The sequence below is a fragment of the Pholis gunnellus genome (assembly GCF_910591455.1).
Source record: "Pholis gunnellus genome assembly, chromosome: 12".
NCBI lineage: Eukaryota > Metazoa > Chordata > Actinopteri > Perciformes > Pholidae > Pholis > Pholis gunnellus.
The window spans coordinates 19,355,137-19,416,084 of NC_136539.1; the positions used below are offsets into that span (position 1 = coordinate 19,355,137).

Below are 60,948 nucleotides of genomic sequence, written 5' to 3' on the forward strand. Positions count from 1 at the left end.
CTAGCTTGAGATATGAAATGTGTTCATTATTTAGGTCTTTTTGTTGTATGTAGCTTTTTAAAGGTACCTGTTGAGTGGCATACATTTACATTCAGTGTTTCCACGACCACAGTCGTACAAAAGTGTTGAATGCATTTCCTGCACAAATCAATTTTTGGAATATTATAAATCATGATTAGTGCACATCCACGTATGCTAGCTTGCAGTCGTCTTGCAGGATAGTGTGTTCTGTGTCGTCCGAGTGCTTGCTCACGTGCTTGTGCGTCCTCGAAGGCATGCACATGCACGAGGATGCACGTGCACAAAACGGTGACTCATAAAAACATTGCCCAATAGCACTACTAGGTCAAAAGTCTCTAGGTTAGCTTGATTTGATCGACAATTAGACTGAATTATTCTCCCACTCACGATAAGATTTTTAAATTGTATGGCTTGTAGCAGAACTGTCGATATCACATAGAAGGATAAATAACAACACAAAGTGGGCGCACACAGTAAAGCAGCGGTGTCGGCTCCACCATATTGTAACATTTTCATCAACTCTGTCCTCGCGTAGCCTCGCTTCCTCTCCCTCTCTCTCTCTTCTGTTTCCCCTCCTCTCCTGCTCTGTTCTCTTGCTTCCTTCCCATGACTCCTTCCCTCTGTAGCTCCCCCTCTTTGTGGTGAGCTTTGGCGTGAGCTTTTTGCAACAACAGCACAAGATTTTATACATACAAACACATTAAAGCTCCTATCTCATTGCGCATAGTGATTTGAACTATGCAGTATAACTGTATTAATGGGAGACTTATAAAAGGGCAGTCTGATATAAAAAAAATACTGTACAAGCTGTTCCCCTGAGGTGTGAATGCATCTAAATCATTTGCAATTGCAAATTTGTTATCCTCTACTGTACTTAACTTGTGTGGGAAAAAAAAAAGAATACTCCTCTCCTCTGTTAAACCTCTCATATTCAAGCAAGATGGACGTTTATTTTTGTTTTCAAAAAGCCATAATTACAAGCTACGGTTATCCATCTATGTGGAAGCCATCATCTTTCCCTGCTGGTTCTGTGGTTGTACTGGGTTCCTGAGAGTAGACGTCATTAGTCTGCTCTCAGTGGCTTTGATTAAAACCAATGACGCGAGGACGGCGCAAGTGGTTGTCTGCAATACCTGTTTTATTGTGGCTGCTGCTTCGTTTTACTATTCGTCCTGTTTCACAATAAAAGCCGCTTGTGGTTTTTCCAGTGAAGGTCTTAATATGAAGCCACAGGAAATGTTAGCTTTTGCATTAGCAGCACAATGTCAAAGGTACCAGCATGGTTTACAGCCATGTTAACGTGCTAGCAGTCTCCTTCTTCCCCGTCTTTGCTGGTGCACTGCAGCCTCTCTCGACATGTTACTGCCCCGTGCAGATAAGTGACGTAGTGATCAACCATTCGCAGGAACGAGCATCACGTCACCCACGTGAGCGAGCGATTAGGACCATAATACCGTGGGTCAGTGTGGTTACTCCTTTTGCTTTGAGGCCACAATAGAAATGGTCACAGCTTGGCACACTGGGGTTGGGCTAATGCTTGGCTTACAGATGCTGCTGGAATAGTGCAGCAGTAGTTCTGTTTTAAAACGGAAAAATAAAAATGTCTTATGTCTCAATCGTTTTGCCCTTCTTACTTCATTTGACAGTGTAGATGCAGAGAGAACATTGCACTACCAAGCTATCCACATTCCTTTTTACTTTTTAAGAATAAATATTTCATGATAGCATAGTCCTGAGACCCCTCATATTGTGCATGCTGAAGTCCACCTCGCAAAACAAGTCATTTAATCACAAAGCTACCTGTTTAGCGCTCTCGGTGGGCTTTATGTTGCTACTTGCGTTGTCGCAGAACTCTGCACGGTCCTGTGGTTTCATATCTGCCCATTCGGCATAAATACTCGCGTCAATACCGTCGTCCCATAAGATGCAGTTCCAGTAAAAACGGTTCGACGTTGGCTCCAAGACAACTAACTACGAAAGGTCCTGGAAAAACATCAGCTTCTCTGGGAAAACAAGTCAATTGTTCCACTTCAACATGTTTTTGCTGAAACTCTTTTCTGCTTTTATTGTAAAGCCATGTCCAGCTGTCACTCAGCGCTCTCTCTCTCTCTCTCTCTCTCTCTGGTGGGTGAAACCTAGAATCTGAGTTCCTGTTGCCCAGCTCTGACAACATGTTTTAGGGGTTCTTACAGGCTGCTGAACTCTCTCTTCTGGCCCCTCGTTCTCTATTTTTTTGCACCACCCTTAACACCTCCCTCCCTTATTCACTCTCTCTCTCTGTTTTCCCCCTCCCCTCTCTATTGTCAATCCCTTTTTTCTTTCTTTTTCCCCCCGCTCCAGGTGTGTGTCCTCAGCCACCCTACCTAGCCTGCTTTTCACCTTCACCACCACTGTCGAGGTAGCCATGGCGACCAGCGCCCTGCCAAGTGACAACCTGCCGACGTACAAGCTGGTGGTGGTGGGGGACGGTGGCGTCGGGAAGAGCGCCCTCACCATCCAGTTCTTCCAGAAGATCTTTGTGCCGGACTACGATCCCACGATAGAGGACTCGTACCTCAAACACACGGAGATAGACGGACAGTGGGCCATACTGGATGGTGAGCAGAAACGTGAACTCATTTCCCTCCATGCTCGTCTTATTTTTTTAAATTTATTTTGTTCATTTTCTTGTGGTTTCAATGAAACCCGTCCTTCATTGGCTAATGAGGGAACATTTGTATTTGTTCTTAAAAGGATGTTTCAGCGTTTAACAGCATTCCGGTGGTCGCTGTTTCCTCCACTGAGCAGACTATAAACTAGTTGAAAGACTTAAAGACATTTAGAAAAAGGCACTGTTGCATGTGAGACTTATTATGCATACGTCTTTATCCTTCCATCAATAAAGTATTCAATTTAGGTTGGAAACGCATGAAGCTCAGGAAAGAATTCGAAAACAAATTAAAAGAAATCTGTTTGAAATCTTTGTCTGAACTATTGACAACTACTGGCTTCTGCTAAGGCCCGTGAGTTATTCTCACACAGTTATGTATGTAAGAGCAGCAGAAAGATGACGCTGTCACAGGTTAACACATCCTGAGTGTCTCTGGATTAACAAAGTGTGTGTGGAGGTGATCTCAAGTTGTGGAGGAAACAAACGCTTATTCTGAACATGTTCCTGCTGAAAAATTAAAATGGTAACAATGCTTTTGGTTAGGAGGAGTTCAACAATTAATATTAAGAATAAGTGAATCTCTATGTCAGCTTTGAAAGGTCTTGAGTCAGACGTGTGGTGGTGCAACAAGAATTAAAAATGAAATGCCTAATTGCCAATTTGTGACTGCAGCTGAAAAGAACATTTAAAAAAACCTAGTCTATATCTTGTCTGAGGAAGTACTTTTCCAATTAAATATATAAAGTACAGTATGCTCAAATACGTACATCTTCAGGGTGTTTTTGAATGGAAAAAGTCAGTACAAGAGAGACGCCGCCTTAAAGTAATGCACTCGTGTCCCTCCAGTGCTGGACACAGCCGGCCAGGAGGAGTTCAGTGCGATGAGGGAGCAGTATATGAGGACAGGAGATGGCTTCCTCATCGTCTTCTCCGTGACGGACAAGGCCAGCTTCGAACACGTGGACCGATTCCATCAACTCATACTACGGGTCAAAGACAGGTAGGTGGGAATGATGAGGCCATTACTACAGCTCATGTTTATTTGATGTTAAACCTCTCGTGTATGCACAGAATGCCTCGTCAATACTTCCCCCTTTGGAAAAAAACAACAACAACTATCTTCCCGGATTGCCCTGAGAGCTCAATGCCCTGCAAATTAAGAAAACACAAGCAAGGGATGCATGAATCAGATATTAGGATAATTAGCGAAAGGCTAATGCTAAGTTAACAGTGTACTTATGTGGGTCCTAAAGAGGCATCGGCACTTAATTGAGACGGTTTCAGAACCAGTTAAACGTTCCTCATTGTACCTTTTTTAAGAACACCACACACACACTCAAATTTAAAAAAAGAATATTTATCCTCGTATCAGGCTGAACTTTGTCCGCCTCAGTCTGGGCCGTTTGAGTTTTGCTGACTCAGCAGACAGGGTTTGGTCAGAGCGGACCGATGGCGTTGTCTTGTTTCAGCATTAGAGCGGTTGAGGATCAGGAGCTCGTGGACTCTCCTCAAGCTGCAGAGGAATTTGGCGGACCGTCGGATTTGTTTCTAAACTTCTAATCAGTCGTGTTGTGAAATGTCAGCTGTGAGAGAGGAGACGCATCTGTTCTCTGACAGTAGCCAATAAAACTCAGCTTGAGATGTTACAAAAATAGAAACTGGAACTGAGCAAGTTGCCGTATGTCCATATTTAGTGGTGCTCTACTGTAGCTCATTTTTCTACAAGATTGGAGTGTTGCAGAAACCTGACACCTCTCAGACAATTTGTGAAGCATGTGATGTCAAACCTATCGGGTCTTTAGACCACGAGATGCTTTTAAACACTCTTTGAAAATGCATTATTCAGTTGTACAGAGATACCTGAGATTGTGCATGTGTGTGTTTTGTCCTTTTCTTTTCAGGGAGGCCTTCCCCATGGTGTTGGTCGCTAACAAAGTGGACTTGGTCCATCTGAGAAAGATCACCACTGACCAGGGCCAAGAGATGGCTGCGAAACATAACGTAAGTAGTAGTGAGGTCTACTTGTGTGCCTGTGTGCTCGACAGAGACTAAAGACAATGGAGGCCTTTTCTAAGCAACACTAAGAGGAAAGATGGTTGCTCACAGAGATGTGTCCTTCTATCTGAAACCATTCAAACAAAAATCACAATAAAACTAAATCAACTTCAAATGGTTAATTCTGTTTCCACAGCTGCAAAATAGACTTGTGTCACTTCTGTAGCGAACTAAAAGAACACCTTGATGACACAGACTCACCACTGTGACTACGTTAAGCTGTCTAGATAGAACCATGTAGCTGTCAACATGAAGACGGCTCTTTCTTCGCCTGCTAAAACTGCGGCATCACAGCTAACATCTGGTAAGGAGCGGGACAGACAGCCCAGCTGACCAAATCATTATATGACCACAGTTATGCTCTGATTGGTTACATCGGCGGTTACATCGGCGGTTACATCGGCGGTTATATCAGCGGTTATATCAGCGGTTAAAATGCGTCAGAAATCAACATCAATCCAGGTTCCTGACAACAGCTCTGCTGTATATTCAGCTATTTCGACATTTAAAATGAAGAATCGCAGTGAAAGTTGGAAGCCGTTAAAGGTTGTCTACTTAACTTTGCTGCCACATGACCCCCCCCCCCCCACCCCTCAGGCCTTGTTTAAACTCACCATGGCGCGAGCCTCCACTGATGGGGCGCGAGCTAGGAGCACGCACGAGGGCGTTTATGCTCAAAGCCCTGTTGGTGGCATTATTCTCTGAAACGCGAGGGATCGTACAAACAAAAAGTTACCGAAGAAGCAAGTAGACAAAGAGTGAACCCACTTCCACCATGTCAAGGAGGAGGACTGTAAACTCAAATCTCATGTTGATGGATCTACTTCATCACCTTTTATACAAACACTGTCAAGAATGAAATGCACTGGAATGAAACAAAGGTTGAATATCCTTTCAATTATTTGATTTGGCTGCAAAATATTTACACAAATGTGGATTTTTTGTTGTTGCGGTATCCTGTTTATTAAGCATTTGAAAAGGAATTGGAAGTCTTTGTAAATCCTCACACATGTTAATAGTTCATCACTTCGTCAGTGAGCTATTTGTGGCCGTCGTGTCTGAGAAGCCGAGAGCTCCTGGTGACAGAACTCAGAGGTGCACGACGCACAAGCTGCTGCGGTGACGTGATTTTTGTGGCGCCCGTACTTTTGCGCCGGCTTCATTACAGCAAACATAAACCACACATCACTGAGTTTATGTCATGGTTTTGCAAAAAGCTCCATGTATCCAGCTGGTGTTTTTAAAGATTTCACTCACTGGAGGACGTTTTGAAAAAAGAAAAACAAACACAGTTTTAGTCTGGACGGAGGGATGAAATGGAGAGAAAAATGTGTTTACAAATTGAACTGGCTTAATGGGGGACGTCCTCTCAGCACTGAAACAGGCAGAAGCAAGTAAACAGGACTGTGCTCACTGTAATCTGCAAAGAGGATCACTTCCATACACAATGCACCATGTTGACTGATCTGAGAGCACATCTCCCTGTGATGTCGAATGAGTTTGGTCCAGACGGACACATGCAGTATTTATTCCGGGGTTATGACATCTTGGGGCTTTTTATGTCACGTGTTTATTTATTTTTTTCTTTCCCTTTTCTATTTTGGATTCAAGGGCCCCCTTTTCTTTAATTTTTTCAGTTTTGAAGTGATCATATGCAGCCTGGACAAAGAGTCCAACACTCGGGGCTGTTTCCACACTGACTAGCATCACACTCGGTTGAGTCATCAGTCATTTCCATGGCTGCTAGGCATGTGTCAGGGAACATCTGTCTCGGTCTTTAAAGACAAAAGATAAAGAGGTTTTTATTGTCACTGCGGTGATTCAACGAAATTGTGTTTGGTAGCCCTCAGCCAGGCAGCAGCAGCAGCGAACAACAACAACAACGATAACAAACAATATACAATTATTGACTGCAGAGTTGTTGATGTAATGATCGTGGGCAGTTATGTTTTTAATTGGTGTTGTCACGTATACAGGATCCGTTTCTTAACCACGTAGCACTTGGTTGTGGTTCAATGCTATCACATTATGTCTCCCTATACTGTATATTTCCATACATTATATTTATGTGTGGTTATTTCATATTCCACTCTGATACCATCTGTGCTTAATTCTGGAACCTTTCTGCTGTTTCTTCAGATAACTTATATTGAAACCAGTGCCAAGGATCCTCCAATGAATGTGGACAAAGCCTTTCACGAGCTGGTTCGTGTTATAAGGTAACTCCAGGTTGACTTTCGTTTATCCGTTTTCTTTTTCCATGACATGAAGAATGTGACGTCTTTGCATTTAAAATAAAATGAGGTGAGAGAGATTTACTTGCAGCAGCAGCTGTTAAAGTGATTGAGGACGGTAGTGATTGGACCCTTTTACAAACATAAATACAGTCATAAAACATCTAATAGTCTCAACTCAAAGTGCCCCCCCCCCCCCCCTCCCCCCTCCCCTCTCCAGTGTGTGTTTCACTTCTTTCGAGGTTAGTGGCACACAGAGAGTGTTGTGCTGGTATGTGAGGGCAGTGAAAGTGTTTTTTAGGAAGAGTGGAAAAGCAAAGAAAAAAACCCTCCCAGAACTATTTCCTGTCTTGACACGTGTAATTTCAGAAGAATTTGATTTGTGTCCATGTTTCGAATGTGGTCACGTCCTTGTTTTAAGGGATTCTCTCGCTGTAAGGACCAATAAGCATCCAGCAGACATGCCACTTTGTTTTAAGGCCTTAACTCGGATCCACAGGTACACGGCTGTAAGAAAGGAAATAATCCAGATTAGGAAGAGTTCTTTGCTGTTTTGGTACGTTCTGGGAGAAAGAGGAGAGTCTATTGATGAATCAACATCGCCCTCTAGTGGTAGGACTGTAGTAAGTCAGTCATACAGGACGTGGATCCAGACATAATGTGGTGCTTTTTTCAGACTGCTGCATCAGCAGTTCAGGCAGAAAGTGTCCATCCTCTTTGTACTGGTGTATGGCTGCTTTGGAAACTCTCATATAACACGTTTTAATGTAAAATCTCTAAGCGTAGTATGACTCACTTGTATGGCTGCCTTTGTGATTTGCAGTAGTTGTAAAGAGGAAAAGAATAAAAAAAAAAACACAAAACAAAGGAGACGAGCATTGACGAGTTGGATGAGAAGCTCAAAACCACTCTCGTGACTGAATGGCTAATGTGAAGCTAAAGCCGGCCGTCGTTTATTTCTAGTTTTCCTAGTGATGACAGGACTGCAGTAAGTCACAGCGCCCGGCCGAGAAACAGTCCAGCACAGAACCACTAAGATGATTATATGATAGATAAAACATTATGAGCCAAAATGATAACTGCTGCAGAGTCTCCGCAGGCCCATAAAATGTCGCCAATTCAATTCAAAAGCTCTAAAATTGTCTTTTAAGATGATTTATCTTAAAATGAATGCATTGCAAATAATCAGGAGGGTTGTATCTATTTTGTATTTGATGTTTAATATGTGGTTCAGGCCTGATGCTGTTTTTATATTTGATGTTAAAACTTTGGACATTAGGAATCAAAGCAATTGAGCCGCAATGAAAAGCCTCCCCCAGCAACCCGCCACTAGTTTATCCAGACAGCGTTTATGCTCGACACTGAAAGCAGAGGAGCTCTTCACTTTAAACGCTTTAATTTTAGGACTTATTTTCTTTTATAATACTTTTCCTTCATACTTCTGCCAGCATGACTGCAAAACACAAACAATTTTCTTACATTTCTTTCTATGTGTGTCTTTAAAAAGTCTCAAATTGAACCTGCAGAAACCCTGGTTGTGATTATTTTTGTATTTATGTATTTTTCCTTCTCCACACTCGCAGACAACAGGTGCCAGAGCGAAACCAGAAGAAGAAAAAGAAGATGAAATGGAGAGCGGAGCGTTCGGCAGGTTCCCACAGGTTCCACTGCGCCATCTTGTGACCTCCCTCGTCCTGTTTATCATTCGTAACATACACACATACGCACACCCACACACCTTTGGATGTCAGGGAGCTCCCCAGCGGGGGGTTAACTACTGGAGCACAAAAGGGTCGCTGAATGGCTGACAGTGAATCTGAAATGTTGGACCGACGTCCCCTCACCCTTCACAATGCCTTTGAGTGAGAGCTGAGCCCTCTCTCCTCAATTTATGGTCCCTTTTCAAACCTCCTCGTCTCTATTCAACACAGAACTACAGCGTCACCCAACTGTTTCTCAATCAAGTCCATCAATTTCATTTCAAATGTGGCACTAGACGAGAGACCCTGTGGGGGGGGGAAGGAGATCAGACATTGGAACTTTTGTCTTCTTGAGAAGAAGGGAGGACCCCGCCTCAAAATGGCGCCTCGTTTTTCAGCAACCTGCCGGTCGTCTCCTTTCTGTCCTCACACACTCCTCACAATTTGTGGAAAAGAAGAAACCTGTGTAGAAAATGTTGTGCTGTGTTCTCTCTTTGTAGAGCGGACATCATAAGGGCGTGGCGGATGAACCGCGTGGTGGTGGGCGACAGTGATTTTTGGCAGTGCAAGTAGAAGGTGCTTTTGGTTTGGTGGGCGTAGCGTGAACTTCGTGGTCATGTGACGCTCGGGTTTTGAAATGTCAGAAGGGAAGGGAGGTCGTGGCGAGCGAGAGAGACGTGACGCTGAGAAAATGTGTCGTGACGGGTGAGCGCTGTGGTCATATCAGCTCGTTGAATAAGTGTTTTTAAATCTAGTAATTGTAAAGGAGAGTGAGATGTGGTTACACTCTATGTAAACATAACAGGGTTTTTGCCAACACCGATTGTGTCGGCGGCCATGTTTACAGACACTCATAATAACGACACAGAGCAAGTGTGTTGCCTCCTCAGTCATGGTCAATGGCGGGATGAGAGCAGTCTTCACCAGTACTGTATGGACAATAGCCCTGATATATTCGGTGTCTTTGTAGTCTTAACAGATTGTCTTCAAAACAAGTTACTTTCCATGTTTTTTTGTTTTGTTTTTTTTATCTAAAAAGAGAAAAGAAATATCAAAACAATTATATTTGTGATATTAAAAATAATCTAATTCTAGGTGGCAATGTAAACAAAATTCAATGCTGTTTTACAAAAGATCCGTAGGATGAAATGCAACAGATAAGGGATAACGAGAGCTTCACGTTTCACATCTGAAGCCGGCTGGAGAAGCTGATTTGCACTGGCCACTAACCAAAATAATGTGATGTCACTTTATTTCAATCAAGGGGCTTTTTCCGACCGCACCGCTGAATTCAGGACAATGAATCGAGCCCAGCGAAAGGAGAGCACTCCTTCTTCAGTCTGGGGGATGCATACCGTAGCCCTGGGAAGACATCCGAGTTAGACCGCCTGTGTGAACCAGGCAGCGTGACGCTCCGGGGGGCTCAAAGCCATGTTAACCTCGCTGCAGACGACGTTTAGTTGTAGGAAACACTTCGAAGCAACGAGACATTCAGTATATTCACGTCTGTAGTTGGGAGGTAGATAGGGATGTACAACTTAATAACCTATGAAATGGCTTGTACTGTTAACGCACTAAAGTTTCGGTGGACAACTTTTTTCTTTTGTCTGGAAGAATACCGTCTCTTGAAGGAATACATTTTTGCACTTTTAATACGATTTCTGACTTTCCTATTGGCATGTTGTTTTCTGTTCAAACCTGGCACGGTCACAAAAAAATGATTTGAATGTAAAATCGAAATAACAAAACAAGCAAAGAGGCAATTAGCGTTGTAGCCCTGTGTGCCTGTGTACGCCTGTTGCCTCGGCGACAATTGTGACGGAGATTGAATTAATTGGAATTTAATCATTCGAAAGGTATTGAAAGAAAAGTTCCATGTTACTCTCAGTTATTGAATGGCGTACAAATTCACCTCAGCATGAAAGTGGGAAAAAAAAAGAAGAAAAATCAACCTCGGCGAAAGAAGAGCGTCGGTTTGAATCTCCGTCTCCTGTTTGAAGGGACGGAGAAGTGCTGATCGCCGAGCAACAGACTCTGGGTCGAAGGAAAAAAAACTAGAAAAAAAACTGAATGTGTTTGAAAATGTTGCATCATGTATGTTTGATACCATTTTGTATTATTGATATGATTCTTGCAAAGTGTTTTTTAAACAACTGAATAATTTATTACCGTCTATGTTACCTCAGCGTGTCCCAGACCTGGACAAAAAGCTACCCCCCCCCCCCTCTCTATTTTTTCTTCTTCTCTTCTTCATTTCTTTGGGACTCGGAGGCCTTTCGCCTCTGAGCCCCCACATGAAGAGACGTTTAATGTGTCGTGTGGGCCAAGAAGAAGAAGAAGAAACGGTTTGATCCTGAACGACCTCTAGTCATGTGAACAGCCTCACACGAGGGTCAAAACAAGGAAAGATTGTCGTCCAATATGTAACATTTAAATGTTTCTTTGTTCAATGTGAAACCTCTTAAATGGACACTTTGGAAAATGTGCTTTTTCACTTTGTGGCCGAGCGCTACATCGGTGCATTGAAATACTAAGATGGAGCCGGCAGTCGTTCTCTTATACCTTTTAGTGTAAAGACTGGAAACCATATCAGCCAACCAGCGCCTCTAAAGCTCACCAAACATGTGATATTTAGTTTGTTGAATCAGGTTTATGTGCTGGATTATTTCTTCCCTTTGGACAAAGCCAGGCTAGCTGTTTCCAGACTTTTCTGCTGCCAGTCTAAATCAACAGGCATGCAGGCTAGCTTCATAGTTAGTGTACACTGGAGCAGGTATCGATCCTCTCATTTAACCTTTTGGTGAGAAAGTGAATAAGCATATTTTCCAAATAAATGTCACACACAATTCCTTAAAGCAGACTCCCGGCAGGTGTCCTCTACTTTAACTTTTTTGGTTTGAGGTCCAAACCACCGTTTGAAATGAGAAAGTTTCCTGAATGAATCATTGTGGCTGGTACAAAGAAACCTGCTGATGTATTGCACCGTCTTCACATTTCAGGCAGACCAAATACAAATGCCGAAAGTGAATATAATGTATCAATTATTTGACCCTGGATTACATGTGAGCTAAATTGAGCACTTTTGTTTCATGTATTGGAGACGTAGAATCCTTTTTTCTTTTTTTTCAGATAGACACCAAGTATTGTTGAAGTTATGCAATTGATTTGAGTCTTGTATGTCCTGAAACGTCGTCAGTATGTGGCAGTGAGGGTGAACTTTAGGTTTTAATAACTTTTGGACTAGTCACACCAGTTGTGTAACGTGTGTTTTTGGACAGGTGTTTTAACTGGCGGTGTCAGACTGAGGAGCTAGACGAGGCACAAAACAAGCTGTGGCCTTTTTCTATCTAGCCTCAGGGGTCGATTATATTTCAATAAAGAGATACAAGTATTGTGACTTTACGTGTGTGTGTCTGCTTTCTTTTTTTTTTTTTTTAGGTGCGTATCCGGGATATTAATAAAAAGCAGAAACTCGCTGAGCGGCCCGTGATCAAAAGGTGAACATGGCTACACGTGTTCTGAGAGTCGTCTTGCTTGTTCAGCAGAAGCGCCGCTCATTAATCTTCAGAGCCGTCAAGGTCCATTGATTTCAACACCGAGAATGCTGAAATCTATTCTGCCTCATTGATTTCAACACCTCGGGGGGGGGGGGGGGACGTGAGGCAGGCCGACAGACGCACAGAACGGATACTGCATCTCTATTCATGTTCTTCTAAGAGGGAAAAACGGTCAGGAGGGGTGCTAAACATCAAACCAGGAGCAAAAGAGGTGCAAGATGGTGGTCAGGGTTGTTAAAAAGATGGATGTAATTCTACTCTACAGCGGTGAATCAAGGGAAACCGTCTTCAGAGCTTAGTATTACATGTAAATCAGCTGAAAGATTAAGCAGTGCTTCAGTTAAACCTTTACTTGATCAGGGAAAGTTGCCATAATCAGCAATAATGTGAAGCAGCTGAGGGCCAGCAGAGCGAAACCAGAGTCCTTTTTTAAAAGAATGCAGATTCTGAATCAAAAGATGTACCAGGATGTAGACAGAAACGTAACAAATGGGTTTATGTGCCATTTGAGGGTCTTACCACTGGGGGGCAGCACTGTGCTGATTACTTATCCTCTGTCATTGTACACACGTGTTTGCACTTTTTATCAAACCAAATAAGAAAAGAAACATAAACACAACAGATGTGCCAAAAATGTCTGCTTAATACAATGCAATTTTCAGAGAAACAATTCCAATGATTACAATCATTTTGCATTTCAAACGGAACAAAAAAAAAAGTTCAGCGGGTCTTCTGCAATAGATTGTTTTTTTAAAAAACAAACAGCTCATTCAAATGGAAATAAGCAGAAGGTGGAAAAGGACTTGATCAGAAATAAGAAGCATGGTGAATGCATTTAGACGGGACGCACAGCTGTTATTGAAGGAGAATAGACTGACGTGCTTTAGGCCACACATGGAAATGAATGGTGATGTTCCCAAGCTGCTTCTGACCACCACACGTCGCATCGCCGTTACAGCAGGCTATGTCATGTGAACTCAGCGGCTCATGACTCCTACGTTCATGCCACAGCTCTCACAACCTCTTACAGCGCTTTCAATTACACGGTCCTCAAGAGTAGCCTAATAATGTGCAGTAGACTCATTGCATTCATCTCACACATGGAGCACACCTCACGTGCTCTTTACAGTCTCTACCTCCACAATGCAGACACCCACTGTTCTCATTTCTTATTGTATAGCAACCCAGATCAGGTTTCCTTTTAGTATATTATTTTATTTCACACCTTGTGTGCTGTAGGTTCTATTGACATCCGTCTGAGTCTCTGAAAAGCTTTTCAGGTACAGAACCTCGCCACTAAGTGCAGCTGTGTATGCTCATTTATTAGTCTGCCTTTCTTCTTGATATCATTTCAAGGGAGCTTAGTTTCATAGAATTTTAGGCTCATTCAGGACAACGTTCATGCAGCTCAACAGTGGATCCATTAGCCGCTATACGCTTAAGTGAGCGTGCATGTGTGCTGACTTCACATTTTGAAGTATTATAAGGTATAAACCTCCTACCTGAGTGAACTTGGACAGACTTGATCTAATGCAGTTAATGATGCCTGATTGAAACCGCATTTATGTAACTCTACCAATATAAAACAATTTATTTAATTGTATGGAAACATCCCTGGTTTTCTTTGTGTTGCTCCCTTTAATCTATTGAGGATACGTTTGTTTTAATCCGTTATAGTACCGCGCTTCAAGGAAGAATGACCATTTTATTCTTTAGGGAAGTTTTAACCTTTCGTGTGATATGTGTGCACCAACTCATTCTTATCTTCTGCATGTTCATGGTAAAATACACCCAGCTGTTAATGTATTTCCTAGTGGGGACAGCCTTTTATTTTGCGTTATATGTTATGTTGTATGTTGTATGTGCAATCTAAAAAGTACAACCCTGTAAAGTACTTTTACTCCTGTTGGTTCTTTTACTTCATCATATTGTGCTACAAACCAGGATGAAGAGGGTTCATACAGTATATAGCCATGTTACGTAAGGTTATTATCTGCCAGCAGTATAATTCACATGTAGCTATTTCATGTAATTTCTATCTTACTATGGATCACGATAGGGAGGCAGTGTTGTTTTTCCCCCCTCCATGTAATGAAATGTATTTCTGGAATACAGTAATTCTGCTCTATATGAGAACAATCCAGATGTTACAGGCTAATTGGTCCGTAAGATACTGGTGGTTCTGAATGCTGATGCTTTTAGTGCCATCCCTCTGCAGTCTCTAGGAAAAAGTACGAGAGAGTTTTCTGCAAACCATGGATATGTTGAATTTCAACGTTTTTGCGTTTGGTTTGAGCAAGCGATGTAGTACAACGAGCAACGCACTGAGCAAGCGGCGTAGTATATTGAGCGACCGTTATTTAATAAAGTTAGGTGGTATCAAGCTTACATGGTATAACAGTGAGTATAACAAGCAAGTGTTGGGTCAAACAAATACAGGACTTTCAAACCAAAAGTTAATACTGACTTCATGCTTATTACGTAACGCTGAGGTTGGTTGTGTTATTTATTAGAGATTTTAATCTCAATGTAACGTCCTATTTAAATAAAGGTTATATTATGGAAATTACGTTGTTTCGCTACGTTGTTGCAATATTATTTTTCACAACGTTAACCACGTCTTTGTCTGTTCCGCAAGCGTGATACGAGGCTGATATGAATAGTATTGATAAAATGTATTTTTGGTTTGGAAACGTCAACACTCAACATATCCCGTAGTTTGCAGAAACTTACATTACCAAAAAAAAACTTCTGGCAACTGGCTTGTGTGAAACCAGGCCCCTGAAGACCTGTAGCAACATAACAGAATAACGGTCCAAGATCTAAAATTGTGGTCCAAAGTTGAAATTCAATCCTGCATCGGATTCCCGAGAAATGAAACTGGGCTGTTAAGATGACCTTTGAGGGTCATTCATTTTAATTAGATTTTTAATTTGACAAACGTAAAGTTAAAGGAATGTTCCATGCCAGAGAAATAACAAACCCGGAGGCCAGAGAAATGGAAGGAGATTTACACAGTTTTGTCAGGTCTATGTCACCTTTCACATCAATTTATTTTCCAACTTTAAAATACTGGGCCTTAAACCGTGTGATCAGCCCCTTTGGCTTGGACAAGTGGTTCTGCAAACATTTTTGTGATTGCAAAATCCAACCACAATGGATTTTTTGCATTACTGGGAACCAAAAACTAGAGAACAAAACAAATGTGGTGTTATGGAGTAGAACATAAACAGAGGTAACTGAGGTCTGATGTCCAAAAGACATTCTATTGGTGGTTTAAGAAATGATGTCTTTCATCTGATTTCTGAGAACTGATGCCGAGTCAGAGGATGTCCGAAATTAGAAACTGTTGCAGAATGGACAGAATGAGCTGCATGTGTTATAACAAAGGTGAACATTTTTTTCCAATCCAACCCAGTTAACGCTGCTAATGAAAACCAGATGAAAATAAAAACCAATAAACTCAAAAACATATTATCCTCCTTAAAATATTCAAGAAAAGACCCCAAGTAGAACGACAATTATCCGTTCCCAGACAAACTCCCCCTCCTCGGAAAGAGATAAGAGCATTTTCAGAGAGCCATGTCGTCATCTTCCTCTCGCATGTCTGTCACGTAAAGTGTCTCATTACCTTTCAATTTTTGGAGTATTACTTTCATATGAATTAATATATTAACCGTGGCTTCATCATCTGACTTGACCTCAATTTTCTCATAATGAAAGTCATTTTATGTGGGAAAACTCATGATGATGGGATTCTTAATTAGGGTCTTTATTGTGTTTAAAGGAAGTATTTTGACAGCCTGAAGCAGCACGTACTGTTTTAAAATTCAAAGCACATCCTTCATTCTGTCACAGGGTTTCCTGCAGCTATCCCGGTACGTCCTGGTATTAGAGTAAATGCTGTTTTTTATTACGTTTAAGTCCCTGTCTGGAATATTTGAGTTCTGGGTTCGAAAGCTAATGGCACTTGCAAAAACCCATGAAGAGAGAGAGGAGGAGGAGCGCACACCAGTGTTGGAGAAGTGCAAGGAACACATTAACAAGATAAGACGTTTGTTATCTGTGGAAACTGTCACACAGACAGACGCAGAATGGACCAGTAAACTGTAGAACAATAGATCTTTTTTTTTCCTGGCATTTCTTTATTTGATAGTGAGAGAGACAGACAGGAAGCAACACAGAGGGGATGACATGCAGCAGAGGGCCCCGGCCCGGACTCAAACCTGAGGTGAGGACTCAGCCTTCTTGGAACACGCTCTAAACCATGGCACCCCATGGTCAGATTCATTTTCCAAGAGAAAATGACCCGTTGTCCCTCGCTGACCCCCTGCTGCTACGCCTCCTGGGCTTCCCGTCGCTTCCATGTACCCATCAAGTCCAGTGTACACGGCAGACACCTGAAGGTGAGACACCTGACTCATGCTTTGCCTTAAAGCTCCAGAGACCAACCAGTTCGTTTGTGGTAATTTGATTAAACACATTCCTTCAGGATGTATGCATCATGTCGTATAAGCCGAGACATCACGATTAGCAAATATAAAGCAGCACCTGCCTTAAGACAAGCAGTACAAGCAACATCTCCTTACACTGCATTCTTTTGGCAGTTTTTTGGTATTTTAAAACTATTACATTTTATAGCATCTTTTGCTGACAGTAACAGGACTTTAGATGTGTGGTGTGACCTCAGAGACGTGTTCCTAATTGCAACTTTTAAAACATAATCATTTTTGTTTTCTGAGCGGCTGGCTGACCACCATCTGCTACACAACAGTGTTCACCCACAACCCACTCGGAAATCAGATTTTGCATGTCAACATTTGAAGCATGCTTGCAGGCAGCAGTTTCACATAGAAACAATTCCACGTCACGACGCGCACATAATAGCAACAAAAGGGGAATCGTATAAGAAGAGAGGCATACAGGCCGCTCCAGAGATGTCCATAACGATATCGTTGCATTGCATACAGCAAGAGCTCTTCTCTTCTTCACCTCCACTGGGAATGGTGTCATAGTGCTCAGGGAGGGATTCGCACGTACAGAAGAACTCCTTTTGCCTTCGTTCTGAGCTGATTGAATATTGATTTCTACAGTAGTGTTCCCCGTGTAGCACATGTATACAACTCAAAACGTAACTTAACCCGGAGAGTGCACAGTCTTGATCATCGCAAAAACAAGAGGAGCAGCAGGCCTACTCACAATAATGCATGAGCAGCATTCTGCATGTTCACTCAAACGAGTGACTTTTAGCTGCAGACCGCATTGATGTCGAGTGGTGGGAAGCAAAGTAAACACTGGAACTGAATGCTGTCCAGCTCAATATAATCACAGCGTTCAGCACACGTCAAACTGGACGCTTTTTGTAGTCATGGAAACAGTGAGGCGCTCTGGCCTGCATTCATCTTTTCAGAGAGAGAGAGAGAGAGAGAGAGAGAGAGAGAGAGAGCTGGTCGAGTGGATCTAACTTGATATACTTTTAGTATTGCAGTGTAATCTAATTTTCATAATAATAATAATAATGGGCATGTAAACTCTGAATCCAGTAATTTAAAAATATAGAAATGGTGTTAAAAAAGGTCAGCAATATCCTTAATGAATTGGAAGTATTTAGTAACATAAAATAAAAAAAACCTAAAGTACCCTTTAGTATTCTGTTCGAGAAGGTATGATCAGAACAATTATAAGAATGAATTGAAAAAAACATTTCAAGGGCTTTGCAATTCATTTTCTATCAGACTATAATCACTGTTTGTAGTACGAAAGCATATAGCGTCCAACAAAGCTTGCAAATAACATTCTATTGCATAAACAAAAAAAAAAGATTTCACTTGTTTTTTTTATTAATATGAAGGTGAAGAAACCTTTATTTGCCTTATTAATCCAGTGCTCCTTTGACTATGAATAACGTTATCAGAAACACGCTCAGCGCTCCTCCCAGGACTCGCATTGGACCAGTAATGAAGCAAGTTGAAGATCGAGTTAAACAACTGTAACTTAATCATATGATTGATGTAATTCACAAAAGGGGCAAAGATTATATGAACTGTCAAATTTACATGGCCGTAAGCCAACATACCGGCAACACAGGAGCCAGCATCGTGTCATGCAGTGTTCCTTGTTAAAAGTAAAATAGTGAGAATACTGGGATCTCCGTGTGGAACAACCTGCCGCTTCATATTGAGCAAAGCCAAACAAAGGCAATTTAAAACAATACATTGTGGGAAATGGCAAGGGGGACTCTATGTTTATGTCGTAATTACTTTCTTTCCATTGATTTGAATGTTTTCATGTGTTGTTTGCTGTTTCCATCACGTTTTTAGTAATGCTTTTAAGGTTTTTTTATGTCACGATACTCTTGAGTTGTTGTACTAGTTGTAATTCCTCATAAAAAAAGAAATAGTTATGTGAATGGTACAGTAAGTGTTTTTTCACCTTGGCCTTTAAAGTCCCCAGAATACAATGCATAAAGATGTTTATGGCGTTCCTCTCTCATGCATTCAGACATTCCTCCTTTGTAAGAGTCAATCAGCAGTACACATGGTCACAGGGTTTTCTACAATCGAAAACACACGTGTGATTATCCGACTTGTTACAATGACGGTAAAATTGGAAACATAGGGATTAGAGTGTTAGAATTCCGGATGTTTCACGCATCGGAACATTGGAATGACCGTGCGAACGAACAGAAGAGTGTTTACCAGCGTCATGGGGACACAAGCGTCACGCTGGGAAGCTATATGGCAGCAGTCACTGCCTCAATCAGCTCCCCTCTCCTCTCTGGCACTGAAGCAGCAGGGCAACCACACTCTCTGGATGTCTGTCATTTGAGTTTGAGTGTTTTGATTGTCAATTTATTAAGAGACTAAACACGAGTTTGCTAAAGAGCTTTTTTGTTGGTGCTGGCGACACCCTTCTGGCAGTGTGAACGTCATCTTTGGCATTTAACTTACAGTCAGGAAAAACACATCTACACCCTTTTGATTTTCATCAGTAGTCTACATGGGTGAGAAACGTTGCCCTTTATTGAGGTAATGCCTCCAAGCAAGGTATGTATTAAAGTATATATCTGTTTTATAAAATGGAATGCTCAAATCAAGCAATCTGTTTGGTTCATGGCCGTGATGTAATAACCACATACCACAGCTTTGACGTCTAATTCCTTTGCGCTTTCGGTATCACTCCACTTCTGAGAAAACAAAAAGGTAAGACGAACAAACTGACACTGTGCCCTGGTTGCTTGCAGGAATGCTAAATTTGAATTTTGTTTCTGACCGATAGCCAACCATCGTTAGCCGATCATCAACCCGTGACCTTGGACTGGCGCCACCTTATATAGCAGAACGTTTGCATCTCCATACCGATCAGATACTAGACCAGGTGACCCAGCCGCCTCTCATCTCTAGAACAGCCTACCTGTTTATATAAAAACTGCCCCGACCACCATTAAACCATTAAAGAACCATAACGAACCATTAAAGTCGCTGCTGAAGACCCGCCTCTTCTCATTGGCACTTGATTGATATGAGCTTGACTTCATCTTCTGTTGTGTTGCAATTCTTTTTCCACTATGATATGCACATTGTTCTTTTGACTGTTTTCTTCTGTTCCTAATGTTGTTTTCCTTGTATTCATTTATATTTCATTCTTGTTCATTACTTCAGTCAACTGCTGCTGTTTTTAAATAAGCGATACAATTAAAGATTTGTTGACTATAGCTGTGCAGCTCAATGCTAATTAGCTATCAAACTGCGCTTTCTTAAAATGAAAGGCAATGGAATATGCCGGTAAATTCTTCTCCACTCTCTCTGTCCAGCTCCACTCAGCACACTGAATCACCGTAGAAATGTCAATAGCCCCGAGGGGAGCCGCGAAAGAATGAATCAGTTGGAGAGCAAAACAACTTCAACAAAAGCTCACAGCACCAAACACGACAGCAGGCTGAGCCTGTATGTGTGAGCCTCATATACATGCAACACTGTATTTCCCTAGACTGAGTGTTTAGTCATGTGTGTCCTTGTTTACAACTTTCAGACTCTACACATCAATGTTGTGGTTCTCATTATATCTCCATTAGGAACCCAAGGTCCAAAATGAGCGTAGTGAAGCATCGTCCTCCGAGACGGACCGGCATTGGGAACATGATGATACCACACTTGATTGGAGCTTCTGAAGGAGGAGAAGATAATGAACCAGTGAGGGCACCTTTAATATATAGGAAGTCACGGATGAAATACAACATCTTATTCCTATTCACATTCCTATTCAAGACACGCTATAATCACCACAGGGAATAGCACAAACAAATTCAGTGTAAATTAAAAACCTTTCTTTAGCTGGCAGCTGGTTTCGACTGCTGAAGGCTCATTAAGCATGACTCATATGGCCACTATTTATACGAATACAAGTAACATGTGAAATGTCTCGGCCCTGCCAATCATGTCAGAATGTCACAAATATTAAATTGCTTGAAACGTTTGTGCCTGCAACGTTACAAAACTACACTGACAGTTCTCTCTCTCTCTAAAGCTTTGTGCCGCCCAGTCTCTCTCTCCTCTCTCCTCTCTGCAGGTATCTCTATGTGTGTCTGGTTGTGGCATGTTAATACATACTGGGCAGGAGTATATTCCTTTTGATGGGAAATGCAACTTCCTTATCTCATTGAATGCTTAAACAGATTAACTCTCTCACTCTAAGGAAGGTCTCTCTGTTTTTCTTTGCCACTTTTGCTCATGGGAAAAGGTGGAGCACAGTGTGGGAATTGTTGGGTCTCCATAAATAATATTACACGGTACGGTCGACATCTGGTCAGTGCGGAAAAAGTGCCCTGAGATAACATCTGTTATGATTTTTGCGCTGTATAAATTAAATTGAATTGCTTCAGATCTCCAAAGAGCCCTTTCTACGCTGAGCTGAGCCTTCGCGTATTCCCCCCCTTGACATGTCAATTTGGCGTTTTCAGCAAAATCAGTTGTGGATATTCCAAAGCCATCTTTGTTTGCTTTCATGTTGGTCTCCCTGAATGTTCAATCCATATCCGACATCTCTCCTCTTGCACTTTTGGTTTCAGGAAGGGAAAAAACACTCATCTAAACTTTGAGGATATCTGCTGTCTGACTCGCAGGTTCCACACACACCGCTGAAAGCTTGAAAAGGCCTCCTGTACCTAAAGGGGCGTAGCGAAGGTGAGAGAAAGCAGCGATGGGCAATAAAGTTCAGTTTGAGTCGGTCTGAACTAAATGAGCCTTAACAGCGGGTTACGTATGAGGATAAGCACTGCTGTCACTTCAGGTTTCTTAAAGGTGAATGGATGGAACTCAGCAGGCCTTTGGCTCAGCACTGTGAGGAGGCCTTTGAGAGATGCTGATAAAATCATGTGAAGGCATGAGTGGATGCCCTTTTTCCACTAATTGGGCAGAGAAGCAACAGGCGCTTGGATGTGAAATCATACAATAATCACAACCTATTCAAAAGGATTTCGTTGAGAGAGGGTGCATGCTCCAGGATCTCTTTCTATTTCTGCAAAAATGCATTCAGAAAGTTTTTGACTATAAATGTAGTGATTTTCGCAGCCGGCTTCTGTCTCTCCTCCATTGTTACACTACTACGAGGTTGTAAAGTGGTTTATTTTACACAGATTACATGCTGGGTAGATGATGGCCAATTTGACAGCTGCATGCCGCCAACAGTTTCCATTTAAATAGAACGTGGCACAGTGTGAGTCCGCGCTAATGCATTAGTTCACCACTGAGTCATTAGACAGGCTCTGCCCACATGTGTGTTGTGCTACAGTCCAGGCATGTAGAAATTCGTGCTCAATGCGCTTCTTAAACAGTCACAGACCTAAAAAAGAGATGAACAGGGACTCACAAATGTGATGCTGTTAGAAAAAAGATCTGACAGGCTTGTGTCCCACCGATGCTTGTTCCATGGTTGGATTGGAGCTGCTGCCGTATGGTGCCTTGTGAGCACCATGGACAGCTCCTTCGGCACCATGGGCCGAAGGAGCGTTTTAAGTCGAATGGAATGTTGTGTATGTGATTGGATCAAAGCGTTGATTAATTCTAACTATTACTGTTTGTGTGGCTCCGTCTTAAAAAAACACTTACACGTAACGTAATAGTTGACGTGTCTATAAAGGTCCTTGTTCCTTGTTTCAACCTTTGGTCAAAAAACTCTTCAAGAATTACCAAATGAAACATAGTGATGCAATACATCCACACAGGTGAAGCATATCAAACATGCTAAAAACAGTCACAGACTACTGTGCTCTCGGCTTCACCTGATTCAAGCAAATGTAGTATTCTGCAATGTATATGGATCTGGTTATCCTCCGCAAATAAATGAATACAAAATATCAATTATTTACACTTTTTTTTGTCAGGTATGAACATGTTCATGGGGATATTACAGCAAAAAGCCAAAACATTATAGGCCATTATTTCCTGTTGCATATATATATGTTTTTCTTTCTTATTCAATCGGTCATGGTCTTGAGTTTCTTGTTTATTTTCCTGCTATTTTGTGTCATGTCTAGTTTTACTTCTGGCCTTTGCGTGTTTTCCTGCCTCCATGATTTGTTCCACCTGTGTCCCCCTGCTCTCATTGTGTAATAGTGCTGCCGTTGTTTCTTGGTCAGTTTGTCTTCATTGCTATATGACGTTTTGCTGGAGTTTGTGTTTGCCTGTGCTCTTTGGACTCTGAGTTGTAAGTTTATTCTTACGTTATATCATTTAACTTAAGTCTGGCTGTCTTACAAAGCATGCTGAGAATTTAGTCTGATATGCAATTTTCATATTTAAATATTAATCTTTAGCATTTAGGTTATAACATTTCATTGTCAGAATTCATGTCCCCCAAGTAATGGTTATATGTTGAATACAAAATAATAAACAAACAATGGATATTAATGTTACAGTAACTTTAGCTAACGGTTTTTACATGCTCTGTTGATTAAAAAAGGGGGGAAAACCATGAATGAAAACTAATAACATTAATTTACAGTTGGCCTATATCTTTAAAAAGCGTGTCTGTGCGTCAAAAACATTGCACTGCCAAAAGGGTGCCCCGTCCCCTGTCCCGTGATATACTGCGCGAGGAGAGAGGAAATCTCACAATCACATGGTGACGACTAGCGCGAGGTATGAGGCGGCATTCAAGCTCCATTCACATGCGTGATGGGGAGCGCGCACAGGAAGAATGGGGTTTCATCATGACGTATACTGTGACGAAACTGGACGTGAGGCTCACTTTCCCTCACCCGGCGCGCATCCCAGACTAACGGCGATCTGCGAGCAGCGATGACACGGAACTCAATCATGAGAACCGAGTGAAACCTTGAATGGGGGGAAAAAAACAAAACACGTGGAATTTGTGATCTGATGAAGTCCACTGCTGCAATCTCTCTCACCGCGCTGGGCGGCTCAGTTGTGGACCACAACTTGCGATGGAACTTTCTTTAGTAATGTGAAGCTCTACCTCAATGATGCGACGGTGACAGAGGAAGTGTTTATCTCGAGCGCATAAAGCTGCTTAAATTCTAATGAACGCATATGTTTTTTTACATTGCTGGAGATGAAGGCAGAAAGACGAACTATGAACTTGCTTGTGTGGATATTAGTCTTAAACTTTTTCTTGTGCTCGGCTTCTGTGGACGCACAGGTAAGGAAGCATTATGTCTCCACTTTAGCAAACATATTTGACACTATAACAGTCGCTATTCTTGCTACTGAAGTCATATTTTTTATTATATTATATTTGCATTAGAAGAACCACCTCTATAAACCTATTATGTTTTAAGAATCGCCCTCACAGCTGACCTTTTTTCAGTCACAAAGACTTCTGCAGAAGGTCTTTTTGTGTTTATAATTAGCTTGGCATCTCAGGAGCTGTTTGTTCCAGATTTGAGGAGTTGTATCAATAGCCATCATCTGCCAATTGTTCACACACCCATATTGGCTTTGCAGCCTTTGATGGCAGCCAGTGTGCTTCTAATTTAATAGATAAGTGAGATCTTGGCCCAATCCCAAAAAAGAGTTAATCTATCATTATATTTCAAATGATTCATTGAAAACGTTGGCAGTGATGAGCTGCAACACAAAAGGATTATTAAGGCAGCTGAAGTAGTTGCACCATCAACCTTTTAATGAGTACAATTCTGGCAAACGAAGCACCAGACGTGCAGAGTTATTTGTCGCTGAACTGTGAATGATGCTGTGTGACCCTCAGAATAGTGTAAAGTGGTTGATGTGTTATCTTTTGGAGGAGAGGTTTCTTTCATTATCAGCACCATGGACAGCGCCGTCAGCACCAGGACCATATGCTGAATGAAAAGGATTATGTGTAAAAAAAAACCTGCAAGGGCTAACAACATTGTGCTGCCATGACATTCAAACAACTGAATGAATAGTTAGTTTGTATTGTTAGAATATATATATATATATATATTTTAATTGAATCTGACATTTCCAGTTGACTTTTTAGTGCAGTGACAAGTCTGTGTTGAGTGGTGAACATTCTTTTTAAAAGTCATCAGAAATGTCAACTGATTCCAAAGCTTCTGACTATTTGACAAATTTTAATTGGTGTTTCGCAGCAGCAACAGCTGCTGTGTGAAGGTTTTTCATGTAACTAATTTCTTAATTGGCTCCTTAGCATAGGCGCTACCATTGGCAGTCATTGGTAAATGTAGCTGCCTGTTGATAGTGAAATCTGATCCATCCATCAGTTTGTTTTCCCGCTTATCCAGGGCCGTGTTTCAGGGGCAGCAGGCTTAGATGTGTTGCTGATAAAAGGTTAGATGTGTTGTGCAGACTCCACACATGCATGTTTGATTGAGCTTTCTGAGGAAAGGGGAGGCTTCTAAAGCTAAACATAACCTTGCCTCATATCTGAAAGGACAAGACATGAAAAACATACCTTGACCATGAAAAGTCAAGTCCTATGAAATGATATTCAGGACTTGCCTGCAGGCATCTTAATATGTGCACATCAATAGATGCTGAATTCTCAGTGAGGGAGAAGAAAGATGCTTTAATGCACTTTCAAAAAACCCAGCAAAACATATTGTTCTGCACAACATTTTAATGCAAAGTATTTTTAAATGGAGGGTGTCTTTAATAGTGAAAGAAGCTAACATGTGTGGAGTGAACAAATACAGTTTGACCCTTTGACTTAGTCAGCTTTTCAACATCGACTTGGGTAATTTAGAAAGCCAGATCAACAACTGTGTGTCCATGCTGAGAAAACAAAACAAGTGAATTGCTGCTGAAAAAAAAGGAATGCACCACTGCTGTACGTGACAGCACAACCATAGATTACTGTAAAGAAATGATAGCCTTTCATCTCTGTAATTAACATGTCACTACCGACTCTTTTCTCTCCTCCTCCTCCTCTCTCCTTACCTCATTATGCAGCCCTGTCGCCTAAAAGATTACATTTATATGTTTTGGAGGAAACGTAGTTGCTGCTTGGATTATGTCCACCAGAAACACGTTTTCCAGTTAATTAAGTGTTGCGTTCTGCTGCACAGAAGTCACAGGGAGACGGTTGAGCTGGAGGGTGGAGTGTGGGCGTACGGAGCACACAACTTTGATCCCAGACACTGGAGTGGGCATGTGTGTCATGTGTGGTAAGGTTTAGGCTAACAAAAATGATCAGGGAAAGATGGTGGTTAGTTTCTTAGTAGATTTGGTTCTAAATATTGAAGAACAAAACACGTCCTGTCTTGTGCAAGGTTCAAGGTTATCGTTGTCGTTTCTCAAGGAGGGATTTGTGTTGCAGTCAGGGCTCATATAAGATCAGAATACAAAAGACAACTTTAAACAACACACCAACACAATATATCACAGCAACAACAGGGGAATGGAACTCCACACCACGTTCACACGTACAACAGTGCAAGGGAAGTGCCAGATTGCTGTATGCATATTAATAGCACTTGGGATCTAACCAAGAGTGCCCATTTAAACGTCAGTGACATTCTTCAATATACATATTCAGCCATTAATCTAGTGTAAAATAAAGTAAAGTGTGAAAAACTATGAGCAGCATCTCTTTGAATCTGTGGGACTGTAATTCTTTGTGGAGATGATAGGCTATTGACATGTTTCAACATTTATATGAGGTCCTCACTCATGTAAGCATGGCCTAACAACAACACAAGCCTAAACTGCAGTGACTGGAAACGTAATACTTAGCTAAAGCTAATAAGCAGCAGGTTTGCCCCCGTTTTCCAAGGTTTACTACCACAAACTTCTGAAAAAGATAGTAGTGCCGGAACCGAAAATTCACCTGTTAGAAGTGAACATGGAAGTAAATGGATTATGGGATCGAAACCACTTTACCGTTGACTCAAACCAGTGGACAAGAGCATGCGAACACATCTTTTTACCATCAACAAGATTACCTTGGAACAGGAAGGCTGTGTACCACGTAATGAATGAAAGTGATAGTCCTGCCGTTGGTGCAAAGCCTGAGAGTAAATCCTGAACCTGGGAATTGGGAGGACGAGTAACAGAGCCTAGCTCCCTGAGATTTGTGATGTGACCTCCTGGCCTTCATTATCATGCAGGCAAAGTGCCTCTTCAACTCCTGTAGTCAGTAGGACACAGCCCTCGACAGCTGCGAAAGGGAGCTCTATAGCGACAAACCTCCCACAAAAAGCAAGTGTGCAGCGAGAGGACAGCTCCACCGTGCAGGAGCCTGACGAGCTGGATAACCTCTCATCCTCACACAGCAGGTGAAGGACTGAAAGTAACCCAGAAAGCTAAAGGCTGCATGGAAAGCTAACAACTGGGCTACTCTGTTTTGCAAAGGATATGATCTCTGATTTTTCATAAAGGATCCTGCCTATTGTGGATGCACACCCAACTGTGAAAACCATCATTCTGCACATAGGGTCAAATAATGTTGTTAGGCAACAGTCTAAAGGTGTTGAAAGTGGACGTTTTGATCTGTTGAACACAGTCAGAATGCTGAGGTGTTTATCAGCGGCCATCTAATGGCAGCCAGAACAGGAGTTGATAGATTCATCAGATTGTTGGCACTCGACACTTGCTTTCAACGGCACGCACTGTCCATTCAGAGCATTGTATTGAATGCTTCATCCTTTTCATGAAATGGACTTTTGCTTGAGAATGTATTTTTGGGCCAATGGCATCACTAACATACTTGGAAATGGTAATTCTACATTTTGGCGACTATAAAATTTGCTTCAAAGCCCAGCGCTCTTCCTGGAGGCTTGGTTTGGACACAATCATGACAGCTACGACGTGTTATAACGTGTGAGACTGGGTTGTGCCACAACATTTCCAGTTTTATGGAAATGGGAGACATTAGACATAATTTATTACAATAAACCGTCCAAGGAAATGCCAGACAACATCCTAGTCCATTGAGTCTAATGCACCCACACTCATAAGCATGCACGTCTCAACAGGGACGAGTTCTTAAGAGGATATTCAGTATGCCTGACTGGTCTGCTTAATGGTCTGCCAGAGATCAATTTACACGGTTCAGCAAACTTGACTTAACTATCAACACAATGTCATTCTCCACGACAGGCTGACAGGTTATGAGATGGTATGAATTCATAATGATGTCTTTATTCAAATTTTCAGTGCATGTCTGGAATTAAAATGTCTGGAATTATTTCCATCTCTACAGACAAGTAGATACAGTATGGTAAAAACTGTGAGGCAATGCACACAAGAAGTTCTTTGAGTTGTTCTGAATGTGGTGCTTAATACAAAAATATCTTACTTGTTAACATTTCAACATCTGGCCTGACATCACAGGGTGGCTCATGCACTCCCACAAGGGTGACTCATGACTCAGTATTACAGCTTGAACTGGCTTCATCAATAGCCTTATAACTTTTTTGAAGATCTTGATATATATATATATGAAATATCTGGACCCTGGTCCTTCCTCCCACCATGGCCCTGCTGACTCCTACTGCTAATATTTATATTATTACTCACATTACCATTCTATATCAACGATACCATAAACGCACGTTACTGACTTTGCTTCTTCACCAGAGTCTCTGTGCTTTCTCGCCTCGCAGGTTTCCGTGGATCCTGGTTATACCTGGACCATGGTCTTGCCTCCTGCCGTGGTTCTGTCATATGCATTGAATGTAGCGTAGCTAGCGTAGCAAAAATCTGCCTTGAGTGGATAACGTCAGCCCAATTAATTCAGATTCCTGGGGCTGATCTGGCTGTTAAATTGGCTTGCTTGCTGTTTGCCTAACCTAAGCCAAGGTTAGCCAGTTAGCTATAATTTAGCTACGCTGCATTGATCTTCTTTTTAACATTAGTTAACAATAGTCAATATTGTTTGTTATCTTTGGGAGACAGGAACAGTACAGGCGAGTCAGAATGGAGGAGAAGTGACTGACTTTGTCTTCCTAATGGGGCTGCAGATTGGTTCTTGTGTCCTCACATTAAAGGATCCCATTCTAGATGGAGGTCTGGCACACGGAAAATAAATATACACGCACATTTTTAATGTCCGTTAATAAAATGGTTTGAACAATGTTTGAAATGTCAAAATAAACGTAATTCACTCTTGTCACCCTTCACTTTACAGCAGCTGATTTAAAGCTGGAAGCGAACAACAGTTTTCCATCATAATGTGCAGGTGTTAAATGGAGTAATCAAGGAGGGATGACAGCACTGGTTGCGCCTATATAATCACGTCTATCACATACAACAGCGAAGACCGCATTGTGTTTTCTCTTAGTTCAATATGAAATAAAGGAAAACTGTCTGTGCAGGTGCCATTTCTCCTTTGGACCTCTTTGAAACTGTCAGATTTGACAGACGGAGATGTCATAAAAACAGATGCCCTGCTTCTTCATGTGTCAAATCATGTGGCTCCAATTCACTGCATGGTGACAGAAATGACACTGAAATGACAAAGATTACATGCAAAGTGAAGCAGCCTCTTGGATGACCAGCAAACATGTCTTTGAGACTCAAACAGCAGATCCAGTTACCTTTTCCTTTATTCGTCTACTGTAAGAATCTATGTTTGCATTTTCAAACCAACAGACCAACAGGTAATATTACCAAGCTGAAGTAAAACAAATATATACAACTGTTGATCATTACGTGACAGGGTTCAAAAGTTACAGCACAAGCCAAAAAGCGTCTTTGGCTTGATGGTAGTTTGAAAAGATTGTACGATAAATGCTTGTGTCAACAGACGATGGGGTTTTTGCCGGCCGACAATTTACTTAAATAATTCATATGGTGTTTCCTGATTGATTTGTAATGCAATAACCTAAATCGCACTAGCAGCCTAGTGAGAATGTAATACTCATCACGAAGCAGAAAATGGTATTTTTTTCGCATAGGAGCTCTCTTTGTCTCAAGGCCGAGCAGTGCTGTGAATATTACAAGTAAAACGTAATGACTAATGGATAGGGATCCAATTAAGATTAGAGGAAAAAAGAATGAATGAACCCACACATATCCTTCTGTAATGGTAAAATATAAAGAGTTTTACATTAAAAAAACAAATGTTTTTTTCTCTCTGCTTTCTTCCATTGTTTTTGTTGTCACGACTTTCCTCCACTTTCCTCCACTGGAGGCCACAAATGTTGGCCTTACCCACAGCAGATGGAATATGAAAAGATGTCCCAAATGTTACCGCGAAGCCAAAAGCCAAAAGGTAATTTGAACACATATAGACAGAGGGTGACGGGTCTGATCTTGTTTGTCGTGCTCCACAGATGGGGTTTGATGGGCCTCTCTCTGCACAGGAGCAGATGTACATCCTTTATGAAATCAAACTGCAGTGCTACCAGAACCTCTCCAGCACTGAGCCAGAGTCCACAGGTACAAAACGTGCACAGACGGTTCCATTTTCATACTACGCTACTCAATTAATCTGAGTTTTCTTCATGTTTATACATATTTGCAACCTGTTATCTGGCAGCAGTCTGCAGCTTCAAAGCTATTTTCTTTATATCACAGGTGTCTACTAGGGATGTAAATATGGGGTTAATTTTGTCCCTTGATAAAAGCGAAAAGAAATGTGATGCAGCAAACCAGCCAACAAACACTGCAAAACTACCATCATTCCAAAATAGGACAAAGTGCTGGAATGTGAAAAAGATGTGATTTGCATCTCGCAGCTGCAGTGTGCATTGCCTGCCTTTTGGTTTGCTATTCATAGCTTTCTTTGTGCTTCTCAGTTGGTCACAGTAAATGGACCAATTCTCTGGGCCGAGTGTGTGGAGCGGCTCTACTGCTCTTCTATTGGTCAGTCATATCCTGCCAGGGGCGCTGGGAAGTCACCACAGGACAACCGCGGCTACTGTCATTCTTTTCTTGTTCTACTTTAGTTCAGCAAACTACAACACCATCTTTTGATAGCAGCTATGTTGTGTTAAGAAGGGCAGGAGACAGTGTTGGCTAGTTAAACCTCCGTCCTGTCCTGCTCTCCGTCGTCACCTGTGCTGCATTGTAATGGACACACTCACTTTTAGCTGCTTTTCGGTTGTCAGAAAACCTAATGAACATACGTTTTGATTTGATTGTGGCTCATAAAAATCTATATATACGACATTCAGTGCCACTAGATGTTGCACCAGCATCTCAGACTGAACGGAGAGGCGTTTAGAAGATGGTCAACTGAAGAAGTGTGATCTGACCTGATGTACAATTTACATTGGGGGACTTTGGCATCAAAGCTGCAGTTACTTTGTAACAAAAACACTGTGAGCTTAAAATAGTTTTTAATTAAATCTTAAACCTTTTCGACGCAGCATAAAATAATCACAGAGGCAGCCAGAAGCTGAACAATCACCACTTTCAAATGTAACCTTTTTCAGTAAATCATGGTTACCTTGAATGTTCAGCGGTTCGTTTTAAAACATGTGACTTGGTTGAATTGGTTGAAAGAGCTTTGCTTTTGAAAGTTGCACTTTGTAATATTTACAGTCATACAGTCATTTTGTGGTAAGTGCAGGGAGCAGATGAGTCAGCAGAGGTGCACATTCATGTTTGGGACATCCATTTCAATGTCCATAAGTGGCTCTCACATTTTTCACTAATTTGTTTTGATTTTGTAACCATCCTACACAATAAAATCCACGACATCCATTGGTTTCTGTTTACCTCTTTATGGTTTTTGTTGCCAAAAGGCAAAGGAACATGTTTTCCTATGGAAAATCAATGTAGAGCAGAGATTCAGTACATGCAATATGTTATCAAGATATTTGAGTGTGTTTGTAGATGGGAGAATACTCATTGAAGGGAATATTATGACTATTATTTGTTATTCGCAATGTAAATAATGAAAGTATACATTTCATTTCCTTTCAGACTTCAGCGCTCAAATGATTTAAAGACCAACAACAGTGGCTTGAAATAAATCTTAAACTTCCTCACTTCTTATTGATTGATAACAAGATTTAAAGTGTTAGGGAGATTCACACCAGACACATTGAAAGCTATTTTTTCCCTCTCTAATTAAGAGTTGTTATAACTGCCCCCGTCTTGATTTGGTGATATTTATACTATGAATAATCTTTTTTTTTTCAGCTTTCAGAACCTGTTGTTTAGAAGTCAGATAAAGATGAAAATGCTAAATACATTTATTTTTTGTCAAACAAACAAAATTGTGCATTGTACAGTCTTTCTCTCAATGGAGTCAATACGAATAACAAAACATCTTTTCAGCAACAACAACAAAAAAAGACATTGACCAGATGCCAGTATGTGAATTGTATGTTGACTTCCTCTTATTATACCTGCTCACTGTAGATGAGGTGTGCCCTCCAGAGTGGGACGGTCTTATTTGTTGGCCCAATGGCTCCCCTGGGCTGGTTATCAAGGTCCCCTGCCCGGCTTACATTTATGACTTCAATCACAAAGGTGAACAGTTTTCTTTTTTCTGCAGATGTGCCATCACTAACACTGAGAACTATACGACTACAAGTAAATTTAAATATCGAGATTCAGATTGTCTACGCTGGTGATATATTGTAACATGTTTCTGCATGACTTACTTGCAACTACCTGAAATATTCAAAATCAATAAAAAAGATGGCCGGAGCTATGATGGTAATTATATGAAGTTACTGGACTTTGTGCACCGATAGGACTTTTTCACAACAGACATTTGGACTTGCACAGGTGTTTCCAATCATATTAAACGATGGCTAAATCATTCATTTGACTATTCATACCTGTGTTATATTAAGGCCTTTACACACTGAGGGCGATACATTTACACATCAATATATTTTTGGACTGTTGTTTTTATCATGAATACTTTCACACAGAACAGAACTATTGCACAACAACAAAGCGAAAGCGCTTGGAGCTTTCGCAACGCCAGTATAGGCATCAACCAATCATGTTGAGTTGTGCTTTTATTTATAAAACAACAAGGAGGATGACGGCACACTGTATTAATCCTTTCAGCCTTGACAAAGGCAGCGCATACCAGATCCACTCTTTCTGTTCTCACCTTTCACAATAAAAGCTCAAGACATATAATATTCGCAGCTGAGTATTTAGCATTTTTGTGCCATTGATTTATCATGCACCCGGTGTGTAAAGGCCTTTACTCTCATGTCAAAATGTCTTTTGTAAAAGAATGCCTATAGAGATGATAAAGGGGTAGTTTGTCCCAATCTAACAGTTGCAACAACGCTATCGGTAGAGTCAGAGAGATATCAATCAAGCCCTGTCTCTACACTCCCACACAGTTCTGAAAATAGGTCCAATTAATCAAAAAATGACTGAATTCACCTGTGTGGGTTTAGAGAGTGCAGGTTTTTTAATATATCAAGGCTGGGGAAAATTTCACTTAAGATCCACCAGCAGGAAATGCTATAATTATCACACATTTTTTTGTTTGGGTTGGAAATGACCAAAATCATGTTAAAGCGTTTGTTTACAGGACATGCTTACAGGAAGTGTGATGTCAACGGTTCCTGGGTGTTTGTGGACCACTGGAACAGAACATGGACCAACTACTCAGAGTGTCTGCGATTCCTTCAGCCCACTGATGAGGAAGGGAGGGTGAGTACGACTGACAAACATTCAGGCAGCAGCTGATTTGGTTAACTAGCGAAACCAATCTCATTCATGCATGAACAGATAGATAGGGTGTTAGCATATGTCGACGTCAAAGCTCTAAATCTCACAGGACTCTCAGACATTCTGACAGGGAACTTGATGGCAGAAGACTTGACTGAAATCAGATGCTAGGCAACCGTGTGTGCTTTAACTCATGCACGAACACATTGGGCAGAGTCAAACATCTTACCATATAATTGTCTGTCAAATTGAATCGTTTTTTCTTATTATCTCTGCCAGGGTTAAGCCAGGAGAGAGGTTATGTGCTCGGCCGTGTGCGTGACTGAGTGAGTGTGTGCCTGTGTTTGCTCGCTGCCAATCTCGCATTCTGCTGAAGCAAACTGCATAATATTTTCGGTGCCAATTTATGGCTGCATGCTCAACGATCTCTCATGGTTGCGGTGACTCACACTTTCTCAAAACTCCTTTTATTACCTGCTTTTTTTACTACCATTGACCGCCTGCAGACTCCTCTCTCACCACTCTTAACCTGGCACAGAGTCTTTATGGAAACTGTAACATTGATCTTTGTTACTGAACACAACTGCCTGGTGTGGATAGTTATTTGATCCTTTGTTTATTAGAACTAGACATGGGGCTTGGACACGATGGGGTTGATTTATTTGGGACTTGATGTGCATGAGGGCTCAACTTCACTTGAGACTGCAAAGAGTATGGCTTCTGGCTGAAGTGGATACCTATCCTCATGCTGATTTGCAATCTCTTAATTAGAAGCCTCCAACGTGTAACTTTTCTTCAGTCTAGAAAATGAAGTCTTTCTGCGGAGAGCATGGATGTTTTGAGATAAAAACTCAGGAGCAGGGATTTATAGAAATACTAAAATGTTCCAAATCCATCTTTTGTTTATGGTTTCATCTGAATCTAACCAACCTGAAAATATGTTGTTGTTAAACTCCTGTCGTCTCCAGTTTGTAAGCATTCAGAGATTTAAGGATTTAAGACTTTAAGACATAATAAATCTACCCTTTTCTGTTTTTTTAAATAACCTTAGACTGGCTTAGTAAGAGCTCTATGAGTTACTGATCCATTTCTTAATATGACATATGTGCAGGCTACATAGCAGCATTAGCATCAGTCTTTGCTGTAATATTCATCATCATCTGTCAAAATGCACAAAATAATGAGTTCTCTTGCTTTCTTATTCTCATTGCAACCTGTTTATCCCAGCAGCTGTGAATCATGTATGTTATTTCCTCTGCAACGCTCTTTCACTTTAATGAGTGGACTGAAAAGCTAATATTTCTATGTTCACAGCAAGACTTCTTCGAGCGGCTGTATGTCATGTATACCACTGGCTACGCTGTGTCCTTCAGCTCTCTGCTGGTGGCCATCTTCATCATTGGATACTTCAGGTAAAAATGGATTTTCTAATGTCCAAATGAATCAACAATAAAATGTCGTCCTTGTAGCAAACACACATCAGTGGATTAACGAAATGCAGACACAGCAGAGGTGGCCTTCTGCTGTGTCTGCATTTTTCACATTCTAATTTGTATCCTGAAAAGTTTCTGTTGCAGTTACAACAAAACAGCATGGTTTAGTTCCAGACAACTGAGCACTTTTCAGGTTGTCCAATGGGATTTGAAAAGTCACTAGATCCCAAAGGGGGTCCCTTTAGGTCCACAAACAGACGTGAAGACAGGATCTCTTTTGCTGCCTGTGCCATTTACGGCGAAAAATTGTCTTTTCATATTTCTGAATAAATGTTATACAGTTTGAACAATAACAACTTTTGGACATCAGTAAGTTTTTAAAAGACATTTTATTGACAATTGCAAGTGACAAATAATTGTCTTAGGATTTGAGAGACACCACAAAAGGCTTTCAGGGGGTCTTGGACCCCCTGAGACCCCCCATATTTTGCACACAGACTCAAATATTAAATGTCAAACCTGCACCATTTTCAGTTTTTACCATACAGTTTTAAATCATAAATATCACCATTGTGATGCAGTTAATTCACATATGTAGTCCCTTGGCAGGTCAAAACAAAGAGAACACAATAACAAACAGTACAGTGTAAAAACACAATACAATGTCATGCAAGAAAGAACACACAAGAGACACAATCAGAAAGCTACACACAATAGTGCATCACAAATATATGCTTGTCAGATAAGAAAGTCATTAAAAGATATAATTCAAGGTCAGTGAGTACAAAGCTTTCTAAGTTGGTTTTGAAAGTGCTGATAGAGCTGCAGTTCGTCACATCATCAGGCAGGCTTTTTCACTGCTGCATGCTTTGTGGATTATTTTTTTCCATCTCTCTGTCCTTATAGTGAAGAAAATGTCGAGTTTAATTGAGGAGCAATAATCCTGCAGCTCAATGATGTTAGTGCCAATGCAGGAAAGGGATGAGTATAGACTCTGCATTCTATCACAGACTTCCAATTAAGATTCACTTTTTAATTAACTGTAACAAATTTGGCACTGGATAAAAAAAAACAACAAATTTTTAAAAGTCTATTAAATATTGGATTGATTGGGGACATGTAGAGTAAATGAACCAAACATTGTAGTCAACAGTTTCAAACAGAGGTGATACTCGATACGCCAAATGTCAGTGTAATTAGTTGTCTGTTTGAGATATGATGGAAACAAATTACTTCTTTTTTACATGCACACTATTAATCCAACACCACAATGATTAATTTAATGGTGAATTGGAACCATTTCCTGCACCATAATTAACTTTTTTGCCAAGACTAACAACAACTTTGTTTAATTAATAATTCATGTTCCTGATGAATGTGCTACGTGTCTAGCATCAAGTGGAACAAGTGTTTACTCTTAATGCTTGATACCAAAACTTCACTGGCCTGTTGCCATTCTGTCAAGTCTAACCAGTTAATGAATCAACTTGTGATTGCCAAGACACAGCAAAGGCAACGTGCAGGGACTGCTCAGAACTGCCCATATGGGATCAGGAAAGCAATTTATTGCTGCTTTGATTTTCAGTCTAGGGCAGAATCCCAAAGCGTAGGTAAAGGATTTAAACGGAAATAGTCAGTATTTTAAAAGAGTTGAGCATTTATGTTCAGTTTGATTTGAAATATTTGGTTTAAGTTAATATTCTTAAAGTTGCTGCGTACAGTTTCTCTCCAAATCCTGTGACCTAACAACTTCTTATGTACATAACTGGATTACAAAGCAATACCTGTAGATCAATTTATATCCATTCTGTGAAAGAAGAGCAAAGATAATGGACATTTTCAAATTTAAATACTTTAAACTTTAGAGTCTAAAGATCAGGGGAAAAAAAGTGTTTTGCTTAGTTGCTCCTTAGAGAGAAGTAAACACAACATCATTTCTCTCTGGCACCACTAACAGCCTTATTTGTGAAAAGACTGATCATTTTTATTGGCATAATCTAGTAATTCCACTGGCAAGGCTCTCCAGGTTTATTACGAAATGTTACAGTTGGTGTAATCATCCCATCAACACTTCAAAAGGCTTTTTGGAAATCTAGTTCCACTTGAAACTGGACAGCCCACTCAGCTGAAGTGGCCCTGTATTTAAATCCTGGCAGGGAACGACGGGAGACAGAAAGAGAGACTGAGAGGAGGACAAAAAGGATTATCAGCAAAAATGAAAACAGCTTTTTTTTGCATAACACCGATGATTAAATAAGTATATTATATATAATCAACATTTACCACAATTATACTTAGATTAATGGGTCCTTACAAGCAACTCCCTTGTCTCTACAGCCTGAGAAGCAAGTGTTGGCTAATAGGAAGGAAGGTTGAGTGTACAACAACCCGCTGTGGAGAGAAGAATGACTGTGATTTGAGGTCACAAGAAACTCATTTTGAGGCAATATATATACCTTTGGGGCCACACTAGTGTTTCTCACTTTTTTTAAATGCATCTCTCCCACCTTCCGCATGAAGATAATCCATCATACTAAACACTGTGTCTCCGTTAATGACTTGTTGGCACTCAGTGTAAAAAGAAACTGTCTCTTGTTTTGAATCCAGCACTTTCACACAGCAAGAGTAGGTTTCAGGGTTTCATTAGTAGAGAGGTATTTAGAAAGCTAAGTTCATCAACAATATCTTATCTCAGCCAGGAAAAGTCCCAAAAAGGTTCACAGCTGCATGGTTAGATAGGAAGACTTCAAACAGAGCACATTTTCTGGATCAGTTGCAGCTGACGAGATGCATTTTGACAAACACGGGTCTTATATCTGTTGTGTGTTTGACATCATTTGATTCCTCAGCCTCCCTCAGCTTTCTTCTGCTCTCTTAGCTATTCTCTTTAAATATACTGTCACAATAATGCGCATCACCCCATATGACACCTAATTTAGCTACAATATATTTACCATAGCAAACCGCAGTCAACCATTAGCTTATTACAGTGCTGAGCAACTAAGGGATGTCTAGGATACCTAATGCAGCATAACGAGATGAGCGAAGAAGGTTTCCATGGTAAGGACACGAATGCTTTTCACTAAATTATACAGAAACATATTTCTCCAAATAGAAAGGTTCAGGCAACAATAATTAACTGATGCTTAAGTGCCAATTAAGGATAAAACAATCGTATGACGGTGAAGATGGTGTCATCATTAACTGAAAAGGAAGGTGTGAGGATTTTTTTAAACGGTAATTATGAGCAGCAACAACAACAGCACTAGTTCTGATTAGGAGGAAAACATACTGTTTGTTTGTACGGTTCGTACTCCACTACAATTTCTGATCCTTCTGCAGCCACTGAAAACAATAAATTACATTTCACTTCTCAGAAAGAGGAAGGTGTGCTGGCTTCTGCAGGGACAACAATGCGGCTCCCAGACCTTTTTAGACGTACAATGACGTGGGTTACAAAGTCCCTGAGAGCTTCAGAGTCAGTGAAAGCAATGCAAGTGCAGAAATGTAACCGAAGAAACAACTGAGTTTGAGATTTAAACTACCACTTCTACATCATGGCGCTTAATACGCTGATGACTGTTGCAGGGCAGGTTTGTGCTGCATTGACGGCTTACAGTGGAAAGACACTCTGGATGGTTGTATTTTCTTATAGATGCCAATCAACCTCCACATTATAGTTGACAGTAGAGAATGAGGGGAAGGGGGGTGATTTAATTATACTCTGAAACTGGGATGAAACAATCTTCGCAAACAATACACGCATCAGCGACCAATCAACCTGAGATAACATAAATGTGAGTTATGTCTTAGTGGTTTGGATTGCATAAGCTTAATTATGAATTCATACCAGTGAATGCTGTTCGTTTCCTCGGCAGGCGTCTTCACTGCACCAGGAATTACATCCACATGCACCTGTTTGTGTCCTTCATGCTACGGGCAGTCAGCATCTTTGTGAAGGACAAAGTCGTCCATTCCAGTGCTGGATTGCAGGACTTCGATTCTGCCCTGTTGGACAACTTAAAGGCCGTTAGCATGGCACCAGTGGATAATTCTCAGTATGTAAGTACCAGATCTACTTGTTTTTGAATCTTTTTCAGAGCAAACAACTATACCTTTGGCTGAATAAAGTCAGGCTCTGTGTCCCGCTCTCACTCCGCCAAGAAAAATGTCACAGCAAACCATGACCCCACTGGGCTGGTCTGAGCAGCTTTATGCTGGACGGCGTGTCCCCGGCGTGAGCCATGCGAGTTGGGAAATTATGCCATCTAGTCTTCCGCGTCGGCTCCACGAGTCATCGCGGCGCTCGATTGTGCACCGCCGCGCTGCACGCCGTGGACAAAGAGGGATACCAGAGGAGAGAAGGAAGCTGGAGAAAGGGCAGACACAGGTGACTTAGACTAGAAGGTCAGCTTATATTGTAGAGACACAGGGGCAATCTCATATTTACACCAGCTCATAAAGGGAACACAGGGAGAGAGGAAAAAGATGAAGACAGCGGGGCAATCAGTAACGAAGTCTGCTGCTGCACCTAAAATAGGAAGCACTCAAAATAGGCTGTATATAAGATATAGGGGAGCCCTGGGATGGCTGTAACACTTTGTGTGTGAGCACCTAAACTCCCTGATTCTTTGTGATGGAGCTCTCACATTGTAACACAAAGTTCCCTTATTTGTCTACTACAAATAACAACGTCTCCAACACCTCCAACTATATCACATGATTAATTAAGTGATGATAGATACAAGGACCTACATTGTTACAACTTGCCCCAATGTAACAATGAGAATAAAGACTTAAAAATGCAACGAGACCACAACACGACTTCGTCAAGTGGTTCGCAACAACGACTTTTATATCACTTTAAGAATGACTGTCATCAACAGTAATGAGCTATTGCTGAGACTTTTTAAAGCTGTAGAAGAACTTTCTTTCTTTCTAAGTGATTTGAGTTCTCTGACTATAGCATCTTGCTTTGGAACATTTTAGAATTATTGACGGTGGCTGAAAGCCCCTAAAAGTATGGGCTAAAATCCTGTTATTTTGTGAATATGTTTTCTTTTGCATTTTATTTGAATAAGGAACAAATGTTGGACAATTTGGAGCAAGTGGCAGCTACTATGAGAGCTGGTCAAATTCTCTAAATCCTAAGGGAAGGTGATTCAGCGCTTCTTTTCTTGTAGGGGACATTGGACCATCCGGAGATAATGCTGTCCCACAATTCCCTGCTTTAAAGCGATGCACCATTCAGTCATCAATAACATCTGCCGTCGCAATTTAGTTGTACATTAAGGATAAATTGAAAACATTCTTCTTAGAAGGTGTGATTCTCTTTTGGACAGGAATCCTTGATTGAATTGTACTGCATCAAGTTTGTGAAGCCAATGCGGAAGTGTCTTAAACATTCTCTCTACTAACAGGAGGCGACTCCTCTGCTTGCAAAAGTAAGTCCGATTGTATGGAAGTCATATTGACCCTACCTCTCACTTGGTTTACTCCTGAAGTAAACATTGTAAACAAGACTTTATGGTCTCAATCGCTAGTCTTCTTCAATACAACATGATGTTCATTCATTAAATTATGTAGAATAGACCATAAAGCTGAGTATGCTTTGGGGCGGGGCTACCTTGTGATTGACATGTTGCTACCCTAACAGAGCTGTAAACGGCGTCTAAATATAATCACTTGGTTGCAAAAAAAGCCAAGATGACGATGGCCGTAATCCAACATAGCGACGGCCAAAACGCTAAACTCGAGGCTTCATAACGTCAGTCCACAAACCAATCGGTGACGTCACGACGACTACTTCTTACAGTGTGTGGTTCTAAATAAACCTGCTTACAAAAAAAAAAGCCCCATCGATGTATTTTCCTTAATCCCTATGAATTCACACAAATCCACAGCAAATCTTCCGTGGGGAATTTTCTGAACATAACAAATATTTACGTTTGCAGTATCAGTAAAATGTAGTTCTTTGTTAGATTTAAACAACTAATTTAAGCAGTGACTCGTTGAGCTCCAGGCACGAGTCTGACTGAGAGAGGGATTAGCGCTCCCATTCAGATTCAGGGTGGATCTGAATGTTGCTCTTGAATAATAAGTACTTATTTAATCGAGTTCAGAGATAAATCCAGTCATCTCAAATTGGTACCAAAGGTCAGGATTGCTTTTTTCACTCCGATGATTTGAGTCAAAAATAATTGTGTCAGGTTACCAATACATTTGCAAATCTCAAAGAGTGAGAGCAATTATTTTGATTTGCACTGAACAATGTTGTTTAATCCTTGTCCACATTATCCCTTAGTTATTTTAAAGTTAGGTGACATAATACAAATTATTGTTAGACTGCTAGTGAGCATATGCGGTCGACATTGGAATTACTACATGTCACTAGCTCTCATGTCACTAGTTCCTCTTGCATTCATTATGTGCAGACAGTAACTATTTTACTATCTGGGTTCTCACAAGTGCAAATATTCTCCTCACTGCATTTGTTCTGTGCCTCTGGAAATAAACATAGTTGTTCATGCTTGCTTTATGGATTATGAAATGTGAGCTAAGGCAAAGTGAGGTATGAAACGTGACTACATTACAGCTTTTCAGATTAATGCACTGCATCAACAATAATAATGTGTCTTTGTTCTTGTGTTAATTCCTCTTATTGATCAGGATATTAATTGTGAATGACAATTCTAATATTATCAGAGGAAATGCAGATGTATTCATTCATTGTGCAGCCAAATGTATAATTTGTCATCATTAATCATTATAGTCATATTAACTATAGTGATGAAATGAATGGTTGTCAGCTAGTAAAATGTGTGGGCTAACAATCTTAAATTGAAGCAGATTTGAAAGCGTTTATTGATAAACTTTGTAATTATAGTTTCACCGCTGAGTACTTTTCCTCATCGCTGTGCAAATTTATACAGCGAGGTGCTAAAATCATATACTCTATTATAGGGCGGCTGTGGTGTGAGAATAGTTTGTACTGTGATTACAATTATGTGTCGGGTACAAACAGGATGTGATAAAAGTGATAATGTTTTGTTATCAGATTGGCTGCAAGGTGACAGTGCTCCTCTTCATCTACTTTCTGGCCACCAACTACTACTGGATCCTGGTAGAAGGCCTCTACCTCCACAGTCTCATCTTCATGGCCTTCCGATCCGACTCCAAATACCTCTTGGGCTTCACGCTCATCGGATGGGGTAAGCAAAAAGAAAAATTCCAATGACGTGCAGCACGACTAAATCATTCATTCTAAACAATTCTCCACCAACTTAAATCTAGCCGATGCTGAAAGCTTTAGTTAATACAGATGTAAACTTGCAATACAATCATAATCACCATATCATCAATATGATTAAATATACAGAAAATACATTGCATTAACATACTCTATACAATGCATAATCCTCTCAGCACCAAACCACTTTTGAAGGCAAATGTATTACACAGCAGTCTAGTCTGTTCATTAAACCGCTTTCTGGTCCTCGTGTGTGATTCCCCCTGTGGTCATTCATATTGTCTGCTCATGTTTGGAGCATATTTTGGAGAAATTAAAGGCCGTCTCTACAAAGTGCTACGCTTGCATTTTGGATGAAAATAAATGAGCTGGGGATCAGAAGCAACAGAGCTGCTGGTACTATTTCAATAGATGAAAGGTGTTTAGACCCCATCAGGATTCGTTTATGAAGTGTTGTTAACACAAAGGGGAAAATAAGACTCAGATCTTTGTCTGATCGGTGTTTGACTTTGGTGTTTGGTTTGATTAAATCCCAACAATTATATCAATAAGTGTTATGCTGTGCTGTATTTAGCTTTGAGAAAACCCACTAGGCTTTGTATGACAGAGAGAAGCACCAAGAATGAAAACTGATTGTGGGTTTACATGAACGATGCACATAATTCATGCTGGGCAGTTGTGTAGCCTGTGAGTGGGCTGTGAGTAACAGGATTTTCTTTTACTTTGGATATCTGCATTTCTGAAACACTCTCTACATGTAAAGCTATTTTAAACACTGCTAACATGAAGTAGATATTATGTTAGTATTGTTTTAGGGTTATTGCCTCCTTTTATTTTCAAGCCTTCCGTGCCACGTCTACCATTTTATGATAATTGAAAAACAGGTTGCTCATTTGGGAAGTATTGTCTAATGTCCGACAGAGGCAGCGTCCTGTTAATTAAACTCAATGTAAAACTGTATGAGTTGCAGTGCTGTCGTATGGTCTAGTATAACAATTGTTCCTCTGAATGTTTTATCTTGTTTTTATAGACTATAATGCTTTAGATCAGTGTGGTAGAAGTGACCTGCAGGGAGAACCAAAGAGAAGTGATTCGGTGCCTGCAGTAGGTGATTTGTTTATTCCCTATCCTCATCAACAATTTGTCAAAAAACAATATACTTTTAAAGAGATCGGTGTTTTGAATAGTTATTAATGTAGAATTTCAAGAGTGAAATCGGTATGACTTTTAGCAATCTCCATAATTTCTGGTTCTGGGGATTCTGCTAAAGGTTTGGAGGATGTTTGTTAAAGGGGCCCTGTGTAGTCTCTCTTTTTTTATCCAATGCACAAACCCTCTTATTAAAACATTGCTCTATAGCGCTAATAGTGACATAAAAATCCATCTGCTTTGTGTCATCATCTTCTTTTCATAAGCATAAGACACTCTGGGATGGGATGCATTTTTCAGCAGCACACATGTGCTTCTTTGGCTTCGATGGTGTGAATTCATCTGGTGATAAGAAGGGAATCATCTCCTCGCTGGTGAAAAAAAACAAAATGTGCCGAGGAGACATGTCAGATGTGAAACTGACACCTGGAATCATTAATAAACATGCCCTACCCTCTGAAAATATGAATGTAGCCACTCTGACATGGCCGTTTTGAATAGCTGTCCTTTGTAAACTTGATTTTAACTTTTAGATAAATGTTAACATGGATGCCCGGTGCCCAAATCCTCTGACTAGCCTCGATGAAAATGCTCTAATTATCATCATTAGCTGTCATCGGGTGCCCATGGAACAAGTAATATAACTCCTTGCTGTTTCCGTGCTGTGCTCAGAGATCAGCGTAAGATTATGGTTACATCCCTGCACTCTACTCTCTTTTTGATGTAGCATTCATTTAAAATGTGTCTATCTGGTTGTTAGAAAAATTGACGCAAGACCGATGGAAAATCATTAATCAGTTAACAATTATTCTTTGCAAAGAAGGAGACAGGGTTGAACACATTCAACAACGTGCCAAGACTGCTCAGAGATCTGGCTCTGAGACACTGGTACATATACTTGTTTAGCATTCTGTCACAGGAGGTGACACATACACAATACAATACATATGGCGTCAACAGAACAAAGGGTTTGTAACTTCACTAGAACATTTGATCTTCAATGAAGGTCACTTTCTCGCAATCAGGAGGAAGTTTGAGCCATAACATTGCTCTGCCCCCACCTCCATGCTTCCACAGTTCTTTGTTATCCTTCTACTTCAGAATATGCTGCCGAGAGGTCTCTCTCAGCAGGCCTTGACACCTAAGAAGAATAGACAGTGGTCGTCCCGAGTGAGCAAAGGAAGCCCGCTAAGTCTAGCAGGACCCCATAAAAGTAATCACTTCCTAACACCACATTTGTAAGCACATAAGTTCAATGGTCACTTTGATTATCGGAAGATGCCATGAAGTATTGACACCGTCTACAACTTTATTTACCATTACAATCAGTGCTGAGTGTTCTTTCGGATAGACTAAACAACTGTGGCGCTTAATGTCAGAGGAAGTTCACACAACAAGGACACATAAGGACACCAAGCTTTTTAAGCACACCTTATCATTAGTCATTTAGATTTTCCCCAACACTGGTGGAATAACCTATCAATTGAAAGAAAGATGGGGAAACACGTCTCATCCAGTTTAATAAGTTCCGCTGATTGATCACGGTGACTCGCTGTCATATTTAGATGATGGAGGGACATTTCATCTGAGAGAGGTCGGTCTTGCACAGCCACAATCCCAATCCTATGTAATCACTTCTGTTTAATATTGTAGATATATTCACAAAAGTAATAACATGTATTATCTATCATACTCCCCGGGCGTTGACCTGAATTCTTATGTAAAATTAACAATTCAACAAGCTACTAAAAAACAGTAAAAACTTTAGTACCCCATCCGTAGACTCAGCTGGTTGGATGGTCTTGCACCAGTAGTAAGTGGAATGTGTGCAATTTTACTATTGATGATCTTTGATCTTTGCAAATATGAAGTCTCTCTTCATAGTTGTTACAGCGGGTCACACTCTATTTTCTTTGTTTCAGATACAGCATTTCTCCACCGTGCCTTTTAAAACAGTCTAATACCACATGCCAATGTTTTGGCTTTTTGAAGAGCACTGTAGGTTATTTCAGGACCTTAAATAAGTGAAATCTAAACTTATTCTTAAAAAGTTCAGAATTGATCCAGAGGGGTTGATTGATTCTACATTGATACCTTAAGACTGATCAAATCAATGCATGTCTTTGTATGGTGGCTGTCTGGAATAAGTGTGCATACAGATGTACAGCAGATTTGTTTGTGTACAGTAAATGCTGTCAGTGTGTGTGAGATAACATAGAAAACTGGAATGGCACTCGCAGAGGGCCGTCCTCCATCAAGACCATGCCCTATCTCACCATGTTAGTGAAAGTGGAAAAAATGTGTTTTTCGCCTGAAATGTAATGCTGCAACCTTCCACCAAATGTACATGAAGAGCAGACTAGAAGTCTTTCTCTAATCCTGCTGAGAAACAGACAAAAAAACAAACCAAACAGAAAATATAACGTCTTTGGCGGAGGCGATAATGGGGTCTGTGTCTTTGTATGTACTCGTTAAAAAAAAAAACATGTACAGAAATGGGTGCAGATAGCAAAATGTGATTCATGTCACGCGTGCGATGCCCTAAAAGGAATATTCAAGGCTAATTGGGGACCATGCACAATGGGTGATACAAATATACAGAGGATCAGATCTTTGTGTCAAGGTTTTATTTTCCCCACCACAGTCAACTATAAGCTAATAGGACCAATGTGACAGCATTGAGTAATGTGAATCTTTTAAATCTTAAAATCTTCGATCAAGATGTAGGCCTTTTTAATTTCCTGACATCGATATATATCACAATATAGCATGTTTTGTTGTAATGCAATAAATACATAGTCTTTTTGAAATAACCACATGGTTTTGTATACTCTTGTGTGACGTAATACGAGTATGTTCTCATTTAATTAAGAACTTAACTGCAAAATAAACAGGAATTTAGTTTATGGTTGTTATTATCAATGTAGACAATGTAATTGTGTTTCACAATATATCAATGTATGATTTCATCACAGCATGATCCCAATAAAGGTTGATAAATAACCATATTGAATTATTGCCCAGCCCTAAGGAGAACAGTAATATCTTCTGGGGAGGGCCTTGTTTTAAAAAGTGAAATAAGTTTTGCACTCTCTCTCCACCACCCAATGATTTCCATACAATCCTTAAGGGAGTTCATGCTCCTTCAGATTCTCTATGTTTGATGTCTTCAGACATCATACCTCTTTTTCCTGATACCATATATTAGAAATGAAATGGGAATGTGAAATGTGACCTTAACCATGAATCGGATAAAGAAAGGCTGTTACATCATGGCACAGCTTACTGTTTGTTTTGTGCTTTGTTAATTTCAGGTGTTCCAGCTGTTTTCGTGGCAGTGTGGGCGGTTGTCAGGGCAACGCTAGCAGACGCAAGGTGAGAGAGCAAGTCGTACTGTTTCTAAATGTCTTCTTTTAAACCAAAATAAAAATAGAAGACACCACAATTTAAAAAAGGTCAACTAGTTTGAATGTAAACATGAAACAAGACACAAAGAGAATTTCCGGATGTTATAATTATCGCATAATTGTGGTGACATTTCAATCATCAGTGAAATCTAATTATGCATGATTTAAATTGCAACAGAACTTAACATTTAAAAGGTGTCATATCAGGTAAACGTCATGGCCGAAAAACTGGGTATATTAAAAATTACATTACACCTGTATGTGATTATTAAATATCTCATTCCAAAACCATGGACATTAATATGCTGCGATATCAGCCGTCACTCTTTTGGTGCGGTCCACTCCCAGTCGGCTTTCTCAGAGGTTTTAATGGGGATTGAGGTCAGGGCCCTGCAAAGCACAGTGACGTTCTTCCACATCAAAACTCAAAAACGCACACAATTAGACACAAATTTAGAGTAAAACTGACCATAAAGCAGGCTATGCTTTCGGGCGGGGCTCCCTTGTGATTGACAGGTCGCTACCACGGTGTTACAAAGATCTGGGATTTGCCCGTGTTTTCGACTCACAGCTTTAACCCTTTCACAGTGTGTTTTCAGTTCATGAAAGGTAATTGTAACATTTTGTTCAACTAAAAATGTCTTATTCAGCATTGGGTTGTACTTGGCTCCTCCCTCTTGTGTACCTTCTGGTTGCAAAGCAACCAAGATGGCAACGGCAGAAATGATGAACTCAAGGCTTCAAGACTGTAGTCAACAAAACAATGGTTGACGTCACGGTGACTATGTCCACTTCTTATATACAGTCTATGATTAACACTGCAGGAAGATATGTGATAACATTGAAAAACATAGATTTCTCTCTTCCCTTTTAGATTTTTACTTCTTACTTATGGACGAGATGACCCCTCCTGCGGGTTTCTTTCATCCATCTATAATTGCCCTTTATTTCTGTCGCTGTTTACGTCTGTTTTTCCACACACTCGCTTTGGTTGGGACAATATGAATAACTCCTTACTTCAAAATGTAATATCTAACCTTTTTTCTCTTTCCCACTGACCTTAATCATATATGTGTGTCTTTTGAATAATTCCAACTGCATTCTTATTTTCCCTGCTTTTCTAACGTCATCCTCCTTTTTCTCTGTATTTGTGTTAATTGCAGGTGTTGGGAGTTAAGTGCTGGTAACATAAAGTGGATCTACCAGGTTCCCATTCTGACAGCCATTGGGGTAAGAGTGTGGATGTTAAATACAGTTTACAAGTTGCTATCGCTTTGTGTGATTGTAGCTTGAGACGTTGTTAAGAAATTTACTACGGCATGAAGTAAGGCATTTTGTGTGCGTGTGTTTGAGTTAGGGTATAAATCCAAATGATGCACAACATAAAATGGGTATAATAGCCAACTGACCAGACTCACTTTAAGTTAAAGAAAACTTGTATGTGTAAGTAAAAAGCAATTACTCAATAAACAGCATGTACAGGCTGCAAAACAAGTTGTAACAAACTCAAGCAAACAACATCTGAGCACAATTAAGTCTAAGACAGAAAGTCAGGTGCAAGTTTTTAATGACCTCTGGGTTATTCTATAAACAGAGGAGCAGCACAAGTGATTGACGAAAATATTCATTATTATATTACAATAAATTATAACTGATTAAAATTCAAATGAGGTTTATCTCATGAAACAACAGTATTTGTTGCAAATTACTACCATGCAATCAGGATTCACAGTCTCGCTCTGTCTTTTATCCTCTATAATGTGCACAACTCCTCGACTGGCTGGGGATTCTTTGAGCATTGGAGTCTGCCATAAAAGCACAAATTAAGGAAGGAGATGATAGAGGCAGTTTGTTTAGTTCTCTCTGTGATGTGATGTGAAGACGCCACAATGAAACCACTAACAAAATGACACTATTTTGTTGACATGTACTGCCTTGAGTTGTCTTGGCCTGTCTGCTGATTGAGTCAAGTTGCTACCAAGCTGCGATTGGAAAAATCTCCTGCAGATTTGAATGAGACAGCATTTCTTCATCAGGACTAGTGCACTGCTCCCTGTAACCGATTCTCTTGAGGATCTTGAGTCTCAACCTGGAGAAATAAGACCACATGCTATGTTGTAGGTATCCAACAATTAATTATAATCACTTCTAATAGGTCAACATATTTTGAGAACTCTTTTCTTCAGGAAAGTTATTATATCTGCATCCTTGCAAAAATATTGGTGCGAAATGGGCTTCTAATAACTGACAGAGCTGTAATACCACAACTCAGGATATATGAATGGCAATATCAGTCTCGCTCAGTCGGTCCACCACTTTGGTCCAGACTGAAATATCTCAAAAACGACTTTAACTGCCATGGAATGTTTGCACAGACATCATTGGTCCCCAGAGGATAGATCCTTCTGACTCACGGGTTGGTTCAGGCATTCATGTCTCCCTTTAGGTTGAATTGTGATGAACTTCGGTGATTAACTTTCCATACAGACAAATCCAGGCCGAAGACAGAAGTAGACACACTGCTATTACTGCGTTGGCACTTTGTTTGTAAACCTGTGCATGAGAATGAATATCCAAAGGATTTCACCTTTTTAGTAGCTTTTGTCCAGAAATCAGTCCAGCAGATCCTCTGGCACCAGTTACATTTTGAAAGTATAGTTATTAAAACACCATTTAAAAAAAAAGGTTATATACTTTTAACAGCTTTTCTGAACTGTGCTGTTATCATCTGTTCCAACAACAAACTGAGACTTTGGAAAAAAAGCCACCCCGTGCTCTATGAATTCACCGTAATGACTGACTCTTTATGTCTCAATCACATTCTGAGCTGTTTGCCGAAATTAGTGACCAGACCAGTGAGCAGAACTCTTGCTTCTTGGCTGAAAGTCCGCTTTTACTGCTGAGATTTTTATTAAATGATGCATTTCCTCTGATTGGAGTGGTGAGGAATCATGGAGTTTGCTGATTGAAATCATAGGTAATCCCTGCTGTGTATAACTAGCTATCAACAGCTCTTTCACATCAGCTCTGTTTCATTATCAGTTTCAGACTAGTGTTTTTGTCTTGTGTTTTTGGCAATTTAAAATGTAATACTACTGCGGTAAATGGCATGCTAAACACCGGTAACATAGTGTTATCTTTATAGATATTGGAAGAGGCATCCCATTAGCCCTGTGTACCAAGTAAATGGATTGATGTTATTTACAAAGCTGTTGGTGGGTTCACAGTCTAAATGCTTTTTCCTCTGATCACACAAAATCAGTTTTCAGTGTGAGACAGCACTTTCTCACTTAGATGCATACTAATTATAAGTGAAGCATGTCCTCCTTGATACTGTCAAGCATACTCACTACAGTCTTGTTTTTGTCTGTGTATTATCGTATAATAATAATAAAAGATAGATGAGGAGAAGAAAATAAATGTAACTGCAGAGGAGCTCTGGGTTTAAGGAAAAGTCTTTCATGTCTGGATATTGTTAGTGTTGGCATGTTGTATGTGTATTCTGGAGCTCTGTTTGTTACCATCTTCTCATTCAGGTTCAAACAGGGAAGGATTAAAAGCCTCTGGCTGTGGAAAACGTCAACCTAAATTTGCATCTTTCAAATGACTTTGCCCCAGCTGCGTGAACGTCTCTAAAACAAAATACCAGCATTTGAAAATGATGCACTGTTTTATTATGAAACATAATTGACTCCAAAGAAGTTCCCAATAGGTCACTTTAGGGCATGTAAACACCTTTAAAGCTTTTTACTATAGTTATCCACAAAACCTTGTGCTGAATAGAATTGAACATATTGTGGCAAATGTAGCGATAATAGTGTGTTTACAATCTGTTTAGTGGAGGATAGTAAAACACTACAATTGGCTTGTGATTGGAAAGGCAGTTCATATTTGTCTAGTGAGAAATGTTTGATCAGTTTGTTGACTTGCACAAACACGTTTTTTGTGTTACCAGATTAGTGACATTTCACTCTGCTAGATGCTGTAACTTGATACGTACAAGCAGGTAATGATCACATTGAACCTACCTTATTCATGAGTCGACTATGTGGAAATCTTGTTCTTCTTGATTATTCTTGTTGTTCTTGATTTTCATGGAATTGCAGTAAAAGTGAAATGAACGACAAGTATACTGTTGGATCCACTCTTGAAAACGTATAAGCTCTTTGATTACATCCACAGGGTTAAAGCCATTAACAAGTAAAACATTTTATTTTACAGATACTGTATATCAATTATAGTAACAGGAAGTAAGAACACTGACATGTACTGCATAAATTAAGACCTTTTCCGTCTCTGTTCTTCTGTTTCAGCTCAACTTCATCTTGTTTGTGAACATCGTACGAGTGTTGGCCACTAAAATTCGAGAGACAAACGCAGGGAGATACGACACCAGGAAACAGTACAGGTTTGTTCTCAACTGAACGAATCTACGACACCAGCGGTCCACTTTGTGTCCAGGGGTGGAATTTGACGTAAATTTGTGTGTAAAATATTATGTTCAGTCAACACGATGTAAAGTGATTGGGGGTGATTTGAGAAGGTGAGGTTTGCATTTTTGAGACCAAGGTGATAAACCAGGATATGTTTTTGCCAGATGACCCGGCGGCAGACATAACGCCGTGGGCGGGCTCAATGTAAACGTAACGTACGAGCTCAACCGGTAGAGCAGGGGTCCCCAAACTTTTTCTTGTGAGGGCCACATAACTTTTCCCTTCTCTGATGGGGGCCGGGGTCAGTTTGTAACAGAAAAAGTGTGACGATCGCAGGGGTGCCTAAATGTAAACATTTATTGTTTTCCAGAAAGCCACACATAACCAAATATTAATAACCCTTTCCGGGATCTTCACAGAAAAAAAAGTCAGGAAATAAATAACACTATTTGTGAAATAAATAATAACCAAATAACCCTCTCTGGGTTCTTCACAGAAAAAAAGTCCATTGAACATTAACTTTCTGTTGTGCCGTTCAGCTGAGCTTGGCGTACAAATGTATTCTGCTGAGCTAACAGTCCACTTTTTAGCTTTGAGAGTTTGTCTGCTCGCATTTGGCCTTGCAAGTCTACCAATTCCCCTCTACTCCTCCCACTGTGACCTGTTTTCCCTCAGGGCTGACCGCCAGACCCACAGGTCATTTAGAGACCTGCATTTATTTTAACAGGCTGTTTATGTTGTGAGGAGCAGACCTATCTCGCATTCGAGCTTCACAATGGCTCACATATACAATTTTATTTGGGCTTACACAGTAAAAAGGTTTAGGGTGAAGGGCGACACCGAAGCCCGCAACCATAGTAACTCACTCCTGCCTGTGTGAGCACGGTGAGAGAGGAGAGGGAGGGAGAGACGCTGTCAGAGCTTACTCGAGCAGAAAGTCGCTAAAAGGGTCTGAAAAGTGGCTAAGTACGCCGAGAAAGTCAACAAGTTTGAAACACGGTGCGTGCATGTAATATTCATTCGGCCCTCATTTAAGTAGTTACTAAGTGAGTGATCAGTGTGCAGGCCACGACCCTGAATGCCCATCCATGCCAATGGGTTTACCCACTGAAAGAAGGGGAAAACAAGAGATTTAGCTGCTCAGCGTATACACCAACAACTTTCATCAGCACATACTGACCGTTTTATAAAAATGTTAGTTTTTCTGACTAAATCTTAAGCATACAGTACACATGCAAAGTTCTAGCTAAAGGGTAGTCTGTCGTGGAGCTACAGCCAATGAGAGCGCAGGACACGGGTTGAGGGGACACAGGTTGTGACTAAATGTTTTTTGGAGACCAGACATACTCATCAGGGATTCCTCCTGCTGAAAGATATTGCAGTGTTTGTCCACATGTCGCTGGTAAGTCTTGTAGTGTCAAAACCACAACGACCACAAGACTCCCAAGTACAAGAAAGCAAGTTGTGTAGTGTGAACAAAACAGGCTTACTGCACACACACACATGCACACACACACACACATATCTGCAATTATCACTTTTATTCCGCAGGTGCAGGAATCAATGTGTCAGATAAAAACATTATAATGAAAGTGAATTATCTGAGAACAGCACTGTATTGAATGCTGCAAGCGAGGTTGCGTCAGAAAATATGAAAGTGATTGGTTGCAGAAAATTGGCATCCATGCTGGAAGATGAATGTAAGCCAAATATAACGTTAGAGGTGAGGGATAATAGCTGTCGTCTTTAGAAACGTGAATAGAAATTGCAAAGACTGAATTTCAATGCTGATTAAACGTACCCACTAACAATGTGCTCCTGTACCTTGCTGGAGATTAAAGCAAAAACTACACTTTATTGCAACTTTATATTTCATGGTTTACAGTATTATAAATATTCTTATTAATTTACAAATATATGTATCATAGTATTTTATGTGTCACTCATAAAAAGCCAAACCAAATGCGTTCGGGTGACGAATAATAATAAGCAGCCTGTTTAGCATGGATGCGTTGGAAGCAATTTTAAAAATGTAATTTCTAAAAAGTATTGAAACTGATTGCAAATTGCATTTTGGATTGCATGACATTACACCTCTGTCACACAGGCCGGACTTTGTTGATTCTTTAGTTTCACATTTTCAGCAGTAAGGATAGAATTGCTGAGAGAAGGAGACAGGGAAGGAGATCACTGTCAAAATGACCATGAATATGTATCCCAGAGTATTATGATTAGTTTTCATTTTGCATTATTTAAATGTTTACATATTTAGCTTTGTGGCCTGGCTGAAATCATGTTTTGATTATAATTAACTGACAGCACTCATCATGCTAATAGTAAATTAAAATACACATGCATGTGACAGTTTAGAGCTGCTACAGAGTAGGAGACAGATCGGCCCCCTGTCCCATTCAAAGGTAATCAGTTCTGTTTAGTGACTGGAAGCAGCATGATGAATGAATGCACATATTCTCCTTTCAGGTAATTTACAGTTTGATATGGCTGTCAGAATTGCTCCTGTAAAGAGGATGGTCAGCCTATTGGAGTGAATTTTCTTTGCCTGGAGTTATTGCGAACATTTTCCCGGACTCCAGCAGAGTTTGAATGGATGCAACAGACTCCAAAGCACTTCATTTATTTCCAGGATGGATCATTACGTGAAGAGAAGAAGCTGAAATCCTCACCTGAACTTTAAGGGAGTGTAGATATCTGCATTTTCTTCATTTCTGTCAGGTTGATTGCATGCCCAGGCCTGCTGCTAGATACAATCTCGATGTTCTCCATGAATTAAAAGTAAGACATTATTTTCTGATTTGAGCTTTACCTTTACCATTATTTCATGGCTGTGTGGCACAGACACTGCCATTGGTTTGAACATGAGAGAGATGTACTGTATGCAGATGCTTGTCTATTTCAGATATGGCTTGAAAGGATCCTTGTGCACATGTAACACACCTTTTATCTCCTCTAGTGTGTGTTAAAGGTCACATGTTGTAGAAAGTGAGATTTCCATGTCTTTTTTTATTATAAAGCACGTCAGTGTGCCATATAAATATTCAATTCATTGAGAAATGCACATCCCATTTTCAGAAACGAGCCGTCAGGACATCTGTAATGTGTATACCATCAGCGCCAAGTGGAAAAAAAGTTATTTTGCAGGACAAATCCAAACATCTGTCACTTCTTGATTTAGATGATTAGTTTACTGGAATTTGACTGAAGTCAGAAATACTAAAAAGCTGTAATATGCTTTGGGAAATAGAGACCTGAGGATAGTTTCCAGGATTTATAATACAGGTTCCCCACACTGACATTAAGCGTACACAAAGTTGGAAGCAAAGTAAATTATTTTAAAATTAATATTCCCTGAAGAACAATTTGTTTGTACTCATTAAAGTTCAAATCTGTGGAAGAAATGTGAGCTTTGCAACAACAAATTATCACTGATCTCAGTATCTAGGGTGTTAGAAGCCATTAACCCATTAACAATAAAACTAATTTGCTGCTAATTTATTTAATTACAAAAAACATGGTTTCTTTCATTCTGTTTGATGGGAAACTCAAATTGTTTCCAAAGAAGGATATTTGCTTTTCACACATATGAAGATGGCCAAGTTAATGCTTTTGCTATATTATGTCTTCTCTAACAAATTAAGAACAATGTCTTATCAAACTGCTAATTTTCCAACCACATTCACATTAAACCTACATTAGAGACAGTATTAGTGTTGTTGGTGTATATATTTGCAGATATGACAAAGAGTGCAGTGCACTACATTGCAGAAATACTTTTTAAATTGACTGTCAATTATGTTTATTTGACTTTAGATGTTCTTCAATTCATTCATTAAATATATTGAATAGAATTCAGTTCTTATTTATTTTCCAACAATATTAAATGTGCTGTTGTATAAAGCAACTATCTATCTATCTTACGATGATCTAATGAATAATAATGTCTGCCACAGGATGTAAAAGAATCGGCTGATATTCCTATTTTCACGTCTAGGCTCTGCTTTGCTTCCATATATACATTCTGTATATGTCTGTGTCTCTATAGGAAACTGGCAAAGTCCACCCTTGTGTTGGTGCTGGTGTTTGGCATCCACTACATCATCTTTGTTGGGATGCCTCATACATTTGAAGGATCGAGCTGGGAGGTCCGCATGTACTGTGAGCTGTTCTTCAATTCCTTTCAGGTACGCAGTTCTCTTCAGATATTTTCACACTGCAGTGAGCTGATACGTTATGTGAAAATCTGCCCTCAAACTTAACTCGCGATGCCCTTTTACAGCAAGCACTGCCACAAACATGAGCCAACTCAAGGTTGGTCCTCACATTCACAGATCAGGTAGAGCAGTTCAGTCTTTTTACTGTGGTGGCTGACTCATTAATGTGTAAACAACCCAACACCTCAAAGTCAGTATAGTAACACTATTCAACAGCAACCACGCACGCACGCACGCACGCACGCACGCACGCACGCACGCACGCACGCACGCACGCACACACACACACACACACACACACACACACACACACACACACACACACACACACACACACACACACACACACACACACACACACACACACACACACACACACACACATACATACATTCCTTCATTACCAACAGAGGACTATTAAGCTACTCCAACCATGTGTGGACTTCTGTTTCTGGTCACTTTGAACTATTATAGATTAAAAACAAAGATTCCTTTAAATTCATTCTGCTGGTGGGTTGTCGGGTTGAGGTCTATATAATTCCACTTTAAATTGTCTGTTTATAATCTACTGTTCCTAGTATTTAATATGTTCTTAACTACTATTTCTTTCTCTTCATTAACATTGGGATATTTCAAATAATTTATGTCTCTCAACCATATTTAACATGCTTTTTGACACAGGCTCCAGGTTTCTAAAACAGCTCAAATTGAACAAGAACCTCTGATGCTCCTGCAAACGTTGCATGTTTATGCAAGCAAAAAAAGTGAGCTTATTAAAGAAGAAGTCAAAAAGAATAAAGAACCACATACATGATGGAGCCCAGGCTCTATGACGCATACATATAATGGCAGATGCCAGGGTTACTAAAAGACATAACATTTGCAATGTTATGTCATAACATTTGCAATGGTTCGCTTTTCATCACTATGTTAATAGTGATGAAAAACGAACCAAAGAGCGAATTGCTTCACACGCTTCTCTTCACCGTCACAGCCAAATGTTGGGGCTATAATGAACCCAGTGCCCACCTCTGCCGCCGGCCTCATTATGGATATTTATCTGAGCTCTTTAATCCAACATATGCAAAGCACCTAGAGAGGAAAACCGCATGCATCTTCATTGCAATATTATAATTAACGCACCCACTCACATATGTGCACACAGAGACTTCAAAAAAAAAGACAGAAGTGATTCCTTTGAGTCAATGTCCGATTGGTGTTAGATAAGACTTATCTTGCTCATAGAATATGAATATTGAGTTTTGTATTTCAAACTGTACTGGAACCTTCTAGAACAAATCAGATTGTTTGACCAGATACATCAATACATTTCAAATTATGGATATCATTTGTACACAAATATATTTCAAGACACAAATAAATGTTTCTCCCACAGGTTTTAAATGAGGACTGAATAGCAATTATTTGGATGAACCAGCATACACTGTTGATGTATACTTCTCAGAGAGTCGCTGTCTGGAAAGAAATGTAGCACGGCACTCACACGTTTGCAGAAACACACACACACACAGACACACATCTTCCCATAAACCACCATTTTCACAAAGACACTGTGTCTCTCCTGTAACTTCTTATCGTTGTGAGACGCAAGGACAAGATGTGAAACGGGTCAAAAACAGCAAACCCCAGAGAGTACCATTTCTGTCTCTCAAGAAAAGCACTATTTGAGGCAAAGAGATGGATGACCTGGAACATCCGTCTTTTGATAATAGATCGTGTCTGTATCGCACTTGGATAAGAATGACATTTCAATTATTGTGATTATCACTCTCTAGACGTTTTTTGTCTCACTTGCTCCAAGAGATTTGAGCTCACAACTTGTATGTCAATCTCTTCCTTTCAGGGCTTCTTTGTGTCCATTATCTATTGCTTCTGCAACGGAGAGGTGAGTGAATCGCTTTTCCAAATGCCATTGATCGCACAGAAGAAGCACAAACACTGCAAAACTAAAGCAAATCAAAAAAATAATGGCAAGCACTTAAAATAAAGTGTAGTTTGATTTCAAATTAACCGAAGCCACTGAAAACGGGCATAATTACACCAGTGGCACTGGGTCTGGCTGAAGAATTAAAAAGTGACATTAGCTACATGGAACTTCTTCACTTTATCTGTTTATTGCCTTCTCAAATGAAATATGATGAAAAGAGCTGTGATGATACCTCTCTTTTTATCTCTCTCTCATACACTTTGCACTCTCCATTGAAAACAGGAATAGACATTTCTGTCAGTTTTTGCTTCACAAAACCCCCTCTGTTCTTTTCTCGCTTGCCTTTTGTGATCCGCATTGTATGCTGGGGAGCACTCCTTTCATCCTCCAGGATATTTACCTGGAGTTACTGCAATTCAAACAGCTCAAAATTAATCTGATGATTTTTATTTTCAGTTGGCTAGAGCTCAATAAAGCATCATTTTGTTATTAACACATGACTCCTTTGGGATGCTTTTGTTGCTCTGCGTTTCCCATTAGACAATTGTTTGCTTGTATAAACATTTGACATAGTGCAGGTTTTTATACTTTGAATATGCTGAATTACAGTCCAAACTAAATCATCAACAGTCTTCACTGAAATAAAAAGAAATAAACCAGGTTTTAAGGTTTGTAGAAACCTAAAACTAAAAATTATAAATGGATATATTTATATCCATTGTTCTTTCCATCCCCACAGGTCCAGACAGAGATAAAGAAAACATGGACACGTTGGAACCTGGCCTTTGAGTGGGAGGGCCCGGTGGTCTGCGGCCGCTACCGTTACGGCTCCGTCGTTGTTGGCATCAACAACAACAACAGCACCAGCAGCCAGTCCCACCTGGCAGGGGCTGGCCCTTCCACACGCTCCACCACGCTCGTTTCAAGCCGTGTTCATCGGAGCATCGGTCCTCCAGTGATCAGCACCCTCCCAGGATACGTGATCAGTAACTCTGACCCATCCATACCTGAGGAACCTGAGGAACCCGAGGACAGCGGCCCCAAGCGGGTGGACGATATCTCGCTGAAGGAAAATCTGCCTGTTCTTAGTACAAGTGCAACTGCTGAGGATGAGGATGAAGCATTGTAGCAGACGTCTAATGTCAAAACATGCGGTAGAGACCGATGAAAAAGTTTCTAGGTGGCGCTGTGCCAACCCAATCCTCTCCAACCCACTTCATTGAAACTCTTAAAGGAACAGTGTGTAAGATATAGTGGGGTGTTGCAGATTGCAACCAACTAAATACCCATCTGCAAATAAATTTAGAACAGGATTAGAATTTACATTTTTAAAATATATATAAATATTGTCTCTGCAGCAACAGCAAAGTCACCCGGTTTTGGAACGCATCCCTACCGTCAGATAACGTAAAATCGAAAATGGCTCTTGTTAGTGCCAGTATTCGCTGGTGTTTGTCCATTACGGGCTGCTGTAGAAACATGGTGGTGCAACATGGCAGACTCTGTTCTCTCTTCCACGTAGATATAAATTCCTTTTCCTAAGCTAACTGAAAGACATATGATTCTTAGTGCCATATCATTATACACTGATTAAAACATAGTTATGAATATCATATTCCATTTCTGCCAATTAATCCCCCTAAATGTAACAAAGTATTCCTTTAAGCAGGTATCGAGGGCAAACGAATGTTTGACTGTAAAAATAAAAAACATGTCTTGAACCCCCTTATGAAAAAGAATATAACATAAATGGTTGGAAACTAGAAAACATCAATGCAGATGATAGTTTAAAACAAACAAGGAACCTGACATGTTTAATATGTCTTTTGACCCTGTGAGATGCCAAAAGATGAAATGAAACTTATTCAACAACCAAAACACATCTGAATTGATGTTTTAGTATTGGTAGTTGCTGCATCCGTCTAACTGAAGACAATCATTTACCACCTTTAGAAGCTCTCAGGGAGTGCATTGCCATAGTGCTCTCTGTTGTCAATAAAAGAAAACATGCTGTTGCATGAATTTTGCTGGTCTGACTTTATGGAAATGTATTTCTGTTTCCAGTAAACTGCACTTCTCCTGCTGGGACCTTGAGAACCACAACTGAGGAAAGTGACAAGCCAAACTTAAAAAACACTTGAGAAAAATACAAATAAATAATATGGACTGGGGAGACGTGGGGTAAGAAAAAAGGCTGTTTGTTCCTTTATAATAAAAGTTAACAGCAGCATGATAGCTGTAGAAGGAAACTCACCTCCTTGTCATTTTCTCCACGAAGCTAAATAAAAAAATGTAACTTACAGCCATCTACAGCAGTTTCTAACCCTCCTGTTGGCTTAATTACAATTCTGATTACAGTATCTGTCATGCAAGAGCCACAACAATTGTCAGTCATACAGCACATACAGTATTTGTGGTACATTAAATGTGGTGTTATTAAAGGGATAGCTCACCTCAAACCCCCCCCCCCAAAAAAATGTGTTTTCTTTTACCTGTAGTGCTACTTATCAATCTAGATTGTTTTGGTGCTGCTGAGTGTTGGAGATATTGGCCGAAGAGGCGTCTGCTTTCTCTCAATATAATGGAACTAAAGGACACTCGGCTTGTGGTGTTTAAAGTGCCAAACAGCAATGTAACTTTCCAAAAATCTTGTCCTGGGTACTCAAAATAATCCACAGACCTTGTTGTGATCAGTTTTATTTTGGAAATATTTTCTTTCTACCAATCTACACCGCCAACAGTTTCCCCGGCAGACTGAAGTGTGCATCGACTCATGGGCCAAATCCCAATGTCCCCCCTTACGGACTCACGAAGACGTGAGGGTTTAGGGCTGTCCCGTTGTCAAATCATCGAGTGTTTGAGGGCTCTCTCGCAGACATTTTGAGCCTTTAATGAACCCTTTCCGCAAGTCAGCATGGTATGCTGACTTAGCCTAAGGGAATTACCCACAAATCATTGCAATGTGACGTTAAACACGGGGTAACCAGTGGATGCATGGAGACGTAAAAAAAAAAGGTAAACAAAGGACGGCTCACGTGTGTTCAGCCTGGAGTATTACATTTACACAGAAACATTAAGGATTAAAGATGGAACAAAAAATAAACATGAAATCAGAGAATATTTATTTATTTATTCATCAAAGATTTTGTCATTGAAGCTGTTTTGACAAAAACGAGTAAATAGATTATATGAAATGACTTCTCATCTTGTGAGTAAAGATCCTGGAAGACGTTCAAATCAGGGAGTACAAAGTATAAAATAAATACACGCAATTATACATCATATTTGTTGTCGTTTTCATGGTAGCGTGATATGTTGCAGCAAAGTGCTGTCCCATTCCTATTTACACCATCTCAAGCCCTCACAGCCTCTCACACTCAACCACTTACCAGGTGACGTCAGTAAGTCCTTGAGGGTTCAGGGTTTGAGGGTTTAGGGGGGACATTGGGATTTGGCCATGGACTAGATGCTTGTGTTTATAGTTTACAGCTACTCGATACTGCTAGCGCACCTTGAACTAAGCTAGCTAACTTTACAGCTCAGCCAAGCTGGACATGAGCACGAGCCCCATCTGATGTAAATCTAATGTCAACTTACTGGGAACTGTCCCCTTAAGACAAGCATTTTGCAGTAAAATCTAGATGTTTGTTGTGTCAACTTTTCTGCTGACTGTGAAGGGCTACATTAAGGCTGCTTAAAGTTTTTGTGTCTTTGCATGAATTTTTGTCAATGCATTAGATGCAATGCAAAAATAAGATCATTGTTGTGCATGTGCCTCCCGTACTCCAGCAGAAGCTTGAACAAAAAAAATGTATGGAGTCTTT

The 60,948-nt window shown here is 40.3% G+C and overlaps 2 protein-coding genes across 2 annotated transcripts in view; both read left to right on the plus strand.

Moving 5' to 3' along the window:
* Window positions 1–12,052, plus strand: part of mrasa (muscle RAS oncogene homolog a) — a 16,950-nt gene extending 4,898 nt beyond the window's left edge. Inside the window, exons 2-6 of the mRNA XM_079169739.1 lie at window positions 2,362–2,618; window positions 3,518–3,671; window positions 4,573–4,672; window positions 6,866–6,945; window positions 8,544–12,052. Coding sequence (XP_079025865.1) covers window positions 2,426–2,618; window positions 3,518–3,671; window positions 4,573–4,672; window positions 6,866–6,945; window positions 8,544–8,643 — 627 coding nt within the window. The 5' untranslated portion in view covers window positions 2,362–2,425 and the 3' untranslated portion in view covers window positions 8,644–12,052. The remainder of the gene's footprint in view (window positions 1–2,361; window positions 2,619–3,517; window positions 3,672–4,572; window positions 4,673–6,865; window positions 6,946–8,543) is intronic.
* An 11,736-nt stretch (window positions 12,053–23,788) lies between these two features.
* On the plus strand, window positions 23,789–58,253 carry pth2ra (parathyroid hormone 2 receptor a; the record flags this gene model as incomplete). The annotated part of the gene is made up of 13 exons (XM_079170449.1): window positions 23,789–23,875; window positions 29,955–30,060; window positions 31,993–32,103; window positions 33,137–33,258; window positions 34,591–34,688; window positions 38,588–38,771; window positions 41,767–41,920; window positions 46,422–46,482; window positions 47,678–47,744; window positions 50,828–50,922; window positions 55,008–55,146; window positions 57,041–57,082; window positions 57,864–58,253. 13 exons carry the CDS (start codon window positions 23,789–23,791, stop codon window positions 58,251–58,253), a joined length of 1,656 nt encoding a protein of 551 aa, XP_079026575.1.
* Window positions 58,254–60,948: the final 2,695 nt, after the last annotated feature.